General features: G+C 37.7%; 1 protein-coding gene, 1 long non-coding RNA gene and 5 pseudogenes across 2 annotated transcripts; 1 reads left to right on the plus strand and 6 right to left on the minus strand.

Moving 5' to 3' along the window:
* The first annotated feature begins 6,683 nt into the window (after positions 1 to 6,683).
* LOC139081409 (uncharacterized) lies at positions 6,684 to 44,575 on the plus strand. Its single transcript, XR_011536502.1, has 2 exons — positions 6,684 to 6,802; positions 44,434 to 44,575. It is a non-coding gene; the product is annotated as an uncharacterized lncRNA (long non-coding RNA).
* Positions 10,115 to 11,048, minus strand: LOC139081411 (olfactory receptor 4D9-like; annotated as a pseudogene).
* On the minus strand, positions 18,738 to 22,985 carry LOC103542123 (olfactory receptor 4D11-like; annotated as a pseudogene).
* LOC139081408 (olfactory receptor 4D10-like) lies at positions 26,816 to 28,300 on the minus strand. The gene has a single exon (XM_070606976.1). The coding sequence runs from the start codon at positions 28,097 to 28,099 to the stop codon at positions 27,164 to 27,166; it is 936 nt and encodes a 311-aa protein (XP_070463077.1). The 5' UTR covers positions 28,100 to 28,300; the 3' UTR covers positions 26,816 to 27,163.
* A 1,415-nt stretch (positions 44,576 to 45,990) lies between the features above and the next one.
* On the minus strand, positions 45,991 to 46,928 carry LOC103545398 (olfactory receptor 4D9-like; annotated as a pseudogene).
* Positions 46,929 to 53,045: 6,117 nt separating this feature from the next.
* LOC103545455 (olfactory receptor 4D11-like) lies at positions 53,046 to 63,173 on the minus strand (annotated as a pseudogene).
* Positions 63,174 to 64,732: 1,559 nt separating this feature from the next.
* LOC103543583 (olfactory receptor 4D10-like) lies at positions 64,733 to 65,520 on the minus strand (annotated as a pseudogene).
* Between the last annotated feature and the right edge of the window lie 6,569 nt (positions 65,521 to 72,089).

A 72,089-nucleotide genomic window follows, 5' to 3' on the forward strand; every position in this document is an offset into this window, starting at 1 on the left:
TCAGGGAGAGAATAAAGACAGTGACCTACTTTTTAGAGGTGGTTCATACTATATCAACCACACTCTCCTCTGTGTCTTTCCATTTGTGGATCTAAGCTAAGAGAGTGGAGGGATCCCACAGCAGTGAGAGATGATGGTATCATTAGAATAATGCCTTTGTTTTTTGGTGAGGATGATTGACCCTGAGCTAACATCTGTTGCCAAGTGGAGCACGCGAACTTAACCACTGTGCAACAAGGCTGGCCTCAATAACGCCTACTTTTAATAAGCTGTTATCGATCATTCTTAGGAAATTTTACAATTATTATTTGTTCCACCTTGTTCTTAGAAAGTGAACACTTCTTGCAATTTCAAATGTATTTGGATAAGTTGGACCACATTCTCAAAGTGTTTGCAGGCTAACACAAGTGGATGATTTGTATAAATTGATGGACATATTGCAAGATAAACTGTGAAATGTGTCATGAGAGAAGTAGAGGTAGATTTGGGTGGGATAGGAGATATCATGATTTCCAGCAGTAAAAATGGGTACTATTTTTTTTGAGGATTTAGTATGAGTGAAGACTCAAGAAAAGTTGACTTATTCAATTTCCCCACCATACTTTAGTAAGTATTAATGTTATGGTTGTGTTCTTATGGAATATATAATGAATCTATATTTTGTTGAAAGGAAGGAAGTGATGGAAGTAGGAAGGAATAAACTATTTTTACTCCCTTCAATCTTATATGTATAGGATCTAATTTTGTATAACAGGAATATTTGATAGAGTCTGTCTGAAGATAAGAATTTGGCTGAAAGGGGCTTTGGAAACCCAATTTACATTGACTTTGTTCTGAGGTGGACTCACCAACAAGCAGCTCAAAGGATCACAGCAAATGAATGATGCCTTCTCTCACACTGAATGGACCACATTTCTGAATCCCTCTTCACACATCACCTCTCTTCCAATAGTTAACACCCACCTTTGTTGTTCCTGTCACTGAGAAGATCATTTTGGCTTTGAAGCATTTAATATAGCTGGAAAATATCAAAGTCAAACTATTTGTACATAATCAATCATGACAACTCAATTTCACTATCCATAACCTTTATATTAGCTAAAAGCTTAATGTCTTTACCTCACACCTTTGACCAAAACACCAACTACAAATAGTAAGTTATTAGATACAGAGCAGAACAGAACACTGGTGACTTTAATTCTTGAAAGTTTTGTTTGTGAAAGCAGAGCGTCTTGGAAGACTAAATATCTTAGTGTCTTTACTCCCCTTTCAGGAGAGAAAGGGCAGATTCAAAGAAATCACAGTTTCAAGAATTTCCACTGTATCCCTGTCTTATGTACAAATCCCTCAGTTTGAGGCTTAATATAAAACTTACAAAGGGAGTGTTATTGGACGAGAAAGTGGAAGTTGGTGCCTGATTCTGCTGTTGGTGATGAGGTTTCAGTGGGAGTTATTAAGAAGCTACTGAGACATGTTCATGTGTAAACACACATACACACACACAGATGGACACATTTTGGTTGGTGTCCAAATTATTTAGAGGCAGTAGAGGAAATCTGTTTATCCATCGCTCAATTAGAACTATTTTAAAATGTGCCAAATACTGTGCCCAAGAGACTACAGGGTCCAATTTTCATTGCTTGTAAAGCTCAGAGGACACTATATAGAAATGAGTTTCAATTTGACTCTCAAAAACCTAGAAGAGAACTGGACCTAAAATCCTTTGCTCCTAGTCTAGTTTCTAATTATATGCAGAATTGTTATAGTCTCATGATGTTGCTACAAGTCTCCACATGTAGAGAAACATGACTTAGATGATATTTCAGGAATGCAATTTTTCCTGTTTTCCAATGCTCTATTCATATGGAATCTCTCGATGTGGATTACTGCTAGATGAGTTATGTTATTATAACTGTCTACAATATTACAATAGTTACTCATTATTAACTCAGATTATTGAATGGTTCTTTCTTATGTAGAATGCGCTTCCACTGTTTCCAGAATGCTGACCGGTTTGGGTTTACTTGATTTTCCATTTTGTTTTAGTACATTAAACTAGTCTACACAGATTAAAAACCACATGAGACAGGTTGTATGTTTGAGATGGGTAATTCTTCTTTCTCTCCTCTTCACTTAGATATTATTGACGTGTATCATTGTGGGTGTTTAAGACATACAATTGTTGATTTGATACATTTATATGTTGCAAAATGATTATCATCATAGTGTTAGCTTACTCCTCATCACCTCACATAATTACTACTTTTTTGTGTATGGTGAGATCATTTAAGATATACTCTCAGCAACTTTCAAGTATTATTAACGATCATCACCATCTGTACATTAGATCTCCAAACGTATTCATCTTATACTTGGGAGTTTGTACACTTTCACCAACATCTCTTCATTTCATCCACCCCCCAGTACCTGGTAACCACCATTCTACTCTCTGTTTCTGTGAGTTTAGAGTTTTAGTTTACACAGATTTATGAAATAATACAGTATTTGTCTTTCTCTATCTGACTTTCTTCACTTAGCATAACACCCTCGACGTCCATCTAGTTGTCACAAATGGCAGGATTTTCTTCTTTTCATGACTGATAATATCCCATGGTATGTATACACCACGTCTTTATCCATTTATCCATCGATGGATGCTTAGACTGTTTCCATATCTTGGATATTGTGAATAATGTTGCAATGAACATCAGAGTGCCAATACCTCTTTAAGATCCTGATTTCATTTCCTTTGGATAAATAGCCAGAGATGGGATTGCTGGCTCATATGATAGTTTTAATTTTAATGTTTTGAGGAAACTCTATAGTGTTTTCCATAGTGGCTGTACCAATTCACTTTCCCACCAACAGGGCACAAGGTTTTTCCTTTTCTCCACATCTTCACCAACACCTGTTATTCTTGTCTTTTTGGTGATAGCCCTTCTTACAGGTGTTAAGTGAAATCTTACAGTGGTTTTGATTTGCATTTCTCTGCTGGTTAGTGATGTTGAGCACCTTTTCATATAACTGTTGGCCATTTATATGTCTTGTTTGGAACAATATCTATTCAGGTCCTGTGCCCATTTTTATATCAAATGGTTTGTGTTTTTGCTATTGAGTTCTTCACATATTTTTGATATTAACCTCTCATCCCATATGTGATTTGCAAATATTTTCTCCTATTCTGTAGGTTGTCTTTTCATTTGTTGATTACTTTTGCTGTACAGAAGCTTTTTAGTTTGAGGTAGTTCCATTTATTAATTTTTGCTTTTGTTGCTTGTGCTTTTGGTGTAATATCCAAAAAATTATTGCCAAGGCCAATGTCAAGGAAACTTTCCACTATTTTTTCTTCTAGGAGTCTTATGATTTCAGGTTTTATACTTAAATCTTTAAACCATTCCAAGTTAATTTTTGTGAGTGGTGTAAGATAGGAGTTTGATTTCTTTATTATGCATGTTGTTATCCAGTTTTACCTGTAACATTTACTGAAGACAGTATCCTTTCCCCATTGTATATTCTTGGCTTCTTTGTTGATACTTAATTGACTGTGTATGCATAGGTATATTTCTGAGCTCTTGATTCAGTTCCATTGGTCTGTACGTCTGTTTTTATGCCAGTACTATACTGTTTTGATTATTATATCTTTGTAGCATGTAGTTTGAAATCATAAGTGTGATGCCTCCAGCTTTGTTCTTCTTTCACAGGATTGCTTTGGCTATTAGTTGTCTTGTGATACTACACAAATTTTAGGATTCTTTTTCCCCTTCTGTGAAAAATGCTATTGGAATTTTGATATGGATTGCATTGAACCTGTAGATCTCTTTGGGTATCACGGACATTTTAAAATAATTCTTCTAACCCATGAGCATGGAATATATTTCCATTTGTTTGTTTCTTCTTCAGCTTCTTTCATCAATGTCTTATGGTTTTCAGTGAACAGATCTTTCACTTTGTTGCTTATGTTGGTTGTGTTTCTTACCCTTTGATGCAATTGTAAATGCAATTGTTTTCTTTTTTTTAATTGTTTTTAAACATGGTATTTCTATATATTTTATTTACATTTCATTTTTAATTTTTTTATTGTGGTAACATTGGTTTATAACTATATACATTTCAGGTGTACATCATTATATATTTTGATTTCTGTGTAGATTACAACATGTTCACTGTCCAATGACTAATTACAATCCATCACCACATGCATGTGCCTAATTGTCCCTTTCACCCCCCTCCCTCCCCGCCTTCCTCTCTGCTAACCACCAATCCAATCTCTCTTTCTATGTGTTTGTTTTTCATTGTTTTTATCTTCTACATATGAGTGAGATCATACAGTATCTGACTTTCTCCCTCTGACTTATTTCACTTAGCATAATACCCTCAAGATCCATCCATGTTGTCAAAGATGGCTGGATTGAATTGTTTCTTATGGCTGAGTAGTATTCCATTGTGTATATATACCACATCCTCTTTAGCCATTCATCCTTTTTGGGGCACCTAGATTGCTTCCAAGTCTTGGCTATTGTAAATAGTGCTGCAATGAATATAGGGGTGCATGAATATCTATGCATTCGTGTTTTCGTATTCTTTGGATAAATACCCAGCAGTAGAGTGGCTGGATCATATGGTAGATCTATTTTCATTTTTTGAGGAATCTCTGTACTGTTTTCCATAGTGGCCGCACCAGTTTGCACTCCCACTAGCCATGTATGAGAGTTCCCGTCTCTCCACATCCTCTCCAACACTCATTGTTTCCTGTCTTGTTAATTATAGCCATTCTGATGGGAGTGAGGTGATATCTCATGCTCGTTTTGATTTGCGTTTCCCTGGTAGTTAATGACATTGAACATCTTTTCATGTTCCTGTTCGCCATCTGTATATCTTCTTTGGAGAAATCTCTGTTCAGATCTTTTGCCCGTGTTTTAATTGTGTTGTTAGATTTTTGGTGTTGAGATGTATGAGTTCTTTATATGTTTTGGATATTAACCCCTTAATAGATACAGGGTATGCAAATATCTTCTCCCAGTTGTTAGGCTATCTTTTCGTTTTGTTGATGGTTTCCTTTGCTGTTCAGAATCTTTTCAATTTGACATAGTCCCAATTGTTTATTTTTTCTGTTGTTTCCTTTGCCTGTTCAGACATAGTACTTGAAAATATGCTGCTAAGACTGATGTCTAAGAGTGTACTGCCTAGGTTTTCTTCTGGAAGTTTAATAGTTTCAGGTCTTTAATCCATTTTGAGTCCACTTTTATGAATGGTGTAAGATAGTGGTCTACTTTCATTCTTTTGTATGTGTATTTAATTATGACATATTTTCTGAGCACCTCCATGTTCTAGACCCTGTGGTTCTAGAGATCCTAAAAGCAAAGAATTCCATTTTCCCTCTTGTCTCATTCCCAATGTCATTTCTGAAACCTTGTCTCACTATAGGTCTATGGATAGTCTCACTTGGATATATGGCACACCTCCCACTTAAAATGTCTAAAATAGATGTGAGCATTGTTATCAAGAATTAAATACTTTCCGTTTGTAGCTGGCACTATCATTCTCCTTGTCACAAGGGCTCAGTTTATCTGAATTATCTATGACACTCTCCCTTACCTCCTCTTCCTTTCTTGTTGGTCTTTTGTAACCCTTCTTGAACAAATAACTTTTAGGTTTCTTTCATGATTTCCAATGATTTTTCATAGTTTATTTATTTATTTACTTATTTTCAGATGTACATCATAATATATTTCAAATTCTGTATAGATTACATCATGTTCACCACCCTAAAACTAATTATAGTCCATCCCCTCACATGTGAGTCTAGCCACCTCTTTTGCCCTCCCCCCTCTCCCCTTCCCCTATGGTAACCACCAATCCAATCTCCAATGCTATGTGTTTGTTTGTCATTGTTTTTATCTTCTACTTATGAGTGAGATCATATGGAATTTGACTTTCTCCCTCTGACTTATTTCATTCAGCATAATACCCTCAAGGTTCATCCGTGTTGTCACAAATGGCTGGATTTCATCATTTCTTATGGCTGAGTAGTAGCCCATTGTGTATAAATATCACATCTTCTTTATCCATTCATCCCTTGATGGGCACCTAGGTTGCTTCCGTGTCTTGGCTATTGTGTATAATGCTGCAATGAACATAGGGGTGCAAGTATCTTTATGCCTTTGTGTTTTCAAGTTCTTTGGATAAATACCCAGCAGCAGGATAGCTGGATCATATGGTAGATCTATCCTTAATTTTCTGAGGAAACTCCATTCTGCTTCCCATAGTGGTTGCACCAGTTTGCACTCCCACCAGCAGAGATTTCTCCAAAGAAGATATGCAGATGGCCAACAGGCATATGAAAAGATGTTCAACATCATTAGCTATCAGGGAAATGCAAATCAAAACTACAACGAGGTATCACCTCACTCCAGTCAGAATGGCTATAATTAACAAGACAGGAAACAAAAAATGCTGGAGAGAATGTGCAGAGAAGGAAACCCTTATTTTTCCTAGTTTTTTTCTAGAAACTTGCAGTCCCTGCCCTGATATTAACAAAGGTGTGCAATTCCTTCCTCTTGTGTGTAGGCTGGACTAGTGACTTGCTTCTGGAAGAGAATATATAAAAAGTGACAGGATGCCACTTCCAAGAGTCTTCTTTCCTGCTAACACATTCTCTTCTGATTTGATTGTTCCCTCTGAGGAAGGAAGCCGCCATGTTGGAGAGACCCACAAGACCAGAACCTGAGGAAGGCCTCCAGCCAACAGCCAGTAAGGAACTGAACCCTCAGGCCAATAGCTTTTGATTCTGACCAACAACCATGTGAGTGAGCTTGGAAGTAGATCCTTCCTCAGTTAACCTTCATATGACACTGCAGCTCCCAGCTGACACCTTGACATAGCCTTGTGAGTGACCCTGAAGGAGAAGACTTAGCTAAATCTTACCTCATTCCCCGCCACGCAAACTGCAACTTAAGAAATGTGTGTTGTTATAAGCCACTACATTTTGCATTGATATGTTATGCAGCAATAGATTACTAATACAGTACTAAATTAATAGTTTGCTTTATTGAATAAGAGTAATATTGACAACATTACCTTTCAGACTTGAAAGAACAGTCACACAACAACAATAACAACAACAAAACTCTGAAGATCCCTCCAGCCTATAGTTTTGTGACTGGAACTTCATGATGCTTAGAAATAGTTTCTGTTTTGCTGACTATCCTAGAGTCTGAGAAATAAAGTTTCAATAACCTAAACATTCTTTGAATTTCTCGAACAAGTCCATAACAGCAGGATTGCTCCTAAACCAGCCAGTTTGTCTGTATAGATACATTTATTTGCTTATGAAAAACATTGTGGAAGTTTAAAGCCAACCTCTCTTATATAGAAAAAAGTCACAGATGGTAGGAGCAAATACATGCAACCTTTGTACGATAAGCTAGAATCAGTGTAATATCTAATAGTTCCCTAAGAAAATGTCTCCACCTGGAGAAAAATATAGATTAATCCAAATAATTACTTGGTGTCATGTTGCAAGACAAGTAAATTTAATGGTGTTGTCCTGAATTCCATGCTTTTTATCACTGTGTGTGATCAGATTGTTTTGCCTGTGTAAACAGTCCAAGGCAGCTTCCTGGGCAGCTTTTGCTGGGTTTCTGTCATTTGTACATCCTATACTTGGGAACATAAACTCTGATTGTATAGATCATTGGTTGCTTAAAATTCCGCCTAGTCACAAAGGTTATGCTTGAGGTCAAGTCAACAGAGAGATAAGAAAAAGGCATCAATGTGAAAAGTAGGGAGGATCTGAAGAACAGTGATGCCAGAGGAAACATGTAGCCAGGTGGTAAATAGTCATTTGGTCTGCAGATGGATACAGCTGAAGACAAATGTATGTCTTTATTTAATTTTATGCTTGGGGAAGTATGTCAAATATTAGAAAATAATCCAGAAAATGTTTCAGTGATAGACATAAAGTAGAGCACATGAAGGAGCAATCAACAAAGAAGATGACACTCATCTCTACAGGAGCTTCTGCATGATTAAATATTGGTTTATAACTAGCTTATAGAAAGTATGAGGATAAGTGAAGCTTGTCTTCTTGATGAGTCTTCTTTGGACACTGTCCTCCAGCGTTCTATATTTTGGATCCTGACCTTCTATCCTATTATCATCCTATTTCCCAGGCTTACCTTGATCACCTTTCCCTTCCTTTCAATTAAGTTTCCTTTCTTCATATCTTCTTCATTTCAGTTTGGTTCTCTGTGAATTCCAAGGTTCCAGTAGTACTTCCAGCAAACATTTCTAGGTGTTAAGAGAATCCTTTTAGAGACAAAGTCTTAGTCTTTGTCATGTAATCCAATTGTTATTTCTTAGTAATGAGTCACATATGTGGAAGAGATCACTGGAGTTCATCATTATTCATGTTCTCCTCTTTTTACTGGGAACAGAGTAGGATTACATTCTCCAGGCTCCCTTGCAGTCAGTTGAGGCCATATGACTACGAGCTGTCCTACGGAATGTGGTTCAAAAGTGACACACATTACTTTCAGAATGCCCTATAACTACCCTCCCCCTTCTCCCCATAATTCTCAATCCTCTTTCCTTTTCTCCATTTTCTGGATGAATGGAGAGGTTTCTGAGGATTTAGAGAGAGCTGGAGTCCAGGATGGAAGAAAAAGATCCTGTTGCTCCTAATTATTGCATGCAATAGCTCTTTCTGAAGACCAGCATTAGTGGGTGACATGAGCAGTAAATAAGCTTTTACTGTGGTTAACAACTTCAATTTGGACATTTTTGTCACAGCATTGATGTGTCTGATTAATACATGAGTGCCAGCTTCTGTGGCTTCAGCTTTATCATGATGGGAGACATTGAACAGTAAAGTCAACGGATTGCCACAAAATACCAGCTGGATTATTAGATAAACCTTCTCCTAGCACCATTCTCATTCCTTTTATTTCACAGAGACTAGAAAATTCTGATTTGTTGATTAAATCTTCATGCTTTTATTACCCTTACTTTTCCTTTTAATGAGGTGTAAAGAAGTTTCGAGGTCTTTATGTGAGAGACTATGAGAACCACGAAAAAGAAATCTTAATTGTGTGATGTGCTGGAGGTGGTAACTCATGCTATGGTGGTAATCATATTTTGATATATGTTTATCAAATCAGCATGTTGTACACCTTAAACTTACGCAATGTTACATGTCGATTATATCTCAACAAAGCTGGGAAAAAAACCCCCAAAATCAAAAAGCAGAAACAATGAGAAATTTGGGCTTGTCCAGTCTGTGATTGGGATAATTCTTCTATGTAATTGGGAGTCAGTTGCTTCCCAAGGGAGTGCCTAGCACCTGTCTTTGGTTAAGGCTTTCACCAGTCCAGGTGAGCTGTCACAGCCTCTACTCATCAGTCTTACTTCTTTATGAATATTCCCACTTACAGCATTACCTCCTTCTGCCCCAGAGGAAACCATGGCCTTGGAATGATTTGGGGATCCTCTCTCCAATAGAAATCAAGGATTTGCATTGCTCAGGAGACCACAGAAGGAGTTCTTCTTTCCAAACTTTTCTTTCAATGGTATTGACTTCATGAGTGTACTACCTCGTGACTACAATGAACTGACTGTCGCATAATGTGGCACACACTTATACCATTCTCTCCCTCTGCACATAGTGATTTCTTTGCTTGGATTGTCCCTCTCTGCCTTTATCCCCTTACTCTCAAATGTCTTCTGAAGTTCTTAAGTAAAGTGCCTACAATATTTCCACAGCACTTGGTTCATATCTTCATTAAAGCATCTTGGAGTATGCATGTAGGTCAGTGACTATCTTTAATCTTCCTGCAGCAGTCTGAATCTTACCACTTTCAGGCATATAATATGTGTTCTGTCAATATTTGTGGGATGAATAATTGAAAGTGGGTAGTGGAAGACATGAATGGGTTTCACCTTAAATAGCATCACCAATAGGTCCCCAGCACGTACTATAGGATCAGCCTCTTTTAAGATGCCATGGTATCCATAGATGCCCATTTGTTTTTCACATTAAGTTGATCTCTTGCCATTTTGAGAAAGTGATATTTAAAATCTATCTTTAAATTTGAGTGTTGTCTCATCCTTATAGAATTTAAACCCTTTCTGAATGCCGTAGTTGTTTCTTTGGCTTCCTCATGGATGACTTCATTTCCTGATTTCCCAGGGTGTAGATCATAGGATTGAGCAAAGGAGAAATGATAGTGAAGTTGAAAGAAATGGCAGTATCTGTGGGGAAGGCAGTGAAGATCCGGGTATAGATATAGATGCAGGGCACAAAGTGTAGGGTCACCACAGTGATATGTGAGGTACAGGTGGAGATGGCTTTCCTCCTGCCCTCTCCAGTATGAGATCTCAGTATCATCAGGATGACTGTGTAGGATATGAGGAGAAAGAAGAATATAAACCAACTAAGTAATCCATTATCAGAAATCATCAGGAGCTCCAGAGTGAAGGTGTGAGTGCAGGTAGGTTTGAGCACCTGGGGGACATCACAGTAGAAAGTGTCAAGAACTTTGGATCCATAGATAGGGAGGGGCAGCAACAGGGAAATCTGCATGATGGAGTGGACAAAGCCCCACACCTAGGAGGCCACAACCAGGCTAGCACATCGTCCCCTACTAATGACAGTCATATGATAGAGGGGTTTTGAGATGGCTATATAGCGATAAAATGCCATCACAGAGAGAAAAAACATCCACACCTCCCAGAAGGTGGAAGAAGAACATTTGAGTGACACAGCCATTGAAGGAGATGGGTTTTCTCTCTGATAGAAGATCAGCTAGGACCTTAGGAGCTGTGATGGAGGAAAAGTGGGTGTCAAGAACAGATAGACTGCAGAGCAGGAAGTACATGGGAGTGCGAAGGTGAGATTCGCAGGTAACTGTAACCATGATGAGGAGGTTTCCCATCAGAGTTGTCACATACACCAAAACCAAGAAGACAAATAAGACCCAGCTTAGTTGTTGAGACTGCGTAACTCCCAGGAAAATAAATTCTTTCACTGTGGTATAATTTCCCTGCTCCATTTGGTCACAGATACTTTTTGAAAGGAGATCTTTGCAAGAAATAACAGTGCAGTTAAAGAAAGTGTTGTGAAATCTACTGTTATCTTTTCTGTCACTTGAGTTTGGTGTTTTCCTGGGGAGGAAATTCATTTTCTATGTATGGTTTGTGCCTGCAATTCTGTATGCTTCCATTAGATGGAAGAGGACCCAGGTTTTTGACTCAGTCATCCAAACAGGTCGGTTCTCTCACTGTGGCCACTGAAATGCAGGTGACAGGTCTGTGAACCTATTCAATTGTACTTTTACTCTAAAATATGACACAAAGTAGTGAATAATAAGCCTAAGTTTTACATGAGGAACTTTGGTTCACAATAGACACCATCATGAGAATTAAAAGATAACCCACAAATGGGAAGATATTTACTATATATGTAGCTGAGAGAAGATTCACACCCAAAATATATAAAGAACTTCTACAAATCAGTAAAAAGAAGATAGATGAACAAACTGGAAAATGGAAAAAGACATGAACTGAAACTTTACAAAAGAGGATATTTAAATGCCAATTCAATTTCATTAATTATCAGGAAAATGCTCATTAAAATTACAGCAAGAAACTACAACCTACGTACCAAAATGGCTAAACTGAAAAAGATGAAAAATACCAAGTGATGGTGAAGATGTGGAACAATTGGACCTTTCATTAGTCTGCTAGTGAGTGTGTAAAATTGGCATAACCACATTGCTGTTTGATGGTATCTGCTAATATTATGTATCTATATGTTTATCTATAGATATATTTGTATCTATTTAATCATCCATCTTAGAATGGATGTGTACACATTGTTCATTCAACTCTTAGCATTGTTATATATATAGGTATACATATATCCATTGTAAGAACAATCTATTTCCCTCCTAGGTAATATGTACATATGTTATATCGGCCAGATGTATGCTAGAATATTCATAGCAGCACTGTTTGTAATTGACTCAAAATGGAAAATGACACAAATGCCCACCAACAGTAGAAAAGATAAACAAATTGTTAAATTCACACAATACTATAGAGCAATGGGAATGATCCACATACAGTGCATGAACCACATAAATGAATCTCGCAAACACAATGTCGAGGCAAATAGTCCAGGCACAAAAGAGTGTGTAATCTCTTATTTTTTTCATATAAAGAACAAGAAATATATAAAACTAAAGGGAATATGAGGGAGGCTTTTGAGGCATTGATGATGTTCTGTTTCTTGATCTGGGTGCTTGTTACAAATATACAATCAGCTTGTGTGAAAATTCATGGAGCTATACACTTACATACATTTTTCCATAGGTATGTACATCATCCTTCAGTAGAATGTTAAAAATAATTAACATGGTCATCTTAATCTCACATCTAAAGAATGACTTTCATTTAAAGTGAAGTTTAATTGGCCACCCACTTCATAATGGTTTCTTATAGTTATGTTGTAATGGCCCTTACCAGCTACAACCTGAGTTACCTTTTTATCTTTCTCTCACTTGCAGACTTTAGGTCCTCCCAAGTTCTTGTGTTATTCAGGTTGCCCTGATGTCCACATGTAGTTATTTCTCAGATTCTGGTTTTAATTTCTTTCTTGTTTTTTTTTTTTCATTTTGCTGCTTGGGCAAATGTTATCTCTTAAGGATCTTAGAAAAAATCCTTGAGAGATAACATTTGCCCAAGCAGCACTCTTTGTTGTTCACACAGAAGAATAAGATAGGAGCCCCCTTTCTGATTCCATTGTCTTCAGTTCACATTATCTCAGTCTACCCCTCTTTGATGTTTATGTCAACAGTACAGAGTGATAAGAGTAAATGATAATGATTGTAGAAGATTTCAGGTCTCTGGAATCTGAGAAGTAAGAATTCCCCACACTATACTTACCATGGCTAGAAAGTGGAGAAATTATCCTCAAAGGAGTCTTCGGTTAATTTGGCATGTAGAAATATATTTTAATTAATGATAGCAGCCCGCTCTAGAATCTTTCTTTTGGATATTGGAATGATATGTCAATGGTTTCAAATCTTCTGCTCAGGAAACCACTGTGACAAGCCTAATAGCTTCCTGTGTTGCCTGTGCTCTCCCTTCCTCCTTTCTTTTTCTCCCCTGTTTCCTTTACTTTTTTCTCTTTTCTTTCCTTCATTGTTCCTTTGTCTAGATAATATTTTTATGATTGTATTAGGGTTCACCAGAGACACAGAACCAGTAGGATATATACGGATGTATAAAGGAAAATTATCGTGAAGAACTGGCTCACATGATTGTGGAGGCTGAGAAGTCCCATTATCTGTGGTCTGCAAGCTGGAGACTCAGGAAAGCTGGTGGTGTAATTGAGTCCTAGTTTGATGGTCTGGGAACCAGGGGAGACTATGGTGTAAATCCCAGTCTGAGGGCAGAAGATGAGATGAGATGTCCTAGTTCAAGAAGCGAGGCAGGAAAATGGGGATGAACTTCTCCTTCGTCCACCTTTTGTTCTATTCAGGCCCTCAACAGGTGATGTCTGCCTTTGTTGAGGAGGAAATTAATCTGCTTTACTTGGTCCATCAATTCAAATTCTAATCTCTCACAGCCAGAAATAATGTTTAATCTGGGCACCCTGTCGCTCATCAAGATAACACATAAAATTAACTGTCATAATGACATTCAGATGGTCTTTTTGAGGGAAAGGTGACTCAAATATAGATCCTTTCCTCAGGGGGTTTACAGTTAAGCCAATAAGAGTGTTGCAGGCTGTGGAGTCAGCAGAAAGAAAAGTGAGGAGTTACAAAATCAAGGGGATGTATAGGAAAATAGTCCCATTTGGGCAAAAATGTTTGTAAACTCCATCCAGGAGGTGTGCTGAACAGTATCATGTCTCCTACTTGCATTTTGGATACACAGGTGTGGATTATCTGGAGCTTTTAAGCAATTTAGGTTTTACCACTTTCTAGTTGGTGTGACCTTGGGTAGGTTACTCAATACTTGTACCAAACCAAGGAGAAATATATGTGAGGTTCACAGGACAGGACTTGGAATCAGTTCTCAGCCTGCACCACTATAATTTATCTACAACGTCATGATAATGAGACCTACCTGATACGCATTGTGCTCTAAGGAGTAGGTGAGATTGTATGTCTGTTTAGGAAACTGAAAGCAGCTGAGGAATCTGATCTTGCCAATCTCATCAGCCCCAGGTGAGTGCTTCTTTCCTTACACATGCCAGGCTCACCTGTGGGGGCTTGTCTGAGATCGGCTCATCTTGCTCTTGACCCTGTGTTTCAAAGTCCTCTTCTCAACACTTTGGAGAAAGTGGGAAATGCTCTTCTCTTCTGGGGATGTTTTCCTTTTCCCTGAGGGATTTGAGGCAAGACATATCTTCCAAAAATCAAAGTATTGTTATCACACACCTGCTTATAAACATAAATAAAATTTTCTTTGGAGTTGTAAATATAGATATTTATATTATCAAACTTTACAGAAAGAAAATAAATTATAATTCCTAAATGCAAATCCAGTTATCTGTCTATCAGGCCGCTGGAGCGGGGGAGGCTCCATGAAACTTTCAAGGTCTCTGCATTATGGAAATGTGGGCAGAATGATGGAGCTCTGCTTTGCTATTTTCCTTGCTTTAAGAAAACATTTGTGGAGTGATTCTTATGCAAACTGCTTAATTTTATCACCTCCAAAACCTATCATATCCATGGGAAAATGATATTATTGTCTTGATTTTATAGACGAGGAAACAGACACACACAATGATCAAGTAACTTGCTCAAGGCCTCACAGCTGGTAGAGCTAGTCTCTGTCAATGATTCATTTTATTCCAAAGACTTATGCTCTTAACTACTGCAACCATAGTCCTTCCCAGTGTTGATCTGCCTTCCCAGAAAATCCTGCTAAGAAAAATCTCAGGAAAATCTTTCTCAAATCAAGTGAAAGTGGTATGTGGGTGTAAGAAGCCTACACAGGGTGAGTGAGAGGTGTGGCTGAGAGTGATGTAACATGAGAGGACATCAGAGGTGACCTTGAAAAGAGACAAAAGCAGAGTGTGAAAACACAAACTTTCTGGTCTTTAGAGGCATCTCCACCAAGAACCTGGATCAACTACATAGTGTTCCAGTGGCAGGGGAAGAAATGAGTTCTGAGTAGCATTTCCTCAAGCATGAACTCCTGTTGAACATAATTGATCTGGTGGGTTCCTATGGATGTTGTCTTTTTACAAAGAGTGGGAAGGATACTGTGAAAGTCTACATTGCATTGAAACTCATGCACCATAGAGAGAGAGAGGGGGGAAATGGATAAAGAAATACTATTTGATGTGTTTTTGCAAGGTCAAAATAAGGATCACGAGGATTTCTTAGAAGTCACCCTAAAGGGGACCATCCTTTGGAAACAAGCTTATCAAGCATCTTGGAAAGAACCTGCAAACTGAGTGTAATCCCCATACCCCAGCTTCCCACTGAACAACGCTGCTCTTTTTTTGCTTTCTTATTATTGGAAAGCCTCTACTCTTGATTGAATGCCTAAAAGTTTTAGGAGTATTATTCATATTCAGTAGGATGTGAGGGCATAGATAAGCTAGCCATTAAAACACCTTACTTAAACTCCCAAACTTCCATTCCCAGCCAAGCAGCAAAGCTGACTAGGCTGCACATACTGAATTCAGGTATTGCTGTCTTTGAGTGCTGTTTTTCCAAAGCAATCGCCCTCCAGAGAGCTGGGGACATTAGCAACTTCTCAATTGGCTTACAAACACCTCCAACCTCAACTTCCTGGCAAGTAGAATGTATCACATCCCCTGGAACCAAGTGACCCTCTTCCAATATTTTGCAAGCCACACTTCCCCTCTTCCTAGTAGTGAAAAACTACCTCTTTTCTTTGCTTCATTAAGAGTTTTGGTTTCAACAGGAACATTCCACACAATTGCAGCATTTCTGAAAAATAAACTCTAACAGATTTTCAGTTTCAGACATTCACAAACACCAACACTATCTGATGTCAGTCTCCAAGTGAGAAACTGATCTTCTTATAATGCTCCAACTGCATCTTAGAGGAACTGGGTTCTGGGAAAATTCTATGTTTAATAGAAAGCATACCTCAAGCTAGTGATTTTGCTATCTTCTTCCTTCAGACGGGAAAAGGCAACCTCAGGGAATTAATCAATTCTGATTCTTACACTTTGCCTTACAGTGCCTCAGCCACTGCTATTATTCCTTCAGCAACAAGCCCAATAAAGAAATTAGCAAAGGGAATATTTTGGGGTATGAAAGTGGAAGCTGACTTTCCAATTCAATGGAGTTCCTGTGGGAGTCATTAAAATGTCACCAAGCTGTCCTCCTCTCTCTCCCTCATCTCTTCTCTGTCCCATCACATAAGTACATACAGAGGCACCAGTGTACATTCAGTAATTATCCTTTTCTCTAGACAGGGTATTATCCCTCTTGACTCAAGAAGGAGGTGTCATGCACACCAAGGACTGTGCAGTCTTTTTCCTGATCAAAATCAGTTTGCTTGCAATTGACTGGGAAAGAAAACTTAAATAAAACTGTAGCAATGGAAAAATCAAAGCTCTGTGGTGGCTGTCAGGACAACTATCAAAGACTGAATGATGTAGATTTATAAGTGCAATTTCTGTTGAATGCAATTGTAGGGGAGGAAGACATTTCTTCTACCTGCTCTGGGTCCTTCTGGCCAGACAACGAATTAAATTCACATGAGACAGAATAACAGGGGAAAGTTAAACAAAGTTTCATAACATGTATACATGGGAGAGGCTCAGGCAAACTGATCAATTCACCAAAATGGCAGAAGTTCTCATCTTAAACACCACCCTCAGCTAAAGACAAAGGAGGATGTTGGGTGGGGGGGTCAGTTATGGGAGATTACCAGACAAGTACAGTAAACAAGAGTCAGGTTATTATATTGGTGGGAGTTTCTAGAGATAAGGTCATCCCTCCTTCCTGGTATGGAAAGGGAGACACCTTTTAAGATGGAGATTTCCTTTACAAATGTAAATATCTCTTAACAAAGGGTAAGTAAATTCTACTTTTCAGAAACTTTTCAAAAACTGTCTGCAGTTTTTAAAAGTCACCAGCTCAAAATAATCCTCATGCCAAAGAGACATATCTTGGGGTGGCTAATTCCACTCCCCCACACAATATATACATTGACCCTATGCAATTATCTTAATCTACATCTCTAAGATCCACAGCTCACTTAGAATCTAGAGAGGTATCATGGTGACAGCTCTTGATATTCATCAGTTTAATTATTTCAGAATTATTTTATATTATTGGGTTCATTGTTACCTAGAGATGTTGGTCACTGAAATGTTTGATTCAGGGAGCAATGAAAGAGAGGGTAGTTTGAAAGCCATGTGTGTGCCAAGAGACAGTTGATTTTTACGGCTCTTAGCAGCAGAGCTTAAAAAATAATAATAACTGATTTAATTAGACAAAAATGCAGCCTAGCTTGTGATTTTATGTCATCCAGATAAATGATATATGTTTGTGCAGTCAGAGGCAATTCTTTCCCATTCCACTGAAATAATGAATTAGATTGTGTTGTGTGTTTACATGGTTTGATGAAGTCTCAGGAACAATGATGTGGCAGGAGTTCCTGGGTTCTTGCCCCTTGGGATTATGCTTCTGAGATACAGACAGTGATTCAGACCCTACAGATCTTTGGCATCATCCGATTCTGAAATAGTCATAAAAATCTGATTTGAGTGAGTCACAAGAGATAGGAAGGAAAGGAAAGGATCCATTGGTAGGAAACAGGCTATAAAATGGTTCATGGTATGCATTTAGCATAGGCAATTTCATATGGAAAAGCTTAGGGTCTTGAGACAAGAGCTACCTGAGCAAAGATAGTGGGACCCTGTGAATAGTGACTTAACTTGTGAATTATTGTTAGAATTTTCATGCTAGGGGAAGTAGATTAATATTGTAAAAGATAGAATGGATTGATCTGGTGACAGGAAATGGCAATCAATTGAGCCAGTTAGGTGATGAGTGCTTCTGGGACCATTCCAGACTCAATGTGGGACGTAAGTGAAGTTTGTTTTCAACACTCCGTATCCTTTGGCTAACTTTCCTTGAGCTCTTTTCTATCCCATGGGATCTGACTTCATGATCTGATCTTTTACCTCTACTCTAAAAGCCAAGGGTTTATCTTTGAGCCATTACCTTCTTTTGATATGAAACACTCTTTTGCTTTATCTCATCAGCTTCAGGATGATTCTTTAAGCTATAAAAATAGCAAGCAAAGCTATTTTCACATTTTAATGACAGAAAGCCCAGATTTTAAGATGAAAAATTATTTGAATTCATTGCACATTCCTATATTTTCTACCCCATTCATTTTTTCCGTGTAATGATGAGTTTGGGCCACACAGGAGGAGAGTGAAACACATCGATGAAGGACAGAATGTGTGTTTGTTAGGCAGTTCAATATGGATGATATAAAAAAAAAAATTAGCTTTTCAGTGAGCACTTACTGTCTTCCAAACATTGTATGTTTCACATATACCATCTCATTTTAACCTTCATAACAACTCCATGAGATGGATATTATAAATATCTTTGTATAGGTGAACTATGACCTGTGAAGAGATACAATAACTTGTTCCAGTTCCCACTCTGGTGGATGGCAGAGATAGGATTTGGACCCTGGTTTGTATGACTGTGAAGTTACAGCTTTCAGCTATAGTACTTTACTTTTACCATGTTTTCCCACACAAAAACACTAGCTTGTAATTCCTGTTCACAAACACCAATAGACTGAAAAATAGATTCATTAGTGTTTTATCGACTTTAACCCTTCCTCTTCCTTTCTTGGAAATGAGAAGTGAGAAGAAGGTACATCCTCAATGATGCAACCAGTCTCAGATTGGCCGTGGTAAGGCTGTAACTGGAAAATCAGTTCTTGAATAATGAGAATGACTTACTCTTTGCTTAGGATCCCTGAGGTTCTGCCTTTGTCTAAACTTATCACAAGAATGTGAATCTGGCCCATCTATTTCTATATAACACAAATTCCTTTAGGCTATTACTGGAAATCTTTCAAAGCTTCTTCATTCCTGATGGGAATCCAGACAGACAACCATTATGTACCTTTGAGGTTCTCAAGGACACAAGCCCTTTTGGAGTTTAAGCAGAAACAATGTCTTAAACTGTGATGACAAATATGTACCCATATATGTGTACTTCAGATGCACTGATCATAAGATCTCTCTAGAACAGGACTGCAGTTTTCCATAGACAGGTACAGTAATGTCATAAATTATATTCAAATGGTGGAAGAGCAATTGATTGGGTTTTGGAAGACTCTATAATTAAGTTGATATGAGATCTTGAACAAATAACTCTATCTCTAGGCTTCTGTTTACTTACCTCTTGAAAAGGAGTTGGATTCAACAATCTCTTCATCTGCCATATAGTTTCCTTGATTGACACATTGCTACTTTGATCTTTGAGTGGAAATACATCAATCAGGTGAATCCTATAACACTAGTTACATCATGCTTACCAGAAACTTGGGTTACCAGCAACCTGTTAACTTAGCTAGAAAAATATATTGTTACCTAGTAACTATAGTTGATTTATTGACAAAATATTTGACTATATATATAGGACTCTATGAGAAAAATAATGAAAAGAGTCTTTGGTGATGAAGAGGTAGGAGACTCTTACTTTGTTCCACCACAGAAGGCATGAGTCTTCTCTTCAGTCTCCTAATGGCTGACTTCATTTTCTGGTTCCTCAGAGTGTAGATCAAGGGGTTCAGCAGAAGGGAGATGACAGTGAATGTGACGCAAGGCCTTATTTGTGGGAAGGGCAGTGAAGGGCCAGGTATAGACATAGATGCAGGGCAGAAAGTGTATAACTGGGATGTGTGAGGTGCAGGTGAAGATGGCTTTCCTCCTGCTCTCCCCTGCCTGAGACCTGAGTATCATTAGGATGACTGTGTAGGACACAAGCAGGAAGATAAACCACAGGGTATTGAGTAAGCTGTTGTTCGAAATCATCACGAGCTCAAGTGCAAAGATACAGATGAGTTTGAGGGCCTGTGGACCATCACAGTAGGTGTCAAGAACACTGGGTCCACAGCAAGGGGTGGGGGCAGCAATAGGCATATCTCCACGATAGAGTGGACAAAGCCTCCCACCCAGGAAGCCAAAATGAGGGCAGTGCATAGCCCCTAATCATGATGGGCATATCATGCAGGGGCTTGGTGATCGCTATCTAGCAATCAAACACCATCACAGAGAGAGAAAAAAAATGTCTGCTCCACCAAGGAGATGGAAGAAAAACATCTGTGTCATGCAGCTTGTATAGGATATGTCATGCAGCTTTATATTTGACAGAAGGTCTATTAAGACCTTCAGAGCAGTGATGGAGGAGAAACATGTCACACGTGCCTAGATTGTGGAGGAGGAAGTATGTGTGGGTGCGAAGGTGAGATTCACAGGTCAAGGTGACCATGATGAGGAGGTTTCCCAACAGAGATGTCAAGTACACAAAGTATGAAAAGGGAAACAAGACCAAGCTTATGTCTTAGGACTGAGTAAGTCCCAGAAATATAAATTCTTTTCCCCTGGGGCCATTTCCCAACTCCATCGAATCATGTTTGTTCTTCCTCATGTAACTTGGAAAAAATTAAAAGTGTTATTTCAGAAAGGGTTTACTCTCCCCTAATAGATTCAGGTTTATGGAGACAAGTATTAGGTCTGAAGACATGAAGAGCTGGTCGAGGTTATGTCTAACGTGTCCAAAATGACATCTTTTACACAAGCATGCATTTAATTATTTCTTGTGTAAATTACAAATATTTTAGAAAATGCATAAAAACAATGTTCTTAGCATATAATTTCTAAGTATCCAAGGTGAACAAGTGGATGTTAAATATTCAGAAATGGACTATTGTGGCATGAAGGATATAAAGATGGATGCACTTTTGTGTATGGATAAGGCAGTGCCTATTTGGTATGACTGGGGGCCTTTGAGTTTCCACAGGAGTGTGGGTTTTTTTCCAGACTGAGTTCTCCATTTAAAGAGTTTAAGAACCCCCATCTGAAAAATAGTTCTCTTTGGACTGAATTCTACAGAAGCATGCCTCCCTCTTTTAAATCACAAATTTAATGCTATGAAAAATTAGAAAATTTTAAAGCCATAAAATTCTTCTCTCTTCCGCTATTCTTCATTAAGGGGACTACTTTGGTTCTGTCTTTACCTTAAACTTCTTTAGGTACCAAAACCCTTGGCTGTTGAATAGTTCCTAAAGTATTAAAAGAAAAGTGGTAACTTAGAGCTTCTCTTCTTTTCATTGTTCAAATTTATTTTTAAAAGTTATTTTTCTATTGTGCTATCAATGACATTCAACAGACTCATATTTGAAGAGTACACTTTGATATGCTTTGACATAAGCCTATACCTATGACATCATCACTATGTTTAAGATAATTAACATTTGTTGACACCAAAAGTGTTCTTGTCACACTTTGTCATATGTCCTCTCTACCTATTCTTCTTCAGGCAACCATTGATGTGCTTTCTGTCACTATCCATTCATTTGCATTTTCTACAAAAGAATTCCTACAATATGCACTCCCTTATTGTCTGGCTTGTTTCACTCATAAAATTCATCCAAGTTTTTGTGTGTACCAATATTTTGGTTTTGTTTATTGCATAGATATGCCAGTTTTGTTTATCCATTTACTTGTTGACGGACATTTGGGTTGTTTCTGGGTTTTGACTATTACACATAAAGCCGCTACGAATATTTGTGTACAGGTCTTCGGGGGACATATGTTTTCATTTCTCTTGGGTAAGTACCTAGGAGTAGAATGGCTTTAGTCTTAAAATTCAATAATAAGAGAACAAACAACTGAATTTTAAAAAAGTGACAAAAAGTTTCAACAGACACCTCAACAAGAAGATACAGGGACAGCATATAAGTATAAGAAAAGATGCTCAGCATCATTTATCATGGGAAATGTAAATTAAAACACTACTGAGATAAGAGTACACACCAATTAGAACAGCTAAAAGAAAAAAGACTTGTACCAACAGTCAACAAAAATGCAGAGGAACTGAAACTCTGGTGGGAAAGTACTATGGTGCAATCACTTTTGAAAGCTGTTTGTCAGTTTTTTAAAATGTTAAGCATATACTCACTATATAATTGTATTGTTTTTAAATGCCTTTCTTTTTTTCCATCAATCTTTGAAATGGACTTTAATTTCTTTCTTTGCAGTTTATCTTCCTTTTCTTACCATAAAGAGAAACAAAAGGTGAAAGTCACTTCTCCCACTTTTTGAGTGTGTTTCTCAGTACAAACAAAGATATTTCTTTTCACCTTGCTACATTCCTTTCAAGTTTTATTTTGTCTGTATTCAATTTTGTCCCAAGTCTACTTAATATGGAAAACTAAAATAGCTACAAAAAGGTATCATAGCATACAGGGAGATACCTGGGAGCTTCTGACATCCCACAGCCTGATCAACTCCTAGCTGGCTACTTACTCATTATGCTACAAGAGAAGCGAATTTAGCCCTTTGGCCTCTGCCCCTGCATCGGTATTTGGAAACAACAGCGTTTCCTTTATGTGATTTTTGTGAAGATTAAATGAGTGAATCTATGCAAAAGCATCAATATTTAGAGCATTGCCTAATCAATATGTGAACTTACACTTGTGTTACCTTAAAGAAAAATTCCAGGTTAGTAAGTGTCAAAGACACACAGCTTCTTTAAATATACTGATAATCTTTTAGAGGAGCTGTACATTTCCCAGAACATGTATTCTGAAAGAGCTTGAACAGAACATACCGTTTTGGGGGAAATTGCAAGTGTTTCTCTCCCAGTGTCAATGAGAGTAGCCCAGAGGGTGGTGACAGTGTATGGTAGCAAGGGGGTACCTTCTTGGTTTGGCTTATTATCTGACATCATCGTAGCAGACCAGAGAAGTCCAGTGTAGTTCTCTGCAATGAGAGCCACCTGGGCTCAAGTCTTGGCTTTGTCACTGTGTCATTTGGGTAAGTGAGACCTCATGGAGTCTCCCCTTCTTCATCTGTGGAACAGGGATTATAGTAACACCCACCTCACAGGGAAGTTATGAGGATTAGGTGAATTAACATATGCAGAGTCTCAGAATACATGGCTGGTCATCTGTTATGATTAGTACTATGTTGGCTAACCTTAACACTGGAGGCTTATCAGGAAATGGATTGTGTTGAACTAAATGGCAGCTGAGCCATCAATTCTAATAGTTAAAGAGCAGAAATGATCACCAGAAAACATCTCCTCATTTTAGTTACTAGAGATATCGTGGAGGTCCAAACTAGTTATGAAAGCACTCCACAGGGACCCCCATGTAAATAACAGATTATGGTCTACACAGAAGGGTAGAAGGTAGATAATACCTTAGACCCCAAGTCAGGCCTATTTGTCAGAAAGGAATAGGTCCTGTGTTCACAAACTACCTTTGGTAATTCAGGCAACATCCTCCATCTTCTACTCCATTTTTCCCTATTTTTAATCCATCTAATTATTTAGCAAATATTGATATAAAATTGACAGGGTTTAAGGTTATTTGAGAGAAAGGAATATAATCCAAAAGCAGTAGAAAAAGAACTGAAATCTAACAGTGATATGGGAGTGTTGGGGACCGTCTAAAGACAAATGAGCTGTGTGTGAGAAATGGGCGACTTCTCACCTAGAGGCTCAGAGAAACCTGCGTGGAAGCGGTGACATCTGTGTTTGCAGTATATGGGAGGGGAGAGAACAGGAGATCTGGCTTTAGGGGATCACTTGAATATATACAAGTTGCTCATGAGACAGAAGTTTGTCTGGAAAGAAAGGACACAAGTATGTGAGCATGGAAAGACATATGAAAGAATATCATTGCCATACAATTTTTATTCTTTGGTAAATCTAGGGAAGGGTATGTAGGTGTTCATTGCACTATTCTTCCAACTTTTATAAGGTTTGACACATTTTATTTTCTTTCTAGTTTTAAATTTAGTATAAGAAGCAACTCTGTAGATTTCAATCTGAGGAGATCCATCTACAGGAAAGAAGCCTGACAATAATCTCTTCTTTGTGTAATTCAAGGGATTCAAGGAAAAAAAAAGAGTTGCCTTTTCCCCAATTCCAAACTGAATTCCTTTCTATGACTCTCACTTCACAATATTCTCTTTGTTCATATTTCTTAGCTGTGCTGCCTGTCACTGAAGTTTCACCCTGGAATGTAGCATCTTGTGTACTTACTACATTATTTTTAGACAGAATGTATTTATGAATAGTAACGATTACATCTAGAGTTCAATTATTCGCACTCTTTTCTCATGCTTGTGCATAGATACCCAGATAGCACTGGCGTTCACCCTCATATAGAGCTATATTTCTTGCCTAAAGTCTCCAATCTCCTTCTCCAATATCTTAAATAATGTTCTCACGTACCTTGGGATTCACTTAGCTTTAGAAAATTCTGTTAAATACCCCTCTCAAAGCCAGTGATTTCAGCGGCTTCCCTTCTATCGTTATATGGAAAATGGCAGACTCAGGAAATAATATTTTCTTGGTTTGTCCACACTGATTGTCAGTGCTCCATCATGTTTCCCAATTCCTTGATCTCCAAACTAGTATGAGAAGTATCAGAGGGAATATAGTTGGTTGTGGCTGTGGAAAAATTCTGCTGATGGTTAGGTGATTTCAGTGGGACTAATTAAGATATGACTCAGGCACATATGCTTAGAGACACACTTTTTGTCTAGAGTCTAAAATTTTCTAGCAGTGATAAAGATTCTCTCCTTGACCATATTCTACTCAGGCTCCCCTGAACTTTTCAACTGGGCTTCAACTTTTGGACCTCCATGCTTGTATCTGCATTGTCCAATTTTAGCAAAAATCCTGCTAAGCCAGTTTAGCCAAAATCTCTCATCCTCCATATCCTATCACCCTCTATTCAGATTCCTCACCCTCCACCATCCCCCAAGTGATGTCTGATCACCTTGGCCTGACTTTAGCGATAATCTTGTCAAGTCAATTTAGCCAGAATTCCACATTACTCCCGATGTTTCCTCTTGATAGCTTTTCTTTTGGGATGTTAACGTTGATTCTTCAGGATTCTGAGCAACTTCCTTAGGCAGTTTCATGCACACAAGGTGATTCCTGAAGTGTGATACTCAAGTATTGGAAGGAGCTGTTGGACCTGAAGAGATTATGTAGGTGAGAGTGAGGGAGCTCTCAAAGAGCTGATGAACAAAATAGTTAATGTAGTTCTCACAGGATACACATGCAACCAGAATATCCATGCTGGATCCTTCAACAAATCCTACTTGCTTGCCTTCAGAGTTTTTTGATATTCTCACCACCTCCACCGTTACTACCCTAAATCATGTCTTCATTATTTGTTTCATGGGACTATTGCAGTAGCCTCTTAATTGGTCTCCCTGTTTTTGTCCTCATCCCTCTTCAGTCTAGGCATAACAGTGGCCCCTTCAATTCTGTTAAAACATGCATCACTATTCTGCTCTTCAAAGCCCTCCAATTGCCTCCCATCTTGTTTAATGTGAAAATCAAAATCTTCATAATGGTCTAAACCTTCCTAAAGACCTGGTCCTATGGCTCCATTATCTCTCCGACCTCAACTACTACCTCTCTCCTCCTTTCATTTACTTACAAAGGCCTCCTTGCTGTTTCTTGGATGCTCTGGGCACATCCCCACCTGAGGACATTTGCATGTCTGATTTTTGGACTGAGATTTGTACTGTGACATGAACATATTTCTAGTTTCAAAGATTCTAAAATCTAGGATGTACCTCCAGAAATGAGAGGAAAAAATATCCAACTCCCAGCAGCTGTAAAATGTAAACAAATAAAAGCCAAGCTGATATATTGAATAATGTTTCCCCCTTCATGCCAACCCTTCTGAATGCATATGCATAGTCTGATGTAGCTTCGTATGCTTCTGTCATTTTTAGGGAGACATGGTAACAGAGAATAATAACAACAAATTAACTGTTTTCTTAACCCTATTCTCCAATGACTTGAGAGGAGCAGAAGAGAGTTAGAGGCAATATTCATTCATTGAGTTTTGTAACTGAAAAACTTCTATGAGTATTTTCCATGTTCTACTTTCTGTGCCAGATGCTGGGGATACAACAAGTAAAGCCTCTTTCTACCAGGGGAGATAGGAAGAAGGAGGACAGGGAATTGGAAACAAGGTCCTGAGTGCTGTGCTCAAGCTAAGCCCAGGGCACGGAGGGAGAGCGGTGGAGGCATGGCCAGTGGACCTGTGGTTCAGAGGAAGGTCCGGGTAAGGACCTCGCATGAGGTCACAGGATTTGTAGTTGGTGAGGTCCATATTCTAACTCCAGATGTGCTAGCTTCCAGGCACCTGCTCTCATCCATGGGAGTGTGGGTTTATATGGAAAAACCATCAGGTGATAGTTATTTATCCTATCATAGAATCAGAGGAGGAAGTTACTTTGGATGTGTTTACTTCTTTACGATGTGATTACTTCATGAGAGAATTTATAGAATCCAATGTCCAAACTGCATTATTTTCTAACATGTGTCTCAACTTCATTCCTGGAATGGGAATGTCTGAGCATATATATTTTTCCTTTTCCTTACTGGTACTTTTATTTAGAAAGTTGGAGATTCCCGCGCAGTTGTAAGAAATAAGAGAGAGGGATCCCACCTTAACCCATTTCCCCCCAATGTTCATTTCACAATCTATATGTATATCAAAACATCAAGTTGTACATCTTAAATATATGCCATTTTTATTTGTCAGTTATACCACTAGAGCTGGAAAACAAACCCCACAACAATTCCAATGTGATAAAATTGTCCGAGTGTATTTCTATTCTGATTTCTTTATTTCTTCCAAGACTGTGTCACAAAAGCAATAAACACTTCTCTAGCTAACAATTTGAGTTTTCTACTTCCTTTTGTAATGTGAAATTCATCTTTTTACATTATTATTGCATGCTGATCAGAATCTCTGAAAGTCATGTGCATCTTAGTAGAAATATAATGATTATATAGAAATCCTTTAGTCAATAGAGTTTATGTGATGGACAAACATTTTCAAACGTGGTGAGGAGTGAGAGACCAGTCTATACCTTGTCAGAAGGCACAAATCTTCTCTTCAGTCTCAACATGGCTGACTTCATCTCCTGGTTCCTCAGAGTGTAAATCACGGGGTTCAGCAGAGGGGAGATCACACTGAGGGTGGCAGAGATGGCCTTATCGGGGGGGAGGGCAGTGTAGGGCCGGGCATAGACATAAATACAGGGCACAAAGTGCAGGGTCACCACAGAGATGTGTGAGGTGCAGGTGGAGATGGCTTTCCTCCTGCCCTCCCCTGCCTGAGACCTCAGCATCATTAGGATGACTGTGTAGGACACAAGCAGGAACATAAACCACAGTGCACTGAGCAGTCCAGTATTGGAAATCATCAACAGCTCAAGCATGAAAACGTCAGTGCAGGCCAGTTTGAGGACCTGGGGGACATCACAGTAGAAAGTGTCAAGAACATTGGGTCCACAGAAGGGGAGGGGGAGCAACAGGACGATCTGCACGATGGAGTGGACAAAGCCCCCCAGCCAGCAGGCCACTATTAGCCCAATGCAACGGCCTCTACTCATGATGGTCACATAGTGCAGGGGCTTGGAGATGGCCACATAGCGATCTAATGCCATCACCGACAAAGAAAATACATCCACCCCTCCAATGAGGTGGAAGAAAAACATCTGGGTGAAGCAGCCATTGAAGGAGATGGTCTTTCTCTGTGACAGAATGTCCACCAGAACTTTGGGAACTGTGATAGAAGAAAAGCAGATGTCGGCAATAGATAAATTACGGAGCAAAAAATACATGGGGGTTTGGAGGCGAGAGTCACAGGTCACGGTGACCATGATGAGGAGGTTTCCCAGCAGAGTTGTCACATACACCCAAAGCAATAAGAGAAATAAGAGCAAGTTCAGTTCTTGATTTTGGGTTAGGCCAAGGAAAATAAATTCTTTGACCCTGGTGTAGTTTTTCAGCTCCATTGAGTCATCTTTCTCTCTCCTTTGTTTCAAGCTACTTCATTTGAAAAGACTTCGCTATTTATTTTGTTCTCTTCCAACGCACTAAGAATGCAATTCAGGATGTTCCTCATGTGGTTGTACTGTTTGCAGTTTGTTGAGTTGTCCCAATTTTTAAGATCCAGTCAGTTTGGTGATCAAATCAAATTATCACAAGCAATGTCATTCAATAATTCTTTCCCTATAAAACTATTTTTTGAAAAGAATAATCATTTATGTTAAGTAGTGATGGTTACATAACGTATTTCATTTAATTAACATATTTTAGTTTTTAAATTTTATTATTTTTTATTCCACACAAATTTATTGAATGTCAGGAACTGTCTGAAGCATAAATACAAAGTTAACTAACCATGGTTCCAACCACTGTAGACTCGTAGTCTACAACTTTTATATTCTTATTAGCAAACATTCTGTTGACTTCCACAGCATCTTATCTTGCTAAAAACAATGGATATCGTTCTGTTTCTTACTGCAGTGTTACTGGGACATGAGTCAGTTTCCTTGCTGTTGGCTGCTTTGTTTGAATTTCTTAAAATACAACCTATTGTTCCATATAGGTTACTTGTCATTGTGATTACCTTATACTAATCAGATTATTTGATTGATAATTATTTTAAAATATTTAAAATTTATTATTGGGAAACAAATTGAGACAATATGCAAATCCAAATCTTAAAGAATATGTGTAATTTCTTTTATTGTGTTAAAAAGACTTAAACATGAGACCTATGCTCTTAACAAATTTTGGGGTGCACAATACAGTATTAGACACAGCGCTGTACAGCAGTTCTCTAGAATTTATTCATTTTGCATAACTGATATGATCCTTGCTTGATTGTAGGGAAGAGAATAAAGATAGTGACCTGCTTTTGAGAGGTGGTGCATACTGTATCAATCACATTCTCTTCTTCCTCTTTCCCTTTGTGGGAAAAGCCAAGAGAGTGGAGGCATCACACAGCAGGCAGAGATGTACACATCTTTAGAATAATGCTTATTTTTTATAAGGTGTTATTGATCATTCTTAGGAAATTTAAAATTATTATTTGCTCTACCTCATACTTAGCAAGTGAATATTTATTGCAGTCTTCAAATGTATATGGATAAATGGGACCACATTGTCAAAGTGTTTTCAGCTTAGGAAAAGTGGATGATTTTTATAAATTAATGAACATAATGCAAGACAAAATGTAAAATGTCAAGAGGAAAGTAGAGGTAGATTTGGGTGGGATAGGTGATAATTTAGGAGATATGATTTCCAGCAGTGACAAAGATACTATTTTTTGAGTGTTTACTGTGTGTGAAAAGTTATGAAATGTTGATTTATTGAATTTTCATCACTGTCCTCTGGTAAGTATTAATATTATTCCTGTTTTTCATGTGGATTATATTATGAATCTATGTTTGACTGAGACAAAGGGAAATCTTGAAAAAGGAGGGAAGAAACAACGGTTTGTTTTCCCCCTTCAATCTTATAAATATGGGGTCTAATTTCGTATAACAAGAATATTTGGTAAAGTCTGCCTGAAGATAAGAATTTGGCAGAAAGGGGCTCTGGAAACCCAATTTATGTTGACCTTAGCCTGAGGCAATCAATAAGCAACTCAAAGAGTCACAGCAAATGCATGATGCCTTCTCTCACACTGAATGGACCACATTTCTGAATCCTTCTTAACACATCACCTCTCTTCCCAATAGTTAACACCCACCTTTGTTGTTTCTGGCACTGAGAAGATCATCTTGGCTCTGAAGCATTTAATATACCTGGAAAATATCAAAGTCAAACTATTTATATGTAATCAATATGACATCTCAATTTCACTATCCACAATTTTAACCTGAGCTAAAAGCTTAACGTCTTTACCTAATTCTTTGATCCTGAAACTCCAACTACAAATTGTATGTTATTAGGTACAGAGCAGAATGAACACTGGTGACATTAATTCTTGAAAATATTGTTTCTGAAGGTATAGCCTTTTAGAAGACTAAACATCTTAGTGTCTTTACTTCCCTTTCAGGAAAGAAAGGGCAGATTCAAAAAGTCACGTTTTCAAGAACTTCCATTGTGTCCCTGTCTTACGTGAAAATCCCTCAGCCTCAGGATTAATATAAGAATTGCAAAGGGAATAATATTGGACAAGGAAGTGGAAGTCAAGTGTCTGATTCTGCTGCTGGTGATGAAGTTTCAGTGGGAGTCATTAAGAAGTTACTGAGATATGCACGTGTGGAAACACACACACACACACACACACACGGACACATTTTGATTGGTATCCAAATTATTTAGAGGCAGTAGAGGAAATCTATCTGCTTAACCATAGCTCAAAGAGAATTTTGTTAAAACATGCCGAATGCTATGCCTGAGAGAGTACAAGGGCTCAATTTTCATGGCTTGTAAGGCTCAGAGAGCACAACATACAAATGAGTTTCAATTAGATTGCCAAAAACCTAGAAGAGAACTGGACCTCAACTCCTTGGCTACCAGTCCAGTTTTTAATTATATGCAGAATGATTATAGTCTCATAATGTTGCTATAAGTTTCCACATGTAGAGAAACAGATGATGTTTGGGGAAAAATGCTTGCCCAGTTTTCCTCTTTTCCAACGCTCTACTCATATGAAATCTCTTAATTTGGATACAGCTAGATAAGCATGTTAGTGAAGCTATCTACAAAATTACAGTAGTTATTTAAGATTAGCTGAATTTATTGAATGGTTTGATCTTATATAGAATGCACTTCCACTGTGTGCAGAATGCTCATGGGTTTGGATTTACTTGCTTTTCTGTCTTGTTTTAGTACATTATGCTAGTCTACACTGATTAAAAACTGCATGAGACAGCTTGTGTGTTTGAGACGGGTAATTCCTTTCCACCCCCCAGCTTTACTGAGATACTATTGACATGTATCATTGTGTTTGTTTACGGTATACAATGTGTTGATTTGGTACATTTATAATTGCGAAATGATTATCATCTTAGTGTTAGCTAATGCTTTCATCACCTCATGTTAATTACCAGTTCTTTTTAGAGTGAGATGATTTCAGATATACTGTCTCAGCAACTTTCAAGTATTACCATGTTGTTGACTGTAATCACCATCTGTACATTAGATCTCGAAAACTTACTCTTCTTATAACGGAGAGTTTGTACACTTTGACCAACATCTCTTCACTTCTCCCCATCCCCAGCACCTGGTAACCTATGTTCATTCTACTCTGTTTCTGTGAGTTCAGATTTTTAGATTCCACATATATTTGAGATCATACAATATCTGTCTTATCTGACTTGGTTCACTTAGCATAATGCCCTCAAGGTCCATCCATGTTGTCACAAATGACAGGATTTTCTATTTTTTATGACTGACCACATCTTCTTTATCCATCCATCCAGTGATGGACACTTAGATTGTCTTCATATCTTGGATATTGTAAATAATGCTGCAATGAACATAGGAATGCCGATACTTCTTCAAGATCTTAACTTCACTTCCTTTGGGTATGTACCCAGTGATGGTATTGCTGGACCATATGGTAGTCCTATTTTTAATTTTTTGAGGAATGTCAATACTGTTTTCCACAGTGGCTGTACCAATGTATATTTCTACCAACAGTGCACAATGGTTTCCTTTTCTCCACATCCTCACCAACACTTGTTATCCCTTGTCTTTTTGATGATAGCCAATCTAGCAGGTGCGAAGTGATTATCTCACGGTGGTTTTGATTTTAATTTCTCTCATGCTTAGTGATGTTGAGCACCTTTTCATGTACCTATTGGCCATTTGAATGCCTTGTTTGAAAAAATATCTATTCAATTCTTCTGCCCATTTTAAAATCTGATTTTGTTTTATTTTGCTATTGATTTTATCAGTTGTTTAAGTATTTTGGATACTAACACCTTATCTGATACATAAATTGCAAATATTTTCTCCCATTCTGTAGGTTGTCTTTTCATTTGTTGACTGTTTCTTTTGCTGTGCAAAAGCTTTCTAGTTTGATGTAGTGTCATTTATCAATTTTTGCTTTTGTTGCTCGTGCTTTTACTATCAATGCCAAATAATTATTTCCGAGACCAATGTTGAGGAGCTTTTCCACTATTTTTTCTTCTAGGAGGTTATGGTTTCAGTTCTTATGCTTAAATCTTTAATCCATTTCAAGCAATTTTTGTGAGTTGTGTAAGATAGGGGTCTGATTTCATTATTATGCATGAGGTTATCCAGTTTTCTCAATATTTATTGAAGAGAGTATCCTTTCCCTGTTGTATATTCTTTTTTTTTTTTTTTTAAAGATTTTATTTTTTCCTTTTTCTCCCCAAAGCCCCCCGGTACATAGTTGTATATTCTTCGTTGTGGGTTCTTCTAGTTGTGGCATGTGGGATGCCGCCTCAGCGTGGTCTGATGAGCAGTGCCATGTCTGCGCCCAGGATTCGAACTGACGAAACACTGGGCCGCCTGCAGCAGAGCGCGCGAACTTAACCACTCGGCCACGGGGCCAGCCCCTCCTGTTGTATATTCTTGACTTTGTTGTAAATTAATTGCCTGTATATGCATGGATTTATATCTAGGCTGTTGATTCTGTTGCATTGGTTTGTATGTCTGTTTTTATGCCAGTACCATACTGTTTTGATTATTGTAGCTTTGTAGTATATAGTTTGAAATCATAATTATGATGCCTCCAGCTTTGTTCTTCTTTCTCAGTATGGTTTTTTTCTATTCCTGTAAGAAATGCCATTGGTATTTTGAAAGAGATTGCATGGAATCTGTAGATTTCTTTGGGTAGCGTGTATACTTTACAATGGTAATTCTTCCAGTCCATGAGGATGGGATATCTTTGCGTTTATGTATATCGTCTTCACTTTCTTTCATCAATGTCTTAAGGTTTTCAATGAACAGATCTTTCACTTCCTTGAATAAATTTCTTCCTGGGCATATTATTCTTGTGATGCAATTGTGATTGGGATTCTTTTCTTTTCCTTTTAAATTTAAAGATTCATTTTTTTCTAGTATCTTTTTTCTTCTTTTTTTTTTGGTGAGGAAGATTGTCCCTGAGCTAACATCTGTTGCCAATCTTCTTCTTTTTGCTTGAAGAAGATTTCCACCGAACTAACATCTGTGCTAATCTTCCTCTATTTTATGTGTGATGCCACCACAGTATGGTTTGACCTTCAGTGCTAGGACCGTGCCTGGGATCCAAACAGGCAAACCTCCAGTGGCTGAGTTGGAGCACGTGAACTTAACTACTACACTACCAGGCGGGGCACAATGGTATTGTTTTCTTAATTTCTTATTCTGAGTGTCGCTAGTGTATAGAAATGATGTGCTTTTTGTCTTTGGTGATGTGCAGTTTTGCTACAATGTGAGTATAAGTGGATTACTTTTTATGTATTCTGTCAGGATATGTTGTACATCTAGGAATTTGTATTTTTCATCAGTTGTGAAAATTTCTCAGTTATATCTCATAAAATAGTACTTCTTCCTCATTCTTATTTTTTCCTCCTGAAACTCATGTCACATATAATATTTATTAAATGCATTTGTTTTCTTCTCCATGTCTCCTAACCACCTTTCTTGTGTATTCTCTCTCTTTGTATGTGATCTATTTCAGGGAGTTTCTTTAGTTCAGTATAGTTTTCATTTCTAGAATTTCTGTTTTATTCTTTTTACAAATCTCCTTTTTTCTTTTATAATATCTTGTTTCTTGCTCATGTTTTTAAAGTATCACCTTTAGACGTTTTCTGTTAGCGTTCATATTTATACTGTATGCTCTATCTGATTACTCCAGTACTCAAAGTCCTTGAGAGTGTGATTGTGTTTTGGTTGTCTCTTTTGATTCTTGCTAATAATGGCTTGTTTCTTCATGCTTTTTGTTATTTTGACTTATGAATTTATGCTCAGCTATTTATGTGGAAAGTTTGGAAGGCTTGTGTTCAGTGTGCATTCCTTAAGAGAGGGCAGATATTTGTTTCCTTCAGGCATCATAGGGCTTTACTAACCCTGAATCATTCTTAGTTAATTTTTCACTTTGGGGCTTCCCATCCCATGTAGGCATTGCAAACTCGAATCCCAAACTCACATCAGGATTTTGAATTCTCTGAAGAGATTATGTTTCTTCCTCTCAAAGCCCAGCCTGAGGCAGACAAGTTATACTGTTATCTTCTTTGCTGGTAGGTGGATTTTTTTCCAGTTTACCCTTTCACTGATGGACGGGTATTAACTTCTCTGCTTTCTATCTATGTTTGGTCCTGAGCCTTTCCCTTCCTTTCCTGTGATTCCTGACGTGTGTTTAAGTGGATGTTTGCTAGAAGCAATTCTAATGTGTGTGTGCACATTTAGATCATGACTTTATTTTATGATACATGGTCTTTCATTTTGCCTGAGGAAGCTCTATTACATTTGCTCCATGGATAGTGGTGGTGTATAGGAAACCAATGATGTATATAATTTGATTTAGCATGTTAGCACCTGACTGAACTCTTTTATCATTTTCCATAATTTTTCAGTGAATTCCTTTAAATTATTTTGGATACATCCTTTCAATACCAGGGAACAATGATTTCTTTTTCTCCAGCTTTCCAAAATTTATATACTTTCTCATTTTTTCTCGTGTCTTTTGAACTGTAGTGAATTAAAGTTTAAAGATTAATGTTAGTGGTAATAAAGTGCATCAGTGTCTAGCCATGGATGGTAATGGAAAGTGTTTTATTGTTTATTCATTAGGTATAATGTTTACTATATAGTTCTCGCAGATATTCTTTATCAAGATAATACTTTTTTTCTTCAGTTCCTGGCTTCTTAAGTGTTTTTTTCTCACAAGGATTTGGGTTGAATTGTATTGAATACTTTTTGCATCACTGAGGTAATCCACATTGTTTTTCTTTTAAATCTGCTGTTTCAGCATTAATATTTCTCCTTGAATTTCTGGACTAAACTCTTCCCAATAATGATTTTTCATTGCTTTATTTCATTGATATGTAATTTGCTAATGTTTTATAAGAAGTTTACATCTATATTCGAAGATGTGATTGGTGTGTATACATATATTAGATGTGTGATGTTATCAGATATATTAGGTGCTATTATCTGGTTTGCAGAGAGGGTTATGCTGTCCTAACAGAATGAGTTAAGAAAAATTCATAAGAAAACTGAAAGTTTCAGGATCCTTAAATGTTTATTGGAAATCACCCACAATACAATTTGGGCCTGATGCCTTTAAAAATGGTCTGTCTTTGACAACCTTTTCAATTCATTTACAATTAATGATCTCCCTTGGGGCTGGCCTGATGGCGCTGTGGTTAAGTTCGTGCATTCCTCTTCTTGGTGGCCTGGGGTTTGCTGGTTTGGATCCCGGGTGCAGACCTGGCACTGTTAGGCACGCCATGCTGTGGTAGGCGTCCCAGTATAAAGTAGAGAAAGATGGGCACGGATGTTAGCTCAGGGCCAGGCTTCCTCAGCAAAAAGAGGAGGACTGGCAGTAGTTAGCTCAGGGGTAATCTTCCAAAAAAAAAAAAAGATTTTTCCCCTTTTTTTAGTCCATTTTGGTAGCCTATATTTCCATGAAAATTACATGCTCTATTATATCCTGTAAGTTTTAAAAATTACATTTCAGTGAACTGCCTTTACCTCTTTCTCTTAATTGGCTGGAAGTCCATGGAGTGCATTTGTTTATATGTTCAATCAGAAAAGCGTAATTATTGAATGTGCCTGGATCTTTGGGAAACAAATGGAGGGTTTCTAGAAGGGAGTATCTTAGATTCCCATAAGATAAGGATTTTCATGGCTTCCAAAATAAGGAACTGTAGCAGTAGGATCTTTGGTCCCCTAAAGTGAGGAAAAATAGGAGTTTCAAACTTTCTTTTAATGCCAAGAAAAGGATGACCTGCACATAAAAAATGTAATGTGTTATCAATGATCAGAATTTTATTATGAAAAATCTGTGTTGTACTGGTGAGTTCATGGCAGTCTTATGTGTTCCTAAAACACATGGGGGTGGAGAAAGGAAAACTTGTTTTCCTTTTTCTATTGTTCTTTTGTGTTTCTTTTCAAAAAATTTTATTGAGGCCATAGGATTTTATAACTCTGTGAAATTTCAGTTGTACATTATTATTTGTCAGTCACCATATGTATGTGCTCCTTTACTCCTTATGCCCACCCCTAAACCCCTTTGCCCTCTGGTAACCAATAATCTGTTCTCTTTGTCCATGTATTTGTTTATCTTCCACATATGAGTGAAATCATATGGTGCTTGTCTTTCTCTGTCTGGCTTATTTCACTTAACATCATACTCTCAAGTTCCATACATGTTGCAAATGGGGCAGTTTTGTCTTTTTTATGGCTAAGTAGTATTCTATTGTATTTATATACCACATCTCCTTATCCATTCATCAGTCGATGGGCACTTGGGTTGCTTCCACATCTTGACTATTGTGAATAATGCTGCAATGAACATAGGGGTGCATAAGTCTCTTTGAATTGTTGGTTTCAAGTTCTTTGGATAAATACCCAGTAGTGGGACAGCTGGGTTACATGGAATTTCTATTTTTAATTTTTTGAGAAATCTCCATACTGTTTTCCATAGTAGCAGCACCAGTTTGCATTCCTACCAGCAGTGTGTGAGGGTTCTCTTCTCTCCACATCCTCTCCAACATTCGTTGTTTTTTGCCTTGGTGACTATAGCCATTCTCACAGGTGTAAAGTGAGATCTCATTGTAGTTTTGATTTGCATTTCCCTGATGGTTAGTGATGTTGAACATCTTTTCATGTGCCTGTTGGCCATCTGTATGTCTTCTTTGGAAAAATGTCTGTTCATACCCTCTGCCCATTTTTTGATTGGGTTATTTGTTTTTGTTGTTGTTGAGTTGAATGTGTTCTTCATATATTTTGGAGATTAACCCCTTGCTGGATATATGATTTGTGAATATTTTCTCCCAATTGATGGGTTGTCTTTTCGTTTTGTTAATGATTTCCTCTGCCAAGCAGAAGATCTTTAGTGATGAAGATCCATTTGTTTATTTTTTCTTTCGTTTCCATTGCCTGAGTAGAAATTGTGTTCAAAAAGATCCTTTGAAAACTGATGTCAAATTGTGTACAGCCCATATTTTCTTGTAGGAGTTTTATGGTTTCACGTCTTACTTTCAAGTTTTCCATCTATTTTGAGTTGATTTTTGTGTATGTTGTAAGATAGTGGTCTACTTTCCCTCTTTTGCTTGTGGATATCCGGTTTCCCCAACATAATTAATTGAAGAGAATTTCCTTTTTCCATTGTATGTTCTTAGCTCCTTTGTCAGAGATTAGCTGTCCATAGATGTGTGGTTTTGTTTCTGGGCTTTCAATTCTGTTCCATTGATCTGTGTGTCTGTTTTTGTACAGTATCATGCTGTTTTGATTACTATAGCTTTGAAGTATACTTTGAAGTCAGGGATTGTGATGCCTCCAGCTTTGCTCTCTTTTCTCAGGACTCCTTCAGCTATTCAGGGTCTTTTGTTGTCTCATATGAATTTTAGGATTCTTTGTTCTATTTCCATGAAGTTTTCATTGTATAGGTCTTTCACCTCCTTGGTTAAATTTATTCCTAGATATTTTATTCTTTTTGTTGCAATTGTAAATTTGATTGTATTCTTGAGTTCTCTTTCTGTTAATTCATTATTAGAGTATAGAAATTCAACAGATTTTTGTAAGTTGATTTTGTACCCTGCAACTTTAATGCAGTTGTTGATTAATTCTAATACTTTTCTGATGTATTCTTTAGGGTTTTCTGTATATAAAATCATGTCACCTGCAAACAGCAAATTTCCATTTCTTCCTTGTCAGTTTAGATATCTTTCATTTCTTGTTCTTGCCTAATAGCATTGGCCAAACCCCCCAGGACTATGTTGAACAGGAATGGCAAGTGTGGGCACCCATGTCTTCTTCCTGTTCTCAGAGGGATGACTTTCAGTTTTTCCCTTTTGAGTTTGATGTTGGCTGTGGGTTTGTCATATATAGCCATTCTTATGTTGAGGAACTTTCCTTCTATATCCATTTTGTTGAGAGTTTTTATAGTAAACGGGTGTTGGATCTTAACAAATCCTTTCTCTGCATCTTTTGAGATGATTAACTGATTTTTCTTCCTCATTTTATTAATGTGGTGTATCACATTGATTGATTTGCAGAGGTTGAATTATCCCTGCATCCCTGGAATAAATCTCACTTGATCATGGTGTATGATCCTTTTAATGTGTTGCTGTATTCGTTTTGCCATTATTTTCTTGAGGATTTTTGTGTCTATGTTCATCAGCCATGCTGGCATGTAATTTTCCTTCTTTGTGTTGTCCTTGTCTGGCTTTGGGATCAGGGTGATGTTGGCCTTGTAGAAAGTGTTCCATCTTCTTCAATTTTTTGGAACAGTCTGAGCACGATAGGTACTAAATCTTCTTTGAATGTTTGGTAGAATTCTCCACAGAAGCCATGTGGTCCTGAACTTTCATCTTTTGGGAGGTTTTTGGTTATTGTTTCAATCTCTTTACTTGTGAGTAGTCTTTTCAGATTCTGTATTTCTTCTTGGTTCAGTTTTGGAAGGTTTTATGTCTAAAAATTTATCCATTTCTTCTAGGTTGTCCAATTTGTTGGTACATAGGTTTTCATAGTATTCTCTTATAATCCTTTGTATTTCTCTGGTATCCATTGTATTTTCTCCTCTTTCATTTATAATTTTATTTATTTGATAGTTCTCTCTTTTTTTCTTAGTTCGTCTAGCTAAGGGTTTGTCAATTTTGCTTATCTTTTCAAAGAACCAGCTCTTAGTTTTATTGACCCTCTCTATTGTTTTTTTTGGTTTTAATTTCATTTATTTCTGCTCTAATTTTTATTATTTTCCTCCTTCTACTGACTTCAGTCTTTGTTTATTCTTCTATTTATAGTTATGTTAGGTATAGTTTAAGATTGCTTATTTGAGATTTTTCTTATTTGTTAATGTGGGCCTGTATTGCTATGAATTTCCCTCTTAGGACCACTTTTGCTGCGTCCCATGTGAATTAGTATGGTATATTATCATTTTCAGTTGTCTCCAAATACTTTTTGGTTTTTCCTTTAATTTCTTCAGCGATCCGTTCATTGTTCAGTTGCATGTTGTTTTGTCTCCATGTTTGTCATTTCCCCATTTTTTTTCTTGTAGTTGATTTCTAGTTTCATAGCATTATGTTCAGAAAAGATTCTTGATATGACTTCAATCTTCTTACATTTATTGAGATCTGCTTTGTTTCCCAACATATGGTCTATCTTTGTGAATGTTCCATGTGAACTTGGGAAGAATGTGTATTCTGGTGAGTTTGAATGGAGTGTTCTATATTTACCTATTAAGTCCGTCTGGTCTAGTTTTTAATTTAGTTCCACTATTTCTTGTTGACTTTCTGTCTGGATGATCCTTCCATTGATGTAAGTGGGATGTTCAGGTCCCGTACTGTTATTGTGTTGCTGTTAATATCTCCTTTTAGGTCAATTAATGGTTGCCTTATGTACTTTGGTCTTACTGTGTTAGGTGCATATATATTTATATGTGCTTTGTCCTCTTCAAAGACTGCCCATTTTATTGTTATATACTACCCCTCTTTGTCTCTCATTGGCTTTTTTATCTTGATGTCTACTTTGTCTTATAGAAGTATGGCAACACCAGCTTTCTTTTGTTTGCCATTAGCTTGTAGTATCATCTTCCATCCCTTCACTCTGAGCCTGTGTTTGTGGTCAGAGCTGAGATGTGTTTCCTGGAGGCAGCATATTGTTGGGTCTTGTTCTTTAATCTGTCTCGCCACTCTGTGTCTTTTTATTGGAGAATTCCATCCATTTACGTTTAGGGTGATTATTGATATATGAGGGCTAATGCTGCCATTTTATCACTCGTTTTCTGGTTCTCCTGCATTTCCTTTGTTTCTCCTCCTGTGTATTTTGGTGTACCAATTGAGTTACGTAGTTTTTGATGTTGTGTTTCCTTGTTTTCGCCTTATTTATTATTTGTGTCTCTGTTCTGCTTTTTTGTTTAGTGGTTATCATGGTTTGTATTCAAAATCTTGTAGATAAGATAGTACATTTTCTGATGGTCTCTTTTTCTTCGACTAAACTGATTCAGTTGCTTTCTTCTTCCCCTCCTAAGTTGTTTTTCTCACATCTTACTCCATCTTGTGTTGTCAGCTTGTGGTTAAAATGAAAAGATTATCTTTGTTTTTGGTGTTTTACTTCCCTTTATCTTTAATGTTATTCTTCAGTATTTGCTAACCTGTTCTGATGTATAGCTACAACTTTCTGATTTTGTCTGCCTTTTTATCTCCTTCTTTCATGATTTGTAACTGTTTTCTCCTTTTTTTTCAGGTATGAGGGCCTTCTTGAGGATTTCTTGTAGGGGGAGCCTCTTATGGCTATGAACTTGCTTAGCTTTTGTTCATCTGGGAAAGTTTTTATTTTTCAATCATATCTGAAGGATATTTTTGCTGGATAGAGTATTCTTGGCTGAAAGTTTTTCTCCTTCAAAGATTTGAATATGTCATTCCTGTCTCTCCTAGCCTGCGAGGTTTCTACAGGGAAATCTTCTGAAAGCCTGATAGAGGTTCCTTTGTAGGTTATTTTCTTCCACCATGCTGCCCTTAGTATTTTTCTTTGTCATTCACTTTTGCCAGTTTCACTACTATATGCCTTGCAGTAGGTCATTTTTACATTGACGTATTTAGGAGATCTGATAGCTTCTTCCACTTGGATTTCCATCTCCTTCCCAAGGCTTGGGAAGTTCTCTGCTATTATTTTTTTGAACAAGCTTTCTACTCCATTCTCTTTCTCTTCTCTCTCTGGAATACTTATAACTCTTAAGTTGCATTTCCTAATTGAGTTGGATATTTCTTGGAGATTTTCTTCATTTATGCTTAGTCTTAGTTCTCTCTCCTCCTCTATCTGGAGCATTTCAACATGTCTATCCTCGATTATGCTCATTTGCCCCTCTATGATATCCACTTGAGAATTCAGGGAATCCATATTTTGTTTTATCTCTTCTATTGTGTCTTTCATCTTCAATATTTCTGACTGATTCTTCTTTATAATTTCAATCTCTTTTGTGAAGTAGCTCTTGAACTTGTTGAATTATTTCTCTACATTCTTTTTTAACTTGTTGATTTTTTTGATGATAGCTATCTGGAATTCTTTGTCATTCAGATTGCATATTTCTGTGTCCTCAGGACTGATTTCTGGGTACTTGTCATTTTCTCTCTGGTCTGGAGATTTAAAATACGTTTCGATACTGCTAGAGGGCATGGCTCTGTTTTGTGCAGTGTAGTATTATTTGATCACAGTTACTGCCTGTCACCTCTGGGTGGGGGTCAAGAGCTATGTATTCTGTGTCCTCTGTGTTCTGGTGAGATCCCAGGTGCTGGAGCCAGCACTTGGTGGGTTGAAGTGAGGAGTGCTTTTTTCTGCATGCTTTCAGGGTTTTCTCACTCTGCCCTTGATAACTGCTCTCCTGGAGTGTTGGCCTGATGAGGCCACCCCCGCAGTAGCTTTCACCTCCGTAGGGGCTTTCCCCTAGGCTGTGAGGGCCCTTGGGGATCTTTGATGGTCCCTTGAATGCACGTCCCCTCCTCTGTTCCTTCCCTCTCAGTGCTGCCCAAGGTCCCAGATCCCTGTCTTTTGGGCAAGTGCATGAAGTTTTCTCTTACCCCATTCCACCTTCTCTGAGGAGGGCTCCAGCCTCTGCACCCTCCGTTGTATGGCTGCATAGGTCTCTCAGACGTCCTGTGTTGTGTTTGGATAAACCTCTGTTGGAGTATGAATGTCCTTTTTGTTGTATGGTGGAGGGGAGAGATTACTGGGAAAGCTCACTCTGCCATGATGCTGACTCTTCCTTGCCTGGGGCTTGCATCATGGCTTGTCTCATTCCCAATGTCACTTTTGAAACCTTGTCTCACCACAGGTCTATGGATAGTTTCACTTGGATATATTGCACATTTCCAACTTAAAATGTCTAAAATCGATCTGAGCATTGTTATCAAGAACTAAATGCTTCTCTTTTGTAACTGGCACTATCATTCTCCATGTCACAAGGGCTCAGTATATCTAAATTATATCTGACACTCTTCCTTACTCCCTCTTTCTTTTTCGTGGTCTTTTGTAACCCTTCTTGAATCAACAACTGTTAGATTTCTTTCATGATTTTCAATGATTTTTCACAGTTTACTTCTAGAACTTTCTAGTGCCTGCCCTGATATTCACAATCTTGTGCAATTCCTTCCTCTTGTGTGTAGACTGGACTTAGTGACTTGCTTCTAGAAGAGAATATAGAAAAAGTCATAGGATGTCACTTCCAAGATGAGGCTATAAAAGACTGTGGCTTCTATCACGTTCTCTTTGGCTTTAATTGCTCCCTCTGATGAGGTCAGCTGCCATTTGGAGAGGCTCACAAGGCTAGGACCTGAGGAAGGCCTCCAGCCAACAGCCAGTAAGGAACCGAGCCTTCAGTCCAATAACTCTTGATCCTGACCAACAATCATGTGAGTGAGCCTGGAAGTGGACCCTTCCTCAGTTGAACCGTCATATAAGACTGCAGCTCCCAGCTGACACCCTGACTATAGCCTTGTGAGAGACCCTGAATCAGAAGCCTTAGCTAAGCCTTGCCTGATTCCCATCCCACACAAACAGTGACTTAAGAAATGTGTGGTGTTTTAAGCCACTATGTTTTGGGTTAATATGTTACACAACAATAGATTACTAATACGGTAGTAACCAATAGTTTGATTTATTGCATAACAGTGTTTTTGACAACATTCCCTTTCAGACTTAAAAGGTTAGTCCTGCATTGACAATAACAAAACAAAACTCTGGAGCTCCCTCCAGGATAGTATTTTGTGACTGGAAATTCATGGATGCTTAAATATAATTTCTGTTTTGCTGACTATCCTAGAGTCTTAGAAATTAAGCTTCAAAAACCTGAACCTTCTTTGAATTTCTCAAAGAAGTCCAGTATGGCAGGATTACTCTTAAACCAGCCACTTTGTGTATATAGATACATTTATCTGCTTATGAACAACATTGTGGAGGTTTAAAACTAATCTTCCTTATATAGAAAAAAAATCACAGATGGTAGGACCAAGTATATGTGATCTGTGTAGGATAAGCTAGAATTAATTTAAGATGTAACAGTTCCAAAGAAAATGTCTCCACCTAGAGAAAAATATAGATTACTCCAAATAATTAATTGGTGTCATATTGAAAGAGTAATAAATTTAATTCTATTGTTCTGAATTTCATCACTTTTCCTCATTGTGTGTGAGCAGATTGTTTTTCATGTGTAAACAGTCCAAAGCAACGTTCTGGGCTGCTTTTGCTGGGTTTCTGTCATTTGCAGTGTCCTACACTTGGGAACATGAACTCTGATTGTATAGATTGTTGGCTGCTTAAAATTCTGTCCAGTCACAAATGTTTTGCTTGATGTAAAGTCAACAGAGAGATGAGAAAAAGGCATCATTGTGAAAAGTAGGGAGCATATGAAGGACACCAGAGGAACATGGATCCAGAAAGTAAGTGTCATTTGGACTGCAGATGGATACAGCTCAATTCAAATATATGTCTTTATTTACTTTCATGCTTGGGGGACCATGTCTAATATTAGAAAGTAATTCAGGACGTGTTTGAGTGATGGGCATAAAATAGAACACATGAAGGAACAATCAAGAAAGATGACACTCATCTCTACAGGAGCTTCTGCGTGATTGAATATTGGTTTATAACTAGCTTATAGAAAGGATGAGGATCAGTGAGGGTTGTCTTCTTGACCAAACTTCTTTGGACACTCTCCTCCAGGGTTCTATGTTTTGGAACCAGACTTTCTAGCTTATTTTCATCATGATCACCTTTCCTTGATCACCTTTCCCCTCCTTTCAATTAAATTTCCTTTCCTCATGTCTCCTTCATTTCATTTTGGTTCTCTGTGAATTCCAGGGATCCAATAGTACTTCCAGCAAGCATTTCTATGTATTAAGATTATCCTTTTAGAGTCAGTCTTAGCCCTTCTCATCTAATCCAATTGTGGTTTCTTAACAATGAGTCAAATGTATGGAAGAAATGGCTGGAGTTCATCATTATTCATGTTCTCCTCTTTTTACTGGTAACAGAGCAGAAGTACATTCTCCAGACTCCCTTGCAGTCAGTTGAGGCCATATGACTAAGTGTTGACCAGTGGAATGTGGTCAAAAGTGATACACCCTCCTTTCATGACTGGCCTGTAACCATCCCTCCCTTCTCCCCATAATTCTTGGTGCTCTCTCCTTTTCTCTTTTTTTCTGGATGAATGGAGAAGATTCAGAGTCTCTAGAGAGAAGAAGAGCCCAAGATGGAAGAAAAAGAAGGCTGTCTCTCTAAATGACTGTGTGACACACCTCTTTCTGAAGACCAGCAGTGGACTGTGAAATGAGTATTAAATAAACTTTTCCTGCAGTTAACTCCTTCAATTTGCACATTTTTTGGGTCACAATGTTGATGTGTCTGATTAATACATGAGTGACAGCTTCCATGGCTTGAGCTTTATCATAGTGGGAGTCATTGTACAGTAAAGCCAACAATAGATCTCAGTGAAATATCAGCTGGATTGTTAGATAAACCTTCTCCTAGCACCATTCTCATTCCGTTCATTTCACAGAGACTAGCAAATTCTCAGATTCACTGATTAAAGCCTCATGCCTTTTATTATCCTTTCTTTACCTTCTAATTTATTGAGTGCAAAGTGTGAAGAAAGTGTGAGGTCTCTGAGGGCAGAAATAATGAGGACCACAAAAAAGAAATGCCAATTATGTGATGTGATGTGATGGAGGTGGTAGCTAGTGCTATGGTGGTAATAATATTGTAATATATAAGTTTATCAAATCAATATATTGTACACTTTAAGCTGACACAATGTTACATGTGAATTATATCTCGACAAAGCTGGAAAAAAACTCCCAAGAAACAAAAAACAGAAACAATGAGAAATTTGGACCTGTCCAGTCTGTGATTGGGATAATCCTGCTCTCTAATGGGGAATCATTTGCTTCCTATGGGAATGCTTAGCATTTGTCTTTGCTTAAACCTTTCATGAATCCAGGTGAGCTGTCCACAGCCTCTATCCATCATTTTTATTTCTTTATGAATATTCCCACTTATGGTGTCACCTTCCTCTGCCCAGGAGGAAACTATGGCCTTGGAGTGACTTTGGAATCCTCTCTCCCCAATAGAAATCACAGATTTGCATTGCTCAGGAGACCACTGATAGAGTTCTTCTTTCCAAATGTCAAATATTGGTATTGACTCCATGACTGTATTATTTTGTGGCTACAACGAGGTCACTGTTGCATGAACATGAACACTTTTACAGTCTCTCCCTCCGCAAATACTGATTTCTTTGCTGTATTGTCTCTCTCTACCACGTTCCCTCTGAAACGGTCTCCTCACTGTCAAATGTCTTTTGAAGCTCTCAAGTAAAGTGCCTACAATATTTCCACAGCACTTTGTACATTCCTCTTATGGCATCTTGGAGTATGCCTGTAGGACAGTGATATCTCTAATCTTTCTGCAGCAGTCTGCATCCTACCTCTGTCAAGCATATAATATACACTTTGTAAATATTTGTGGAATGAATAATTGAAAGTAGGCAGTGGAAGACATGAATGGGTCTCACCTTAAAGCAGTATCACTGATAGGTCCCCAGCATGTACTATAGCACCAGCCTCTTTTAGGAACCATGGTATCCATAGATGCCCCTTTGTTTTTTTGGCATTAAGGTTATCTCTTGCCATTTTGAGAAAGTGAAAGTTAATATCTATCTTTAAATTTTAGTGTTGGCTCATCCTCATAGAATTTAAATCCTTTATGAATGACTTAGTCATTTCTTTAGTTTCCTCATGGCTGACTTCATTTCCTGATTTCTCAGGGTGTAGAGCATAGGGTTGAGCAAAGGGGAGATGACAGTGAAGGTGACAGAAATGGCAGTATCTGTGGGGAGGGCAGTGAAGGGCCGGGCATAGACATAGATGCAGGGCACAAAGTGCAGGGTCACCACAGTGATGTGTGAGGTACAGGTGGAGATGACTTTCCACTTGCCCTCTCCAGTATGAGATCTTAGCATCTTCAAGATGACTGTGTAGGATATGAGGAGAAAGAAGAATATAAACCAAATGAGTAACCTACTGTTGGAAATCATCAGGAGCTCCAGAGTTAATGTGTCACTGCAGGTGAGTTTGAACACCTGGGGGACATCACAATAGAAAGTGTCAAGAACATTGGGTCCACAGAAGGGGACGGACAGCAACAGGGAAATCGGCACAATGGAGTGGACAAATTCCCCCACCTGGGAAGCCACAACTAGGCTAGTGCATTGTCCCCTAGTCATGATAGTCATACAATGGAAGGGTTTTGAGATGGCTCTGTAGTGATCAAATGTCATCACAGAGAGAGGAAAACATCTACACTCCAAGATGGTGGAAGAAGAACATTTGAGTGACACAGCCATTGAAGGAGATGGTTTTTCTCTCTGACAGAAGATCAGCTAGGACGTTAGGCGCTGTGATGGAGGAAAAGCAGATGTCAAGAACAGATAGATTGCGGAGCAGGAAGTACCTGGGAGTTGAAGGTGAGATTCAGTTAATTGTAACCATGATGAGCAGGTTTCCCACCAGAGTTGTCATGTACACCGAAAATAAGAAGACAAATAAGACCCAGCTCAGCTGTTGTGACTGGATAATTCCCAAGAAAAGAAATTCTTTCACTGTGGTATAATTTCCCTGCTCCATTGGGTCCCAGATCCTTTTTGAAGTATATCTCTGGAAGAAATAACAGTGCAGTTAAAGAATGGGTTAGGGAATCTACTGTTGTCTTGTCTGTCACTTGAGTTTGGTGTTTTCCTGGGGAGGAAGTTCATTTTTTATGTATGCAATTCTGTATGCTGCCAGTAGATGGAATATGACCCTTGTTTTTGACTCAGTCACCCAAACAGGTAGGTTCTATTACTGTGGCCACTGAAACACAGGTGACAAGTCTGTGAACTTATTCAATTCTACTTTTCCTACAAAATATGACACTTAAAATAGTAAAAAATAAGCATGAAGCTGACATGAAGAAGTTTTGTTCACAAAAGACACCATTATGAGAATTAAAAGATAACCTGCAAATGGGAGGATATTGACAATACGTATAGTAAGATAAGATTTAAGTTCTAAATATGTAAAGAATTCTACAAATCAGCAAAAAAGATAGACAGCCAAATAGAAAATGGCAAAAGACAGGCAGCAAAACTTTACCAAAGAGGATATTCAAATACCAATTGAACTTCATTAATTATCAGGGAAATGCAAATTAAAATTACAGCAAGAAACTTTTACCTATGTACAAAAATGGCTAAACTGAAAAAGATGAAAAATATGAAATGATGTTGAAGATGTGGAAGAATTGGAACTCTCATAGCCTGCTGGTGGGTGTGTAGAATTGGGATAACCACTTTGCTGTTTGATTATATCTGGTATTGTCGTATATCCATATCTATATCCATATCCATATCCATATCCATATCTATATCTATGTTTATATCTATCTAATCATCTATCTTAGAATGGAGATATATATATATATTTTTCTCTCATTCAATTGTATGTATAGATTGTTCTTAGGACGGAGATCTATCTCCATCTTTAGAATAATCTATTTCACTCTTAGGAAGTATGTACACATGTACATATGTTATGTCCAGCAAAAGGCATATCCTAGAATATTCATAGCAGCACTGTTTGTAATTGCCCCAATGGTAAATGACACAAATGTCCATCAGCAGCAGAAAAGATAAATATATTGTTAAATTCATACAATGCTATACAGCAATAGAAATGATCTACATACACTACATAAAACAATATAAATGAATCTCACAAATATAATGTATAGTCAGATAATCCAGGCCAAAAACAGTGTGCATTTACTTATTTTGTTCGTATAAAGAACAAAAAATATACAAAACTAAAGCGAATATGACGGAGACTTTTGAGGTGCTGACAGTGTTCTGTTTCTTGATCTGGGTGCTTGTTACAAAATATATTCAGTTTGTGTGAAAATTCACTGACCTGTACACTCATGTATATTTTTATGTATGTATGTACATTATCCCTAAGTAGAATGTTAAAAATAATTAACATGATGATTATAACATTTTACTCTCATGTCTAAAGAATGACTTTCATTTAAGTGAAATTTAATTGGCCATCCTCTTCATAATGGTTACTGTTATAGTTATGTAGTTACAGACTTTACCAGCTACAACTTGAGGGTTACATTTTTATCCTTTTCTCACCTACAGACTTTAGGTGTCTCAATAGAAATTTGTCTTATTCCAAAGACTTATTCTCTTAACTACTGCAATTATACTTCTTCACAGTGTTGATAAGCCCTTCCCAGAAAATCCTGAAAAGGAAAAGGCTCAGGAATATATTTTCAAATCAAGTGAAATTAGTATACGGATGTAAGAAGCCTTCACATGGTGAGTGAGAGGTGTGGTTGAGAGTGCCTTAGTGTGAGATGATGTCAGAAGTAACTTTGAAAGAAACCAAAACTTTGAAAAAGCAAACTTTGTAGCCTGTAGAGGTACCTCCACCAACAATGTGGATCAACTTCATAGTGCTCCAGTGGCAGGGGAAGAAATGAGTTCTGAATAGCATTTCTTCAAACATGAACTCTCAAAAATAATGGATCTGGTGGGTTCCTACGGATGCTGTCTTTTTACAAAGAGTGGGAAGGATAATTTGAAGGTATAAGATTATGCGCATTATATTGAAACTCATGCACACAAGAGCGGGAGTGGGGAATGAATAAAGAAATATAATTATATGTTTTGCAGAGTCAAAATAAGGATCACGAGGATTTCTTAACAATCACCCCAATGGGGACCATCCTTCAGAAACAAGCTTATCAAGCATCTTGTAAGAACCTACAAACTGAGTGTTATCCCTATACTCCAGCTTCCCACTGAGCAAATGCTTCTCCTTTTTCTCTTTCCTAATATTGAAAAGCCTCTACTCTTGATTGAATCCATAGCAGTTTTAGCAGCATTATTCATATTCAGTAGCACATGTGGACACAGATAAGCTAGCCATTAAAACTCCTTACTTAAAGCCCCAAACATCCATTTCTAGACAAGAAGCACAGCTGGCCAGGCAGCATGTATTAAATTCAGGAATTGTCATTAGAGTGCTGTTTTTCAAGGCAATCATCCTCCTGAGAGCTGGGGATATCAGCATCTTCTCAACTTCTTTGAAATCACTTTCAGCCTCAAGATCCTGCCAAGTAGAATACATCCCATCCCCTGAAGTCAATTGACCTTCTTCTAATAGTTTGCAGGCCACACTTCCCCTCTTCCTAGTAGTGAAAATCTATCCCTTTTCTCTGCTTCATTAAGTGTTTTGGTTTCAATAGGACAATTTCACACAATTGCAGCATTTCTGAAAAATCAGCACTAACAGCTTTCCCATTTCAGAAGTTCACATACACCAACACTAACTGACACCAGCCTTCAAGTGGGAAATTGACCCTCTTATGATGCTCCAACTGCATCTTAGAAGACTTAGGTTCTGGGTACATTCTATGTTTAATGGAAAGCCTACCTTAAGGCTACTGATTTTGTTATTTTCTTCCTTCAAATGGGAAAAGGCAACCTCAGGGCACCATATCATTTGGCTCTTCCACTTTTCCTTACAGTGCTTTGGCCACCTCTAATAATCCCTCAGCAAAAAGCCTAATCATGTAATCAGCAAAAGGAATATCGCTGGGTATGAATATGGAAACTGAGTGGCTAATTCAATGGAGTTCCTGTGGGTGTTATTGTAATGTTATCAAACCTTCCTCCTCTCTCTCCCTCCTCCTCCTCTCTTGCTCATCTCACATGTACGTGCAGAGGCATCAGTGCACATTCAGTCCGTATCTTTTTCTCTAGGCCATGCAATAACCCTCTTGGCTTATGAAGAAAATGTTGTGTTAAACCACACCAAGGACTGTGCTGTCTTCCTTCTAACAATAATCGCTTTGCTTTAATGGGCTAGGAAGTAAAGCTTAAATAAAATGGTAGCAATGGAAAAATCAAATCTTTCTGGTTACCATCAGGGTAGCTATCACAGAATGAATGATGTAGAGATATATATGCAATTTCTGTAGAATTCAATATTCACATTGTACATATAGAATTATCTTAGTCTACATCTCTGAGATCCACAGGTCCCTTAGAATCTAGGAAGGTAGCATGGTGACAGCTGTTGATATTCATCAGTTTACTTGAGAATTATTTTATGTTATGGGTTCATGGGTACTCAGAGATGTTGATCATTGAAACATTTGATCCAGGGAGCAATATACGAAAGATTAGTTTGATAGGTACATGTGTGACCAGAGCCAGTTGACTTTTCCATGGCTCTTAGCAGCTGAGCTTAAAAAATGATAAAAGCTGATTGAATTGGAAAAAAGTGCAGCCCAGCTTGTGATTTTATGTCATCCATATAAATGATATAGGTTTATGTAATCAAGTGTAATTCTTTCCCCTTCCCCTGAATTATTGAATCAGATTGTGTTATGTGTTTAAACGTACTTTGAGGATGTTTCAGGGACAGTGATGCAGCAGGAGTTCCTGAGTTCCTGCACCCTTGGGATTATGCTTCTGAGATACAGTGATTCAGACCCCATAGATCTTTGGTGCTATCCAATTCTGACATAGTGATAAAAATCTGATTGAGTGAGTCACAAGAGATAGGAAGGAAAGAAAAGGACACATTTGCATGAAATAGACTACAAATTGGTTTGTGTTATGCATTTTTCATAGGCAATTTCATATAGAAAATCTTAGAGACTTGTGACCAATGCTGAGCAAAGGTAGCAGGACCTTATGAATGGTGACTTGGCAAATGTGGATTATTCTTAGCATTTTCATGCTAAGGGAAGTAGGTTAATATTGAAAAAAGTTAGAATTGGTTGACCAGATGACAAGAAATGGCAATGAATTGAGCCAGTTAGTTAATGAATGCTCATGGTGTCATTCCAGATCCAATGTAGAACATAAGTGAAGTTTGTCCCCAACACTCAATATCTTTCGGCTGCCTCTGCTTGGGATCTTTTCCATCCTGGGATATCTGACTTCCTGTTCTGATGCCTTATCTCTACTCTAAAAGCCAACGGTATATCTTTGACCCATTACCTTTTTTTTTTTTTAAGGAAGATTAGCCCTGAGCTAACATCTGCTGCCAATCCTCCTCTTTTTTCTGAGGAAGATTGGCCCTGAGCTAACATCTGTGACCATCTTCCTCTATTTTATATGTGGGACGCCTGCCACAGCCTGGTTGATAAGCAGTGAGTAGGTCTGCATCCAGGATCTGAACCAGTGAATCCCGGGATGCTGAAGGGGAACATGCAAACTTAGCTGCCATGCCACTGGGCCGGCCCCCCATTACCTTCTTTTAACGTGAAACTCTCCTATGCTTTACCTCAACAGCTTCAGGATGACACTTTAAGCTGTAAAAACAACAGGCAAACCTATTATCATGTTTTAATGACAGAAAGCTAGAAATTTTAAGATGAAAGATGCTTTGAATTCCATGTACATTCCAACGTTTTCTACCCCATTAGTTTTCTCCCAATAATGAAGAGTATGGTTCATATAGCAGAGTGTAACAGGTCAATGGGGTTTAGGATTAGGTTTAGGGTAAGAATGTGCATTAGGCGGATCAATAAGGATGATATTAATAATGACATTAGCCTTTCACTGAGAACTTACTATCTGCCAGCCACTGTGTGTTTCACATATTGCATCTCATTTTAGTGCTGACAAAAACTCCATGAGATGGGTATTATAACACCTTTGTATAGGTGAACCATGACCTGTGCAGAGATAAAATAATTTGGTCAAGATCACACAGCTAGTGTATGGCAGAGATGGAATTTGCAGCCAAGTCTGTATGACTCTGAAGTTAGAACTTTCAGCTATAATGCTTTACTTTTACCATTCTTTCCCAGATGAAAACACTAGCCTGTATTTCCTCTTCACAAACACCAGCTGACTGAAAATACATTTATTAGAGTTTTAATTTCCTTAAACCTTCCTCTCTCTCTCTGGGAAGTGGAAAGTGGGAAGAATGTACATCCTAAATAGTGTAGCCCATCTGAGATTGGCCCTTCTAAGTCCACAACTGGGAAATCAGTTCTTGAATGAGAATTTCTTACTCTCTGTGTAGGATCTCTGAGTGGTTGCCTTTGTCTAAACTGATCACAAGACTGTGAATCTGAAATGTCTAGTTCTACATCAGATAAATCGCTTTAGGCAATTATGGGAAATCTTTCAAAGCTTCTTCATTCCTGATAAGAATCCAGAAGGACAGTCACTGTGTACCTTTGAGATTCTCAATAGATCACAAGCCCATTTGAACTTTAAGAAGAAATAGTCTTAAACTTCGATGGGACATATGTATCCCATCTATATGTGTACTTCAGATGCACTGATTGTGAGATCTTCCTAGAAAACAATTGCAGTTTGGCATAGACAGGTCCAGTAATGTAATAAGTTATATTCAAATGGCATAAGAGCAATCAATGGGGTATCTGAAGACTTATCTCTGTAATTAAGTTGATATGAGATCTTGAGCTAATCATTCTATCTCTAGGCTTCTGTTTATTTACCTCATGAAAAGGAGTTGCATTCAATCAATCTCTTCACTTGCCATATAGTTGTCCTGATTGACACATGGTTACTTTGCTATTTGAATGGAAATACACCAATCAGCTCAATCCTATAACACTAGTTACTTCATGCTTAGCAGAAGCTTAGGTTATCAGCAACCTATTTATGTAACTAGAAAATTAAATTCCCAACTAAGTGTAGTCTGTTTATTGACCATATATTTGAGTATATAAATAGGACTCTCAGGAAAATAATGATAGGTGTCCTTGGTGATGAGGAGGTTGGAGACTCTTACTCTGTTCCATCACAGAAGGCATGAGTCTTCTCTTCAGTCTCCTCATGGCTGACTTCATTTTCTCGTTCCTCAGAGTGTAGATCAAGGGGTTCAGCAGAGGACTGATAACAGTGAAGGTGACGTAGATGGCTTTCTCCGTGGGGAGGACAGTGAAGGGCCTGGTATAGACATAGATGCAGGGCAAAATGTGAAGTGTCACCACAGTGATGTGTGAGGTGCAGCTGGAGATTGCTGTCCTCTTGCCCACCCTGCTTGAGACCTGAGAATCATTAGAATGACTGTGTAGGACACAAGCAGAAATAAAACCACAGGGTAGTGACTAAGCCACTGTTGGAAACAATCAGGACCTCAAGTGCAAAGGTACAGGCAAGTTTGAAGACCTGGGGGACATCATCATAGAAGCTGTCAAGAACGTTGGGTCCACAGGATGAGAGAGGCAGCAACAGGGAAATCTGCATGAAGGAGTGGACAAAGCCACATACCCAAGAAGCCACAACGAGGACAGTGCATCACCCCCTACTCATGATGGTCACATAAGTGCAAGGGCTTGGAGTTGGCTATCTAGCAATCAAACACCATCACAGAGAGAGAACAAATGTCTGTTCTACCAAGAAGGTGGAAGAAAAACAACTGTGTCATGCAGCCTGTATAGGATATGATCTTTATCTTTGACAGAAGTTCTACTGGGATCTTCAGAGCAGTGATGGAGGAGAAGCAGACGTCAAGGATGGCTAGATTGGGGAGCAGGAAGTACATTGGTGTGTGAAGGCTAGACTCACAGGTGACAATGACTATGATGAGGAGGTTTCCCAGCAGAGTTGTCTTGTACACAAAACACGAAAAAAGAAATAAGACCAAGCTCAGGTTTTGGGACTAAGTCCAAGAAACATAGTTTCTTTTACCCTGGGGCCATTTTATAACTCCATTGAATCATATTTCTTCTTCTTCATGCAGCTTGGAAAAAATTAAAGTGTTATTTTAGAAAAGGTTTATCTCCCTTAATAGATTCAGGTTGACATAGTCAGGTATTAGGTCCAAAGACTAGTGAGATGTTATGACCACATGAAGAGCAGTTTTGAGATTATAGCAAATGAGTCCAAAATGACATCTTATTACAGAAGCATGCATTTAATTATTTTTCTTCCGTATATTATAAATATTTTAGAAAATGCATAAAGACCATGTTCTCATATACAAGTTCCAAGTATCTAAGGTAAACGGTTGGATGTTAAATATTCAGCAACAGACTATTGTGGCATGAGGGATATGAAAATGGATGCAGTTTGGTGTGTGGGTAAGGCAGTGCTTATTTGGTACAACTGGGGTCCTTTGAGGTTCCATAGCAGTGTGGGGTTTTTTCCAGACTGGGTTTTCTATTCAAATCGTTTAAGAACTCCTATGTGCAGAATGTATCTCTTCGGACTGAATTCTACAGGAGCATCTGTCCCTTTCCTAAATTACAAATTTAATGCTATGAAAAATTAGAACATTTTCAAGCCATAAAATTATTCTCTATTTTTCTATTTTTCTTTAGGGTATTTATTTTGTTTCTCTCTTTACTTTAAACTACTTTGGGTACCAAAACCCCTGTGTGCTCAATAGCTCCTCAGCTATGAAAAGAAAAGTGGCAACTCAGAGTTTCTCTTCTGTTCACTGGTCAAATTTCTTTGTTTTTTAAAATTTTTATTGTGGTAACATTGGATTATAACATTATATAACTGTCAGGTGTACATTATAATATATTTCAAATTCTGTGTAGATTGCATCTTGTTCACCACCCAAAGACTAATTATAAACCATTACCACACATGTGAGCCTAATCGCCCCTTTCACCTTCGTCCTTCCCCTCTTCCTCTCTGGTAACCACCAATCCAATCTCTGTAGCTATGTGTTTGTCGTTGTTTTTATCTTCTACTTATGAATGAGATCATACGGTATTTGACTTTCTTCCTCTGTCTTGTTTCACTTAGCGTAATACCCTCCAGGTCCATCCATGTTGTAACAAATGGCCGCATTTCATTATTTCTTATGACTGAATAGTATTCCACTGTGTATAAATACCACATCTTCTTTATCCATTCACCCCTTGATGGGCACCTAGATTGCTTCCCAGTCTTGGCTATTGTGAATAATGCTGTGATGAACATAGGGGTTCATGTATCTTTATGTATTTGTGTTTTGAAGTTCTTTGGATAAATACCCAGCAGTGGAATAGCTGGATCATATGGTAGATCTATTCTTAATTTTCTGAGGATACTCCATACTGCTTTCCACAGTGGCTGCACCAGTTTGCACTCCAAGCAGCAGTGTACAAGGGTTCCCTTCTCACCATATCCTCTCCAACACTTGTTTCCTGTCTTGTTAATTATAGCCATTCTCACCGGAGTGAGGTGATACCTCATTGTAGTTTTGATTTGCATTTTCCTGATAGCTAATGATGTTGAACATCTTTTCATGTGCCTGTTGGCCATCCATATATCTTCTTTGGAGAAATCTCCGTTCAGATTTTTTGCCCACTTTTTAATTGGGTTGTTGGTTTCTTTTTATTGTTGAGACCTATGAGTTCTTTGTATATTTTGGATATAAACCCTTTATCTGATATATGGCTTGCAAATATCTTCTCCCAATTGTTAGGTTACCTTTTCATTTTGTTGATGGTTTCCTTTGCTGTGCAGAAGCTTTTTAGTTTGATGTAGTCCCATTTGTTCATTTTTTCTGTTTCTCTTGCCCTGTCAGACATGATGTCAAAGAGCGTACTGCCTATGTTTTCTTCTAGAAGTCTCATGATTTCAGGTCTTACATTCAAGTCTTTAATCCATTTTGAGTTGATTTTTGTGCATGGTGTAAGATAATGGTCTACTTTCATTCTTTTCCATGTGACTGTCCAGTTTTCCCAACACCATTTATTGAAGAAACACTCCTTTCTCCATTGTATGCTCTTGGCTCCCTTGTTGAAAATAAGCTATCCATAAATGTGTGGGTTTATTTTTGGGCTCTGAATTCTGTTCCATTGATCTGTGTGTCTGTTTTTGTGCCAGCACCATGCTGTTTTAGTTATTATAGCTTTGTAGTATATTTTGAAATCAGAGAGTGTGATACTTCCAGCTTTGTTCTTTTTCCTCAGGATTCCTATGGCTATTCAGGGTCTTTTGTTGTTCCATATAAATTGTAGCATTCTTTGTTCTATCTCTGTGAAAAGTGTTGTTGGAACTTTGATAGGGATTGCATTGAATCTATATATTGCTTTAGGAAGTATGGACATTTTAACTATGTTAATTCTTCCAATCCAAGAGCATGGAATATCTTTCCATTTCTTCTTGTCTTATTCAATTTCTGTCAACAATATTTTATAGTTTTCAGTGTACGCATCTTTCACCTCTTTGGTTAAGTTTATTCCTAATAGTTTATTCTTTTTGTTGCAATTGTAAATGGGATTGTATTGTTGATTTCTCTTTCTGCTACTTCGTTGTTAGTGTATAGAAACGCAACTGATTTTGTATGTTGATTTTGCATCCTGCAACTTGACTGTATTCATTTATTATTTGTAAAAGATTTTTTTAGTGGATTCATTAGGGCTTTATGTGTACAAAATCATGTCATCTGCAAATAGTGGCAGTTTCCTTCTTTTCCTATTTGGATCACTTTATTTCTTTTTATCTCCTGATTGCTCTGGTTAGGACTTCCAATATTATGTTAAATAAGAGTGATGAAAGTGGGCAACCTTTTCTAGTTCCTGCTATTAGAAGGCTAGCTTTCAGTTTTTCTCCATGAAGAATGATATTAGCTGTGGGTTTGTCATATATGGCCTTCATTAGTTTGAGGTAGTTTCCTTCTATATCCATTTTATTTAGAGTTTTTATCATAAATGGTTACTATATCTTGTCAAATGCTTTCTCTGTGTCTATTGAGATGATCATGTGGTTTTTATTCTTCATTTTGTTAATGTGGTATATCACGTTGATCGATCTGTGGATCTCGAACCATCCCTGCATCCCTGGAATAAAACCCACTTGGACACGATTTATGAGCTTTTTAATGTATTGTTGTATTCGACTTGCTAGCATTTTGTTGAGGATTTTTGCATAGATGTTCATCAGTGATATTGGTCTGTCGTTTTCTTTTTTTCTGTTGTCCTTATCTGCTTTGGTATCAAGATATTGTTGGCTTCGCAGAATGAATTAGGAAGCCTCCTCTCCTATTCATTTTTTTGGAATAGTTTGAGAAGGATAGTATTAAGTTTTCTTTGAATGTTTGGTAGAATTCACCAGGGAAGTCATCTTGTCCTGGACTTTTATTTTTTGGGATGTTTTTATTGCTGTTTCAATCTCCTTCCTGGGGACTGGTCTATTCAAATTCTCTACTTCTTCTTGGTCCCCTTTTGAAGGTTGTATGATGTTAAGAATGTATCTATTTCTTCCAGATTATCCAATTTGCTTGCACATAGCTTTTCATAGTATTCTCTTATAATCTTTTTTATTTCTGAGATGGCTGTTGTAATTTCTCCTCTTTCATTTCTGATTTTATGTAGTTGGGCCTTCTCTCTTTTTTCTTGATGAGTCTAGCTAAAGTTTTGTCAATTTTGTTTATCTTTTCAAAGAACCAGGTCTTTGTCTCATTAACTTTTTCTAGTGGTTTTTTTCGTCTCTTTCGGTTATTTCTGCTTTGATTTTAATTATTTCCTTCCTTCTGATGATTTGGGGCTTAGTTTGTTCTTTTTTTTCTCATTCCTTTAGGTGCACAGTTAGATTGTTTATTTGGTATTTTCCTTGTTTGTTGAGGTGGGCCTGAAGTGCGATAAACTGCCTTCTTAGAACCACTTCTGCTGTATCCCATAGATTTTTGGTATGTCATATTTTCATTTTCATTTGTATCCAGGTATTTTTTATTTCTCCTTTGATTTTTTTCATTGACCCAATCGTTTTTCAGTAGCATTTTGTTTAATCTGCACATATTTATGGGTTTTCTGATTTTCTTTCTGTAGTTGATTTCCAGTTTCATACTTTTGTGGTCAGAAAAGATTCACAGTATTTTTCAGTTTTCTCAAATTTATTGAGACTTTTTTGTGGCCTAATTTGTGTTGAATCCTGGAGAATGTTCAATGTGCATTTGAAAAGAATGTGTATTCTGTGGTTTTTGGATGGAATGTTCTAGATATATCTGCTAAGTCCATCTGGTCTAATGTGTCCTTTAAGGCCAGTGTTTCCTTATTGATCTTCTGTTTGAATGATCTATCCATTGCTGTAAGTGGTGTGTCTAAGTTCCCTACTATTGTGTTATTGTCTATTTCTCCTTTTATGTCTGTTAATACTTGCTTTATATATTTAGGTGCTCCTGTGTTGGGTGCATAGATATTTACAAGTGTTATATCTTGTTGTATTGTTCCCTTTATCATTATGTAGTGCCCATGATTGTCTCTTGTTACAGTTTTTGTTTAAAGTCAATTTTCTCTGATATAGGTATTACTACCTGCTCTTTCTTTTCTTTGCTGTTTCCATGGAGTATATTTTTCCATCCTTTCATTTCCAGTTTGTGAGTGTCTTTGTGTCTGAAGTGTGTCTCTTGTATGCAGCATACATATGGGTTTTGTTTTTTATCCAATAGAACACCCCATGCCTTTTGATTGGAGCATTTGCTCCATTGAGATTTAAAGTAGCAATTGATTAATATGAATTTATTGCCATTTTGTTACTTTTTTCTGTGTTTTAGTAGTTCTTCTCTTTTCCCTACTTCTCTTTATCTCTTCCCTTGTGATTTGATGACTTTCTTTAGTAATATGTTTGATTTCTTTCCTCTTACATATTTGTTTGCTTATTATAGGTTTCTGGCTTGTGATTACCATGAGGTTCTTAAATAATATTCTACGTATATAGCAATCTACATTGAGTTGATAGTCTCTTTAGCTTGACCTCTTTCTAAAAGCTCTACTCTTTTACTCCTCTCCTCCCACATTTTATGTTTTTGAAATCATATCTAATCTCTCATTTTGTGTGTGTCTATCCATTATCCTCTTTTCCTTGAAGTAGGTAATTTAATACTTTTGTCTTTTAGCCTTCATATTATCTTCATAGGTGGGCGATCTGTTACCTTTACTATGTTTTTGACTTTATCAGTGATTTTATTGCCTGATTTTTTTTTCTGATAATTTTCTTATCCCTACTTGTGGTTTTCTCTTTCCTACTTAAATAAGTCCCTTCAGCATTTCTTGTAGAACTGGTTTCTTGGTGATAAACACCTTTAACTTTTGCTTGTCTGGGAAGCTGTTTATAAATCCTTCCATCCTGAATGATTACTTTGCTGGATAGCATATTCTTGGCTGTAGGTGTTTTCCTTTCAGCACTTTAAATACTTCATGCCACATTCCTTTATCCTGTAGGGTTTCAGCTGAGAAGTCCACTGATAGCCTTATGGGTTTTCCTTTGTATGTCACTTGTTGTCTTTCTCTTGCTGCTTTTAGGATTCTCTCTTTATCTTTAATTTTGGACATTTTAATTATAATGTGTCTTGGTGTGGGCCTCTTTGGGCTTTTCTTGTTTGGTGCTCTCTGTGCTTCTTTTACTTTGATGTCTGTTTCTTTCCTTGGATTAGGAAAGTTTTCAGCTATTATTTCTTCAAATAGAATCTCTGCCCCTTTGTCTCTCTCTTCTCCTTCTGGGACACATATCATATGAATGTTAGTGCACATGATTGTCCCAGAGTTCCCATAGACTGTTCTCATTCTTTTAAATTCTTTTTTCTTTTATCTGTTCAGTTTTGGTGATCCCCTCTAGTCTTTCATCCAACTTGCTGATCCATTCTTCTATATCATCTACTCTGTTATTGAGTCCCTCTAGTGAAATTTTCATTTCCAGTATTGTAATCTTCATTTCTGGTTGGTTCTTTTTTATATTTTCCAATTCTTTGTTGATGTTCTCACTGTGTTCATCCAGTATTCTCCCAATATCCATGAACATCCTTATGAGTTTTTGTGTGAACTACCTCATTCTGTTTCATTTAGCTCTTTTTCTGGGGTTTTATTCTGTTCCTTTGCTATTCCTTTGAGGAGTCATTATGCCTCTTTCTGCGCTTATATCTATGTATTATATAAGTTGGCTATGTCTCATGATCTTGGAGAAGTGGCCTTATGTAAGAGATGCCTTTTGTGGCCCAGCAGTGTGCTTCCCTCTCATCACCAGTCCCAATGATCTAGGAATGACCCCTGTGTGCTACTTGTGTCCTTATGCTGTGGCAAGGTTACTCTTACTGCAGGTACCCAGGAAGTCTAGTCTTTCCCTCCCTGGCTGGCTGTTTATAAATTGGGTTTGGGGAGCCCCAGGACCTTTGGCTACAAGGTCTAATAGCACACTCCTGTTGCGATTTCCCTGTCAATTCGTTAGGCAGTGAGTGTAGCTGGTTGCTAGGCTCAGGAACTCACAGTTGCTGTAGGCCTCAGGCTTGCAAAGCTGTTGTCAGTTGTCTTAGGTTTGCAGCTGAGTGGGGCTGGCCCTAGGCACAGGGAGCACCCAACTGTTTCAGGCTTTCGTAGGTGGGGCTGATGGTCTTTGTGAAGAATAGATCTTCTGCCACTGATAAGCCCCAACCCCCCACAGGTCCACACCCACTGCCAACACAGTCCTCATCTGTGCACACTTCCCAACCCCCTGGAGCCTACCCAGTCACCCCACTGCAGAGGCCCCCACCCCTCTACCAATGCCCCTCACAGTTCACCTGGTCCTCACACAGAGGCAGACACACTTGCCTACCTATGGAGGATCAAGGCACCCAATCAATGCAGGTGGACAAGTAGCCTGAGAGCTGGCTGTTGGGTTGGGCCGGTCCCTAAGGCAGGCTGCCTGCACTGGCTGAACCAGATTAGATCTGTGCTCTAGTGAGTGTGGCATATCCCTGGGCTAACAGGACAGTGGATAGCATCAACAGCATCTGGCAGCATCTGTGTCAGAACATCTGTACCAGAGCACAAGAATGGTCACCACCAATGTCTCAGTCTCTGGAGAGGTCTCACCTCTCCCTGAGATGCACCCAGAACCTACCAAATGAGTCTCTTTTCACCAAAGGACTGTGCAGCCTTCTTTCTGGTGATTTTGGTTTGCTCTCTGAGATGAGTGAATTTGTGCATGAGCCCTTTAAGAGCTGGGTTCTTTTGGCCTTCATCCGATAGCTTTTCTGGGGGTATTCCCTGTTACAGTTAATAGCCAGAAAAGCCAGATAGTAGGATACTCATCTCAGTTGTGCTGAGTCTGAAGTATGCGTATAGCAGTAATGGGCCCCTTGCTCAAGATCCCACTGCTCCAGGGAGGGATGCATACCTTAGAGTGTCTTCCGTCCAGCCTGCTGTGAAGGTCTGTAGCTTGTGAAGGTGGCTTTTTTTCTCTCCAGGAGGAATTTCTGCCTCTTCGGCCTCAGTCAGGACTCTCCCTTGTGGGGGTTCTTTTTATTCAGTTTTCAGTTTTCTCTTCAGGGTATTTTTTCGAAAAATAATTGTAACCTGGCTGTGTTCATGGCAGGAGGTGAGTTCAGAGTCTGCCTATGCTGCCATCTTGACAAGATCTCCCTCAAATTTATCTCTTAAAAGGTATTTTTTAAAATTTTGCTATCATTGATACACAACAGACTCATGTGTTTGAAGTGTACACTTTGATAAGTTTTGATGTAATCATATACCCATGACATCATCACTATGTTTAAGATAGTTAATATTGCTATCACCCCAAAAGTGTCCTTGTGACCCTTTGTAATATGTCCCCTCTGCCCCTCTTTCTTCAGGTAACCACTCACCTGCATCTGTCACTATAGATTAGTTTTTATTTTCTAGAATTTCTATAAATGGAATCCTAAAATATGCACTCTCTTCTTGTCTGGCTTCTTTCACTCACAAAATTAATCCATGATTTTGTGTATATCAATATTTTGTTCCTTTCTTTTGTGTGGATAAGCCACATTTTGTTTATCCATTCACTTTTTCATGAATATTTTGGTTGTTTCTAGTTTCTGGTTGTTACACATAAGTCTGTTATGAACATTCATATATTGGTCTTCGTGTGGGCATATGTTTTCATTTCTCTTGCATAAGTATGTAAGAGTGGAATGGCTGTAACTCTTAAAATTCAATAAGAAAACAAACAACCCAATTACAAAAAAGGGACAAATGGTTTGAACAGACATTTCAACAGGAAGATATAGTGATAGGAAATAAGTACGTGAAAAGGTGCTCAACATCATTGATCACTGGTGAAATGTAAATGAAAACTACAGTGAGATAACAGTACACACCTATTAGAATGGTTAAAATAAGGAAGATGGATATATCAAGAGTTGACAAAAAATGTAGAGGAATTGGAACTCTGGTGGTAATGTACAACAGAGCAAGCACTTTTGAAAGCAATTTGTCAGTTTCTTAAATTAAGATGTGCTTAAAATATAATCGTTTTGCTTTTGAATTTCTTTCTTTTTTTTTTTTTTTGGCAAATTCTTGAAATGGACCTTAATTTCTTTCTTTAAATTTTATCTCCTTTTTCTTACCATAATCAGAAACAAAAGAAAGGTGAAATTTACTTCTTTCACTTTTTGGACGTGCTTTCCAGTTCAAATAAAGATATTTCCTTTCACCTATCTCACTTTCCATTCAAATTTTCTTTCCTCTGCATGCAATCTTGTCCAAAGCCTACTTAATATGGAGAAGCAAAAAAGCTACCTAGAGGTATCAGAACATGCAGGAAGATACCTTGGGGCCTCTGGTATCACACAGCCTCTTCAAATCACACCTGGTCACTTACTGCTTATGCATATAGGAGAAATTACTTTACCCCTTTGGCCTCAGCCTCTGCATCAGTGTTTGGAAACAATAGCATCTCTCTCATGTGACTTTTGTGAGGAATAAATGAATTAATCTATGCAAATGCATCAATGCTTAAAGCATTGCCTAACCAATAATATGTGCTTGTATGTATGTCACCTTAAAGAAACACTCTGGGTTAGTAACTGTCACAGGCACACAGCTTCTTGAATGTACCAAAAATGTTTTCGAGGAGCTGTACACTTCCCAGAACATGTATTCAGAAACAGCTTCATCAGAACACATTGTTTTGGGGAAAATAAGAGGTATTTTTCTTTTATTGTCAATGATAATGGCCCAGAGGATGGTGAGAGAATGGCAAGGAGAATGCCTAGTTTGTTTTCTTATCTAACATCTATCTTAGCAGACCAGTCTGGTGCAGGTCTCTTCAGGAAGAGCCATCTGGGCTCAAGTCCTGGCTTGATCACTGTGTGGCTTGGGTAAGTGAGAGACCTTGTGGAGTCTATACTTCTTCAGCTATAGAATGGGGATTATAATAATACCCACCTAACAGGGAAGTAATGGGGATTAGGTGAATTAACATACACAGAGTCTCACCACACATGGCTGGTTATCTAATTAGTACTATGTCGGGTAACCTTAACACTGGAAGCTCATTAGGAAATGGATTGTGTTGAACTAAATGGGACCACCTAAAGACAGATGAAGTGTGTGTGAGGAAAGGATGACTTCTTGTCAAGAGGCCCAGAGAAACGTGCATGGACGCGGTGATACCTATGTTTGGGGCACATGGGAATGTAGAGCAAAGGAGACCTGGATTTAGGGGACCACTTGAATATATAAAAGGTACTCAGTATTGGGACATTTGGCTGGAAAGAAAGGATGAAAATATGTGGGCATGGAAAGAAAATCATTGTTATAAAATTTTTATTTTTTGGTAAATTTTAAGGGTATGTATGTGATCATTGTACTATTCTTTCAACTTTTTTGAAGGTTTAATATATTTCATTTTCTCTCTAGTTTTAAATTTAGCATAAGAAATAGCTGTGCAGATTTCAATCTGAGGAGATCCATCTATAGGTAATAGAGGTGAGAAAATTCTCTTCTTTGTGCAATTCAAGCAATCTCAGAAATAAAGAGCTGCCTTATCCCCAATTCCTAACTAAACTCATTTCTATAACTCTCATTTCACAATATCCTCTTTATTCATATTTCTTAGCTGTGGTGTCTGTCACTGAAGTTTCACCCTGGAAAGTAGCATCTTGCATACTTATTACATTATTTTTTAGAAAGAATGTATTTATGAATATTAATGATTACATCTAGAGTTCAATTATTGTCATTCTTCTTTTCTCACGCTTATACATAGACATCCAGACACCACAGGTATTCACTCTCTTTAGTTGTATTTCTTACCTAAATTTTCCAACTTTCTTCTCCAACATCTTAAATTATATTCACACGGACCTTGGGAATCATTTAGCTTCAAAAAATTCTGTTAAATTCTCCTCCAAAGGCCAGTGATTTCAGGACTTCTCTTCTATCTTTATATGGAAAAGAGTACACTCAGGAAATAACATTTTCTTGGCTCTTCCACACTGACTGACAGTGCTCCATCATATTTATCAAGTCCCTAATCCCAGAACTAGTGTGAGAATTATCAAAGGGGATATTGTTGGATGTGGCTTTGGAAAAATTCTGCTGATGTGAGGTTGTTTCGGTGGGAGTAATTAAGATGTGACTCAGGAAGATATGCTTAGGAACACACATTTTTTTCTAGGGTCTAAAGTTTTCTAGAGGCAACAAAGATTTGACCAAACTCCACCTAGGCTCTCCTGAACTTTTCAACTAGGCCGGGCATAGACATAAATGCAGGGCACAAACTGCAGGGTCACCACTGAGATATGTGAGGTGCAGGTGGAGATAGCTTTCATCTTGCCCTCCCCTGCCTGAGACCTCAGCATCATTAGGTTGACTGTATAGGAAACAAGCAAGAAGTTAAACCACAGAGTCGTGAGTAGTCCATTACTGGAAATCATCAGGAGCGGAAGCATAGAATTATCTGTACAGGCGAGTTTGAGGACATGGGGGACGTCACAGTAGAAAGTGTCAAGAACATTGGGTCCACAGAAGGGGAGTGGGAACAATATGGAAATATTCGCGATGGAGTGTACAAAGCCCCCCACCCAGCAGGCCACTATTAACCCAATGCAATGGCCTCTACTCATGATGGTCACACAGTGCAGGGGCTTGGAGATGGCCACATACCGATCTAATGCCATCACTGACAAAGAAAATACGTCCACCCCTCGAACAAGGTGGAAGAAAAACATCTGAGTGAAGCAGCCATTGAAGATATGGTCTTTCTCTGTAACAGAAGGTCCACTGGAACTTTGGGAGCTGTGATGGAGGAAAAGCAGATGTCGGCAATAGATAAATTATGGAGCAAAAAATACATGGGAGTGTGAAGGCGAGATTAACAGGTCACAGTGACTGTGATGAGGAGGTTTCCCAGCAGAGTTGTCACATACACCCAAAGTAGGAAAAGAAATAAGACCAGGTTCAGTTCTTGATTCTGGCTTAGGCCAAGGAAAACAAATTCTTTTACCCTGGTGCGGTTTTTCAGCTCCATTGAGTCATCTTTTCTCTCTCTCTTTTTTCAAGCTACTTCATTTGAAAAGACTTGGCTCTCTATTTTGTTTTCTTTCTAAGCACTAAGAATGCAATTCAGAATGTTCCTCATGTGACCATGATGTTTTCTTTTTGTTTAGTTGTCCAAATTTTTAAGATTGCAGTCAGTTTTGTGATCAATTCAAATTATCACATGCAAGTCATTCAATAATTCGTTTCCTATAAAATTATTTATAAAAAGATTAAGCATTTATGTTAAGTAGTGATGTTTACAGAGCATATTTTATTAATTTCTTTTAGATTTTACATTTTATCATTATTTTTGTATTCCACACAAATTTATTGAATCTCAGGAACTGTCTGAAACATTAAATACAAAGATAAGTAAGAAATGGTTTCAGACACTGTAGACATATTCCACAAGTTAAATATTCATAATAGTAAATACTGTGTTGACTTCAACAGAGTCATGTCTTGGTGGAAAAACGATATCTTTCTGTTTCTTATTGCAAAGTTGCTGTGGAATGGGTCAGTTTCTTTGCTCTTGGTTGTTTTATATAGAATTCCTTAAAATTGCAGCCTATTATTCCACACAGTTAATTTGTCATTGTGGTTAAATTACACTACTCATATTGTTTGCTTAATAATTATTTAAAAATATTTAAAGGTTACTGTTTGGAAGTAGATTAAAACAATATGTAAATCTAATTCAAAGAATATCTTTAATTTCTTTTATTGTCATAAAAACACTTAAACATGAGAGTTACCCTCTTAACAAACTTTTGGGTGCACAATCAGTATAGCCACAGTGTTGCACAGCAATTCTCTAGAACTTATTCCTCTCACGTAACTGATGTCATCCTTGCTTGAGTGTGGAGGAGAGAATAAAGATAGTGATCTACTTTTGAGCAGTGGTTCATTCTGTACCAACCTTTGTGGATCAAAGCTAACAGAGTGGAGAGATCCCACAGAAAGGAGAGATGTTGGTATCATTAGAATAATGCCTGTTTTTCATAAGCCACTATTAATCATCTTCAGCAAATTTTATAATTACTATTTTCTCCACCTTATACTTAGCAAGTGAACACTTATTGCAATAATCAAATGTGTATTGATAAGCTGGATCACATTGTCAAAGTGTTTTCAGCCTATCAAAAGTGGATGATTTGTATAAATTGATGAACATAACGAGTGAGAAAATGTGGCATGTGTCATGAGAAAAGTTCAGGCAGATTTGGGTGGGATATGAGACATGATAGGTGATATCATGATTTCCAGCAGTAAGAAAAGCTACTATTTCTTGAGCATTTACTGTACATGAAGAGTTATGAAAAGTTGATTTATTTAACTTTCACCACCATCCTTTAGAAAGTATTGATGTTATTTTTGCTTTTCACATGGAGTATATTTTGAATCTATGTTTGGTTGCAGGAAAGGAAAAGATAGGATGGAAGAAACAGTGCTTCTTTTCCATTCAGTCTTGTATATGTGGGATCTAATTTTGTATAACAAGAATGTTTGATAAAGTCTGTCTGAAGATAAGAATTTGGCAGAAAGGGGCTCTGGAAATTCAGTTTACATTGACCTTGGTCTGAGGTGGACTCACCAATAAGCAACTCAAAGAATCCCAACAAATGCATGATGCCTTCTCTCACTGAGTGGACCACATTTCTGAATCTCTCTTAATACATCATCTCTTTTCCCAATGGTTAACACCCACCTTTGTTGTTCCTGGCACTGAGACGATCATCTTGGCTCTGAAGCATTTAATACATCTGGAAGATATCAAAGTCAAAATATTTATGCATAATCAATAATGACATCTCTGTCTCTCTATCCACACCTTTAATCTTAGCTAAAAATGTAACATCTTTACCTAATACCTTTGATCCTGAAATTCCAAGTACAAATTGCAAGTTATCAGGTACAGAGCAGAACAGAACATTTGTGACATTAATTCTTCAAAAAATTTTGTTTCTGAAGGCAGAGCCTTTAGGGAGACTAAATATCTTAGTGTCTTTGCTATCCTTTCAGGAGAGAAAGAACAGATTCAAAGAATCTCATCTTCAAGAACTTCCGTTGTGTCGCTGTCTTATGTGAAAATCCCTCAGCCTCTGGCTTAATATAAGAATTAAAAAGTGGATATTATTGGACAGGAAAGTGGAAGTCAAGTGTTTGATTCTGCTGTTGGTGATGAAGTTTCAGAGGGATTTATTAAGAAGTTACTGAGACATGCACATGTGTACACACAAACACACAGAGATGGAAACATTTTGGTTGGCATCTAAATTATTTAGAAACAGTAGAGGAAATCTATCTGCTTATCCATAGCTCAATCAAACTTTGTTCAAAAGTGCCAAGTACTGTGCCCAGGAGAGTACAAGTGTCCAATTTTCATGGCTTGTTAGGCTCAGAGGGCACTATATACAAATGAGTTTAATTCAGTTGCCAAAAAACTAGAAGGGAACTGAACCTCAAATCCTTTGCTACCAGTCCAGTTTCTAGTTATATACAGAATGGCTTTAGCCTCATGCTGTGGCTATAAGTTTCCACGTGTAGAGAAACATGATTTAGATGGTGTTTGGGGAATGCTCATTCTTCTTATTTTCCAACACTCTACTCATGGAATCTCTCAATTTGGATCAGCTAGATAAGTATGTTAGTAAAACTGTCTACAAAATTACAATAGTTATTTAACATTAACTTAAATTATTGAATGGTCTGATCTTATATAGAACACACTTGCACTATTTCCAGAATGCTGATGGCTTTCATTCACCTATTTTTCCAATTTGTTTAGTACATTAAACTAGTCTATACAGATTAAAAGCTGCATGAGATAGGTTGTGTGTTTGAGATGGGCAATTTTTCCCCCCAGCTTTACTGAGATATAATGGACATACATCATTGTATATATTTAAGATATACAATGCACTGATTTGATACATTTAAATACTTCAAAATGATTATCATCTTCGTGTTGACTAACACCTTCATCACCTCACAAAATTACCCATTCTTTTTTGTAGTGAGATCATTTAAGATTTACTGTCTTAGTAACTTTCAAGTATTATTACAGTATTGTTAATTCTAGTCACTATGCTGTATATTAGATACCCCAAACTTATTCATTTTATAACTGGGAGTTTATACCCTTTGCCCAAATCTCCCTGTTTCTCCCACCCCCAGCGCCTGGCAAAACCATTCTACTCTTGTTTCTTCGAGTTCAGTTTTTTGGATTCCACATATGCATGAGATCGTACAATATTTGTGTTTGTCTCACTTATTTCACTTTAGCATAATGCCCTCACAGTCCATCCATGTTGTCGCAATGGCAGGATTTTCTTTTTTTACAACTGCTAATATTCCATTATACACACACACACACACACACACACACACACATATATGTACACACATACCACATCTTTATCCATTCATCCATTGATGAACACTTAGATTGTTTTTGTATCTTGGATGTTGTGACTAATGCTGTAGTGAACATGGGAGTGCTGATACCTCTTCAAGATCATAATTCCATTTCCTTTGGGTAGACACCCAGAGATGGGCTTGCTGGATCATATGGTAGTCATATTTTTAATTTTTTGAGGAACCTCTGCACTGTTTTCCATAGTGACCATAGCAATATATATTTCTATCCACAGTGTACAAGAGTTTTCTTTTCTCCACATCCTCACTAACACTTGCTATCTTTTGTCTTTTTGATGAGAGCCATTCTAACATGTGTGAAGTGATATCTGACTGTGGTTTTGAATTGCATTTCTCTGATGCTTAGTGATATTGAGTACCTTTTCACGTACCTGTTGGTCATTTGAATGTCTTGTTTGAAAAAATTTCTACTCAGTTCCTCTGCCTATTTTTAAATCTGATTGTGTGTTTTTTGCTTGAGTTTATGAGTTGTTTACATATTTTAGATACTAACTCATCATCTGATATATCATTTGAAAATATATTGTTCCATTCTGTGAGTTGTCTTTTCATTTGTTGATTGTTTCTTTCACTGTGCAGAAGCTTTTTAGTTTGATGTAGTCTCATTTTATTAATTTTTGCTTTGTTGCTCGTGCTTTTAGTTTCATTTCCAAAATATTATTGCCAAGACCAATGTCGAGGAGATTTTCTACTATTTTTCCTTCCAGGAATTTTATGGTTTCTGGTCTATGTTTAAATCTTTAATCTATTTCAAGTTACTTTCTGTGAGTGATGTAAGATCGGGGTCTGATTTCATTATTATACATGTGGTTATCCAGTTTTCCCAGTATCACTTATTAAAGAAACTATGCTTTCCCCATTGTATATTTTTGACATTTTTTGTTGATAATTAATTGAATGTATGTGCATGGGTCCATTTCTGGGCTCTTGATTCTGTTCCATTGGTCTACATGTCTGTTTTTATGCCGGTACTATAAAGTTTTGATTATTATATCTCTGTAGTATATAGTTTGAAATCAGAAGTGTGATGCCTCCAGTTTTGTTCTTCTTTTTCAGGATTGCATTGGCTGTTAGGGATCTTTTGTGATACTACACAAATTTTAGGGTTTTTTTTTCTATTTCTGTGATCTATTAAGATTTGTCTCCAGGTATTTTTTGATTTCTCCTTTGATTTCTTCACTGATCTAATCATTGTTCAGTAGCCTTTTGCTTAATCTCCACAAAAGGAAGAGTCCCTTTCTTTGGACACTTTGTTCTTGACAGCTTCTACAGTGATGTCCCCCAGATTCTCAAACTCACCTGTACAGATGCTTTTGCACTTGAGCTCCCGATGATTTCCAAAGATGACGTAGTCACTACTCTCTGGTTTCTGTTCCTGCTTGTGTCCTACACAGTCATCCTAATGACACTGAGGACTCAGGAAGGGGAGGGCAAGAGGGAAGCCATTTCCACCTGCACCTCACACATCACCGTGGTGACTCTGCTCTTTGTGCCCTGCATCTATGTCTATGTCAGCCCTTCAGTGTCCTCCCCACAGATAAAGCCAGGTCCATCACCTTCACTGCCATCTCCCCTCTGGTGAGCCCCATAATATACACTCTGAGGAACCAAGAAATGAAGTCAGCCTTGAAAAGACAAGAGAAAACTCATGCCTTATGTGATGAAACAGAATAAAAATCTCCAAGCTCTTCATCACCAAGAAGTCCTTTCGTTATTTTTCCCACAGAGTCCTATTTATATTCTCGAATATATTGTCAATGAACCAACTATACTTAGTAGGTAACAATTTATTTTTCTGGTTAAGTTAATAGGTGGCTGGTAACCCAACCTTCTGGTAAGCATGAAGTAATTAGTGTTATAGAGTTGAGCTGGTGTGTTTCCATCCAAAGAGTGAAGTAGCAATATATCAATCAGGAAAACTATATGGCAGGTTAAGAGATTGATTGAATCCAGCTCCGTTTCCAGAGGTAAATAAACAGAAGCCTAGAGGTAGAGTGATTTGCCCAAGATCTCACATCCACTTAAATACAGAGATAAGTCTTCAGATACCCAGCTGATTGCTCTTAAACCATTTGCAGGTAATTTATTACATTACTGGACCCGTCTATGCCAAACTGTAATCCTGTTCTAGAAAGATCTCATGATTACTGCAAATGAAGTGCACATATGTACATATAGCCCATCACAGATAAAGAAATTTTTTCTGATTAGTTCAACTTCATATGGGCTTATGATGTATTGAGAACCTTAAAGCTACATAATGGTTGTCCTCCTAGATTCCTATCAGGAATGAAGAAGCTTTGAAAGATTTCCCCGTAATAGTCTAAAGGGATTTATATTATGCAGAACTAGATATGCAGATTCACACTCTTGTGATAAGTTTAGACAAAGGCAGAGCCTCAGGGATTCTACACAAAGAGCAAGACATTCTTATTTTTCAAGAACTGATTTTCCAGTCCAGCCTTCCCAGGGCCAATCTCAGATTGGCTTCACCATTGAGGATTTACACTCTTCCCACTTCCCACTTCCAACTTCCCAAGAGAGAGGAAAGATTAAAGAAGAGAAAACTCTAATCAGTATCTTTTTCAAACTATTGGTATTTGAGAAGAAATGTAGGGTATTATTTTTGTTTGGGAAAGCATGGTAAAAGTAAAGCATGATACCTGAAAGCTCTAACTTCAGAGTCATACAGACCCGGGTCCAAATCCAATCTCTGCCATCCACTAGTTGTATGATCTTGCCCAAGTTATTTTATCTCTTCACAGTTCACAATTCACTTATAAAAAGGTACTTATAATATCCACCTCATGAAATTGTTGTGCAGGTTAAAATGAGATGGTACATGTGAAACATACAATGCCTGGCAGATAGTAAATGCTCAGTGAAAGGCTAATGTCATTATTAATCTCATCCTTATTGATCCGTCTAGTGCACATTCTGACCCTAAACCTAATCCTAACCTCCATCTACCTGTTATACTCTTTTCCTATAGGAACCATAGTCCTCATTATTGGGAAAAAACTGATGGGTAGAAAACATGAGGATGTACATTGAATTCAAAGCATGTTTCATCTTAAAATTTCTAGCTTTTTGTCATTAAAGCATGACAATAGTTTTACC

The sequence above is a fragment of the Equus przewalskii genome, unplaced genomic scaffold (assembly GCF_037783145.1).
Source record: "Equus przewalskii isolate Varuska unplaced genomic scaffold, EquPr2 contig_R2027, whole genome shotgun sequence".
Classification (NCBI taxonomy): Eukaryota; Metazoa; Chordata; class Mammalia; order Perissodactyla; family Equidae; genus Equus; species Equus przewalskii.

Excerpts from the sequence above, each read along its gene's own strand:
- LOC139081408 (XM_070606976.1), bottom strand. The coding sequence starts at position 28,099 with ATGGAGCTGAAAAACTACACCAGGGTCAAAGAATTTATTTTCCTTGGC.